The sequence below is a fragment of the Lolium perenne genome, chromosome 1 (genome assembly GCF_019359855.2).
Source record: "Lolium perenne isolate Kyuss_39 chromosome 1, Kyuss_2.0, whole genome shotgun sequence".
NCBI classification, from domain to species: Eukaryota; Viridiplantae; Streptophyta; class Magnoliopsida; order Poales; family Poaceae; genus Lolium; species Lolium perenne.
The window spans coordinates 40,033,829-40,097,133 of record NC_067244.2 but is presented as its reverse complement, the minus strand read 5'-3'; the positions used below and the strand labels follow the sequence as shown (position 1 = coordinate 40,097,133).

Below are 63,305 nucleotides of genomic sequence, written 5' to 3'. Positions count from 1 at the left end.
GACCAAGCACAACACCCGCGGCCGCGCCCACGGTCTGCCGTCAGCTTCGCCAATTTTCCTCCCCCGTTACAGGAGAGAACACGAGGCGAGACTTCGCCACAACACAGGAGCGTGTTTGGTTGGTCCCAAAGGTCTTTCTTGCACGGGGAAATAAAAACAGGCTGTTTGGTTATCCACGAAACTAAAAATTCTCTGCATCACACGAACTTTAAATCAGCCAAAAAGTTAGCCTAATAGGAACTCTCCAATTCAGCATTTTTTCCGTGGCAGGATCGTACGAGCCGGAAGGTGGGCCCTTCAGACTGCATGCATACAAGCCCCCTATGTAATCCAATCTTGCACTAATGTGCATCATTTTAATCACTCCCGATCTGTAAAACAGTGGGTCAATTTAAAATATGCTAAACACGAAAATATGTGTATTGATGTTACGAATCAATTCATATGAACTGTTTTCAGTTTCGTGGAGTATGTGAATGGCAATTTCTTGTCCCGTTTGAATTTTTTGGCCTAATTTAGTCAAATTCGTCGCAACCATTTGCGCCTTTCAAAATTCATTCGACGAGTAGCTTCATCTTACTGTCGCGCACGACTTTCGTGCTAAAAGTTTTCGGTTTCGACGTTTGTATACGAGTAGATCTGGTGAGATGAAGCTCCCCGAAGGAATTTTGAAATGATCGACCGTGTGCGAAAAATTAACTAAACTCGTCCACAAATGGCTCAAAATATAGAACACAAAACCGATTTTTGAAACACTCGATGATACGACAAACCGACGATGGAATGGAATCGCAATGCCGAGGCTCATATTTTCCATGTATATATTGTCATGCATCGATGAATGATTAGACAAATAGAGGTGATTATGATTGAACTAGTTTAGTTAATCACCATCCTCCTCAACCTGTGGGCAACCAAACGTAGTGCTTCTTGTTTCTCCACTCGAGCTAAGTGAAATTGTTGGCATCCAAACAATGTACCAAAGTTAGCCCACGAGTTGTCCCTACTCATACAGTAGCAGTTGGGCCACGAAATTTCTATACAAGCAACCAATCAGGTTTACGACGACCACACCTCACCCGCCACCACACGGCCGACCACCCCCGGATAACTCCCTCGATTTCCCTCTTTTGTGTCAAATCATTTATCATAATCTTGGTTCCACCCTTTTTGTCCATATTTTGTGTGTGTTCGACTTCAAGATGGCACTGGATGAATGCAATCTACTAAGGTAAGGTGGGACAAATTTTACCCTAGGAGTACCCATGGGGTTGAGCAAGTGCAGGTATGGTAATATGTAAATCATGCATGCATGCATATATGACACTAGATGACCGGTTGCGCTATCGCGCAAATGGCAGAGGCTAACCATAAGGTTTGGCTTATTTTAGGACCGGAGGTTGTAGCGGAGCTCTTCCACCGAGTAAAGGGGGTATTAGGGTTAAATGGGCATCCAGTTTGAGCTATAGTAGTATCCGACGGGGTGTGTTCGAGCTCTTCTCTGGTTACTGCGTTTACTCACCATAAGTCTTGGTTTATTTCAATACCGGAGGCTCGGGAGCGCGAAGTGTAGCTCTTTCGACCGCCATCATCATCGCAGTAGCAAAGGGGGAGTATTAGGTGAAATGGCCATCCATGGTGAGTTATAGTAATATTCGGCGTGTTTCGTTGGAGGAAATGCCCTCGACGGCCCTTCTACTCTTGTTTGGCTACTCCGTTTGCTTCGGTTGAGTTATAATCGATGGGGTAGGCTGGAGAAAATGCCCTCGATGTCCCTTCCACTCTCTTTTGGATACTTGCTACCACTCGAGCGGTAACTGGAGAATATTACGGTTAAATGGCTGCGATTTCTTCTTCGGTCACTTGCACATTTGCCTCTTCCTCTTTCAAACTGTTAGACACACTCGGGAAGCAGGGCATTGGAGCTACTCGTAGTTGAATTTGGTGTATTGCATAACAACTTCATTTTTTGGTCACATAACCATAAGTTTTAATCGGCTAATGTTAGCTCTTTGAGACCCTTCGACCTGTTGCTCCCCCAAGACAAATGGCAAAAGGCAATATTCAAGCCATGTGTAATAGTATAACATATCCGATGCACGGGGAGGCTTCTTTTATGGTGTCGGTCACAGAACCTAATTATAGGCAAGTTTAACCGAACAAGTAGCAAAATTAAATTGGAATTTAAGTCATAAGTTGTAGCTTATTATAGTATTAAGAATTAGCATGTAATTTAACTGCTTTAGTATAGGAGACTTGGAGCGGAGCTCTGACCCTCCCACCACCCAGGGGTGGATCCAGAACAAAAACATACCGGTGTCACTCCCTCAGTCACTCATATTTTTTTGGAAAAATTTGCCACATGACACCGTTATTTTTTGGCGTTTCTGAAACACACCACTCGATTGTGTCTTTGTCGTGTACCATTAAAATTTTGTGGCATATTTATCAGAACACACCACCCGACTAAAAAGGGAAAGCTTTGCACTTTGTCTTCAAAACCAGTCATCACAAGTAAAAGTGCAAAACTTTCCGTTTTTCAGGCCGGTGGTGTGTTCTGTCCAAAGCTTTGCACTTTGTCTTCAAAACCATTCATCACAAGCAAAAGTGCAAAACTTTCCGTTTCTCGTGCTGGTGGTGTGTTCTGGCAAAAGTGTCACAAAATTGTAATGGTACTGACAAAAACATAATCGGACGGTGTGTTTTAGCAAATGCCGAGAAAATAACGGTGTTACGTACCTATATTTAGAGGTGTCACACACTATAAATGGTTAAAATTTACCAAGGAATGGAAGTTCTACCCGATGTCCTGTGACTCCTGGTAGCATAACGTAGGTCCGCCCCTACCTCTGTTGCCGCCTGAATAGTGGTAAAGGGAGGGCAGCCGAGTTGGCTGGCTATCCAGGCTCCATCGGCATCCAACGACGTGCATTGGAGAAAATATCCTTGACAGCTCCTCCGCCCTCCTTTGGCTACTCCCTCTACCTCCCATTCGATGGCTCCTTCTACCTCTCCTACGTCCTCCTCTTCCTCTTCCGACCCCTTAGACCCGCTTAGCATCATTGCCGCTGCAGGGATCCTCAATCAAATTTTGGTTAGTAGTTCAATTCGGACAACAATTACAGTTAACCCGAGCCATAACAAATGCATAACAAATTGAAGCCCCCATGTTTCGGTAGGTCTCGTTGTGCCCCGGCGCAAGGATAAAAGTGAGACAGTATATGATTGAGATTTATTGGCTTTAAACTGTGAGGCTCATCAAGGTCCCCCTGAGGTACGCATAGCATAGATTCCAATATCTATAGATAGAAACAAGTATTTTTTTTCATCGAAGTCTAATATTATCACAAGTATATTTGAAAACATAGCTGACAGAATTCATGCATACATTACACATAATATATATTCCAACATCAATTTATAGAAACAAGTATTGTTTCACCTAAGTCTAATATTGTAATAGTTATATTACAGAACATAGCTGGTGGAATTCACCACCTGTGCTATAGCATTTCATCAATGTGATAGCACAATTTCTCCTCAGACAAAGATAAATCTGTAGATGATTCAATGAGTTTAGCTTTAGCAGGATGTTTCTCTTGCACTTGGAACCAGTATCCCTGCTTACTTGTGTAGACTTGGAAGTTGGAACCAGTATCCCTGTATGTTGAACAAACCACGCAACAGACTATGTTACAGACAGTGTAGTTGTTGAGCTGAAACAATATGAATTTAATCATCTCTGAACAACATGCTTCACTGGTTCACTGCATGATGGGGAAAAAAAAAATGCTTGGTTAGAGACAAAAGTTTAATCATGTCTGCACCTTGTCCTGTGAATGATCTAGCATGGAAAAAAGAAATAAAAAACACAGATCCAATCCAAATGCTGTAACATTCAAGGTCAAAGATTAAGGTGCTGCTTCCATTGAGATGGCATAGAAGATATTTCCGACGCAAATGTAGGTGATCTGGTTGTCCATAGATGGCATAAAAGATTGGTCAATTGCAGCTATGGATCCATCGGATATCTTGGTGGCCCTAACAATTTGCTATCTTCTAGGTAGGGTGGGAGCACTAATCAATCAAAACATGGAAATACTCTGAATTATCCACGTTGCCGAAGTACATGATGCTGATGAAGGCTGGGATTAGGATATGGCCATATGGGTGTTCAGGTAAGGTGAAGAATCTGAAACGCACCAAGGTTTCTTTGATACAGCAGCAGCACACATTGTTTGCGATTGGACATTGTTTGCGATTTGATGGGTTCATGACACTTAATTTCTTTGCTGGCTATGTTTGTCTGCTTGATAAATGCATCTTTGCTGGCTATGAGTATATTTATATTCACTTATGCAGTAGCATCATAATAGCTGAGTACCTTGCCAATGATGTGGAATTTTACAATTTGTTAACAGAAGATCTCCTTCCCATGTTTCTATTCTACTACTGCATTTAGCATACTCCAACAAAAACCACTTCCAGTTCCGTTAATTTACTCATACTGTAGCTAAATTGTTGCTCCACAGTGTGCCAGTATGAAGTGCAGAGTATGTTCACACTTGTTTCAACAGAGCCATAGACTCATATATTGCTTCATGTTTCAGTGAATTGGAATTGGTAATGCTAAAGGACAACTAAATGCATTAGTATCTGTCTCTGTAATATTTATGCTCTCCTCTCCAGTATAAAATGAACATTGCTAGCCATTATTCAGGTTGGTATTTTTCTGTTCACTACTTCTTGTTTTTGTTCTGGTTCAGGTGGGCACTTCTTCTGACAAGGTACAGTATCCACACGAAAAGGCGCGGCGAGGTGGGCTTCCCGGAGCAGCTCCCACACGCGGTGGGCAGAAGAAAAGGTGACCGACATGAATGCGGCGAGGTTCTGCCATTGCCGGTGGCTGCCAGCGAGACATGGGGCATGGCGGCGGCGGTTGCAGACAAGCTGCTGGAGCTCTCCTCATCGACCTGCGCAGCACATGCGAGACAGAGAGCTGCTGGATCTGCCGGTGAAAACGAGGAGGGAGGTTCTGTGACGATCTGCCATAGCTTTTTGTGCTGCCGGAGTGGTTGGATGATCTGCGGCCTCCTTGGCGGAGCGGTCGATCGGCGTCCTGGGAGAGGTCGGAGGCGAGCCGGAGCAGGAAGAAGACGACGATCTGCCGGAGCTTTGGACTGCGGCCGAGCGGCGACGGCGAGGGAGTTGCGCAGGCCTCCGGCGAGCAGAAGCTGGTCGCAGGCGGAGGCGATGCGATCCTAGGCGTGGGATTCAGCTAGCTGATCCAATCCTACGATCGCACGCGTGGGATCAGGAGCTGATCGTGGGCGGGCGGGAGGACAGGTATCGCGGCTGGCGCGGCCGGCGGAGATCGCGGCTGGCCATTGTAAGAGGTTATTTTATACACACGCAAAGCTAGCCATGTGTGACAAACATCTATATCCCGCAAACCAAAAATGAACTGGACCTTGGCTCCGACAGAACCAGTTTCATGATAAAACAATTAGTAAATGCTATCAATTGCCTATTCTCTTTTCGCTTTCATTTTTTCCTGTTTAACATAACCAGAGACATATCATGTGAAACATGTTACTATACTTGATTGGCTTTTCAAGATACTGCAGCATAAGAAGAGCAGAAATTATAGTAATATTCAGATTCCCTTGGCCATTGTAAGAGGTTATTTTATACACACGCAAAGCTAGCCATGTGTGACAAACATCTATATCCCGCAAACCAAAAATGAACTGGACCTTGGCTCCGACAGAACCAGTTTCATGATAAAACAATTAGTAAATGCTATCATTCAAATGGAGATTGTAATTAACCACATGTACCATCCTCATTTTCAATCAATAAGCGGAGAAAATTTTTGGAGGTCAAATGTGTTGCCACGCAAAGCTGGACATGTGTAAACAATTGACTTTTTATTTTCTACCAGAATTAATTGTAGAGCGTTTGTGGTAAAAAAAAAAGCTGAGTGTTCCAGAAACTAACCACTCGTGCGTCCAGTGTCTACATGAACCTTGTTCCCGGCTAAAATGAAGGGGAATTGCTTGGGATCTGATGGGCCAGCCTGAAAACAAAAATTAAAATTAGAACCAACCCGACTTTCTTGCCTCTAAATATGAAATATTGTATATCAGTGAGCACCAAACATGCGAAATATCAATTGCATAATATTTAATAACTAAGAGGGCTTGTCGCCCACTATAGAACTAAATTAGTCCTGTGACCAACCATGTATTGTAAAATTGGGTGAGTTGCTGTTAGAACAATGTTAAGCACTTCTTTTTCATGGATTATTTTTCTCGCGCATTAGATAAACATTTTGTTTCTAGAAGGTATTAGAAGAATCCAAATTTATGAGTATCCCAAAGGAGACAAGATGAACATTGTTAATATTTGGCTTAATTACTTGCAAATGCGTCCAAAACAAAAGTTGGAGACGGGATCATAGCACACGCACCAGCAACGAATGCACTCCTTGGCCAAGTCCTCCTCAACCCAGGGGTCCTTGAATTCTCAAGATAGAGCTCTTCTATTCAGCAGCCGCTACGACACAGAGGTCAAGGCAATCTCAAGATCAATCACAGCCTGCCTTCTGTCACCGGCGTTACAGGCCTACACCAATGCCTTGCTGCTAGACATAACATGAGCAATGGATATTGAGCTTCTTAATTAAAATAGGATAGACTGAAAGGGATCATCTCAAGCAGCTAAACAAAGGGCACGATCTGGAAAACTGCCTGCGCTAAAGGGGAACCAGTAAGGAAAATACAACCAAAAAACAAGAAATCGCAATTCATAAGCATTTGAATAGTAAGTACAATAAGTGCACCTCACCACTATAAATGGTCCAAAGACCAGCACCTAAGTTTTATTTAATCAGTAACATAGGCCTAGCTAAGACAATGAAAGACTAAAGAAGCAAACAACAATACTACTATATAACAAAAGAAGAACATACCTTTGGAGAGCTTAAAACCAGAGTCAACCATACCAAGAAAATTAAAACCAGAGCCAACGGGGCTAAAGCATTATCTGTCTTGCTGTTGTGGAGAAACAATCTGGTCATGGTGGCATGCTTTGAGCCATCATGCAGAGATGGAGAAGAGGGCACATCCCTGCCAGCAGAAGAAGGCACTCAGCAGGTGCCGACATCATAAAATTTCTCAAGAGCAAAAAATTATCTGTAACTTACAAGCAATATAATGTCCAGCAATAAAAAATGATGCTTCCACCACTAAAGTATATTAAAATAATTGTTTTCTAGAAAAATTGGTGCGAAAACACAAAGTTTATCTCTTCCTTCATAAATACATGAATATCTCATAAGTGATCCTAGGATAGGCAATTCGTCAATATATAGCCTATTCATATTGCAGCAAAATCCATCCTTTGTGTAAAAATGGACAGACTAAACAGGGACGTCCATAATTCAAATTGATGGTTATACCTAACGCAGATGAGTGAGATAAGGTAATGTGCCATCCTATTTTTATATATAAAAAAATCCAACAAAGTATGATGTACGCTGCAATTCCCCACAACGAACAGATTCTTATGGAGAAATCTGGAATATAGAAGTGTTACCTGTCATATTTTCAGCCTGAGTACTTCCAAGTCACTTGATGATCTCCATTCCAATATTATCCAAAATAAATGTGCTGTCTCCTGGAACATTGGGAACACACAAACTAACTGAAACTGCGGGAACAATGTGACGGTATAAAGAACAAAAAAGTCAATATTGAGTTCCAACAAAAGAAAAAAGAAGAGAAGATCTGAGAAGGTAACAGACTATTCCCAAGGCGCCTAACTCAGAGAACTTACTAATACTGTAGATTTGTGAGCTGATTAACTCTGATAAAGGGTCTAAAAAACTTATAGTGATTCAGAGGGGATAATATGACAGGTGAAAATAGGCCAATGTTAGAAATAAAGAGGACGATTTGCTTGCACATCAGGACATTGGATGCAAGTTACTTGCAAGAACAATATATATACCCCACAACAACAAGTTAATCACACAAAATGAGAGAAATCTCAGATTTTTCTTGCAAAAGTCGACCATAGGAGTGACTGCCACAATACATATTGATAGTATTGAGGTTTTCTCTAAGATATGATATTACCAGAGGGAGCTTGTGCAAATGCATCTACATAATGTAACCCAATAACTAAATTGTATCTGCATGTATAAAATGCAGAAAGATGGCTAGCAAATAGTTTTATTTTTATGAAAAACAAACATTGTAGAAAGTCAATCAGCCTAATTCCGTTGTGTTCAAGAAACAAGAAATCTCTCTAGGGAACCAGAACACATACTAATGCTTCTCTGTCAAGGGCGCCACAGCGGAGAAACATAGGGCTGGACCAAATTATGTTACGGAGTATATAAAAACATCCCTTGTCCAATTCCATTTTCAATCACAATGATGATACAATGTTTTTACTTTGGTAGAGCCAAACCACACTACTCCTATTTCCTTGAAGAAAGAAACTATTCGTAAATTGACACATGTTCTGGCCCTAGTGGTTCTTACCATCATTTCTTCGTTCCTATCTTCTCTACCAGTAGTGTTCATTCACCATGTTATAGCTGCGCTTGGCCGCTTGTGCACAGATGAGCACAAAACTGCAGAATTGAAGATAGCTTTCTATAAAGTGTGGTCAGCTACAAGAAGGTAAAACACAAACGAATTGATTCTTCTCCACTTAAAAATCATTGCATGGGAGTATACAGTTTTACCAGGAGCTGCAGGCTAAAATCAAAGGATCGAAACGTTGAATAAATTAACAACCGAATCTTTACATTTTAGGAAAGCAGATTGCAAAATCGCAAATGGTAAACCCAAATCATGTCAAGTTTGAACAAACTCTGGGTGACTATTTCATGATGCCCAATATGCTGTTGTTTCAAGACATCCAAATAGACATACACATAATTTGACACATTATTATCTTAAGAAAATACATCTGGATATTCTAATCACATAATATACGTTTTCATGTTAACCACCGGCAAAATAGGCCCCATCACCTTATTTATGTAGCAGTTATGGGTTCATGTCAAACTGACATACCAAAGTCATTATGGAAAGTAGAGATTTTTTCATATGGCAGTGCTTCAGGATAAACTCACCTAATTATGCATCCACCTAGACAAATCAGTTTCACCAACTTGTGATGCATCAATAGCATTAAAACAAAAGGGCCTTTCATTTGTACCTTTTGCAATCAGCGAATTGGTACCATTCCTGACAGTAATTACATGATCCTGCTAGAGGTAGAAATAAGCATTATGTCACACTTATAAAACAACAAATGATTACCGAAAGAGAAAAAAATGCGTGTATACTATTAATAATTTTTCCTCTAGGAGCCATGATACCTGAAACTATTTATGCTAACAAATTTAGAAAAGCTGTGAAACAAGGCGACGTATGAACAAAGTTTTTTCACACAGAAAATGACTTATCATCAAAAATAACCACTAATAATAATTTAGAGATTTCCTTTTAGTAAACAATGCATCATTGAGTCCAAATTGTACCTCTCCTTTTGCATCTGTGTCGACAACGAAACAAAACAGATAACAATAAGAAGACGGCACCAACTGAGCATAAATTATGAATTCCATAGGAAAATCAAAGAAGGGAAGGGAGGGAGCTGAAGGTTGTTGGCAAGGTCGCCCTACTCCGGCCGAGGACACCGCACTACCAGGGGAGTCGGCCAGACATCTTGTTGACATCTTCGGGGAGGAGATGAAGGAGAACCAAGTCCTCAAATTTAATCTGCAACAATCATTGAGAGTTGTTTTTTATTAGTAAACTCACACCAAGATAAACAACTATACAATATTAAGGATTTTTTGCATGTTGCAATGTAAAGAGCAAGACCACATATCCTATTATGCATTAGAAACTGTGAATTATTTGGGTTCCCAGAACAACCAACATAAATTAAAATAGAACTGGACCATTTATGCTCATATACCTTAATATCCACTAACCGAACCCTCAACAAAATTACCTGAGTCCTTCTATCCTTTTTTAAGTGAGTCCTTTTATCTATGCCTAAACCAATCAACAAAATCTGAACATAGAGAGAGATGGGGATAAGGGTGCGCACCGGGAAGAGCAACATTAGCTCCCGCAATGTGTTGGGGGACCTTGTCCTGCTGCCGCGCCGAGGCCGTAACAAACGGCCAACAAAAGCACAATGAAAGAATCGTTTCTCCGCCTTCCCTGGATGTCTCGTTAATGGTTCTGATCTGGGAAAGCCATAAATCCATCGGATGAAAACACAAAGAAGAAACCACAGAACTAACATGTTAGATCTAACAACCTAGAAATAGAAAAGAGAACAGAGAAGAGGGAGAAGCAAACCTGAACCCGCTGCCGCCTGACTCGCGCCTCCTAGGCACGCCGGCCGTCCGGCCATCCACCATCCGGCGAGCATCCGCACCCGCCGTATCCAGCCGTTGCGCCGTCGCATCTGGCTGTCCAGCGAGCCTCCGTCACCGCCGTGTACAGCCGCCGCTCTGCCGGGTACAGCCGCGTCCGGCCATCCGGCAAGCTCTCCGTCGCCGCCGCGTCCAGCCATCGCCGTCGCTCGGGGTGGAGGAGAGGACGACGAGCTCCCGGCGGCGCGCTGCCCCACGACTCCGTGTGCTCGACGCCCGCGACCGGCGGCGCCAGCGGCGGCGCCCGCGGCTGCTCCCGGGCCCGCGCTGCCGGCCGCCTCCGCGACGGGCGCGCCGCCACGTCGCATCCAGAGCCGGGACGGCCGCCACCTCCACGCTGCGCCCCAGCCTCCTCTTCTTCACCTACGGAGGCCGGCGCAGCTCCGCCTCCCTCCTCCTCCCGCATGCGCCGTCGTCGTCGCCACACACGGTCAAACAAGGGGAGAAGGAGGCGGCTCGGGGATTGGAGGCGGCTCGGGGATTTGGGGGAGGATTGGGCAGCAGCTTCTGGCTAGGGTTTTTTCACCCACCGCTCCGTGGAAGTCGACGAGTGCGAGCACCCGCCGCTCTCTCTCGCTATCGGCCCCGCACAAAGAGGGACCCAATCGTCATGGAGCATACACGAGCAGAGGAAGGTGACGAAAAAATCACCACATCCGACGGCTGAGGTGAAAAGCGGGATTGGGGATTTACTGTGCAAGTGAAATGGGCGACCAGGATTGATGTGCCCCTCTGAGGTGCCTCCAACGCCCGAGTAGTCTAGGAACATTTATAGAAGTAATGTCGATCAACCTTGGAACAGTTGGAAAAGCCTAAGCTAAGTCACTCAATTACAACAGTGCTGCAACCCACTCCAGCCCAATGCAAACGGGACAGACCTGTCCATTTGAGTCAAAATGGTAATATCTCAGCCCCCTGACACATAATGACCGATCTTGTCCGTGGCAATATATTTGAGACCCAAATTTAGGTCGTAAATGCGTCGTTGCGAACATAGTGTGGTCAACACGCGTGTTCACTCCCTTCTCCCTCGAGCCCGCTTGGTAGTAACCCACTCGTTTCGGTTTATGCAAGCCAGTAGAAGCGGGCAGCTTCGCTTACAGTTTTCTGTGACACGTTAATGGCATTGCCTCACGTTTCGCACGCCAGTGCTGGTGCAGGCGGCGGTAGGCTTTCCCGGTAGGCATTGAAGGCAAGGCAGTGCGACCTCCTTTTTTAAGAGGGCATGCCACAACCATACCGAGCCACGCCATTGCCATCGCCCATTTCCTTTCGGGCATGCTGGTGCCATGGGAAAAGGGTGTCTCTTCCAAAGTACCAAGCACGACGACGAGGCCAGCTCAACCTGGGGTGGGCAGAAGAAGGAGCGACACCGCCGGTACATCCAGGTGGACCTCATGCGGCGGCTGTTTGAGAAGGAATGATCGGTGCCCTGGTTAGATGTGAACCTGCTGACAGGTTGGCTTCTCAACTCGCGGCGGGTGTCGGTGCCTCCGGTGCCACGAGCGGCGCCCCCTGGCGGAGGCGCGGCGAGATGCGCTGCCGCCGCTTTATCCCGTCACCGGATCTGCACGACGATCTAGTCTTAGCCACCGACTTCCACATCTAGCAGTCCTTCGGGTCGTGGAAGTTCAACCCGTACCGCCGAGCTGGATACCTCGACGACGTGGCCCTCTTTCATCCGTGAGATGGAAGTCGGCCTGATGGATGAGGAGTAGGACGAAGATGGATATGAAGACAACGACCTCTTCGACAACGACCGGGCGTCGTCTTTGCCCGTCGGCGTTAACTTGGACTCCAGCCACCAGACCTCACGGAAGAGGAGATGGCCATCGCCCAGAGCCATATGGACGAGCTCCCACAATAGCATAAAAACTCTTTTCGTGTCTGAAATGTGTTAGGCCGGTGAAGACGCCTTAAAGGAGACCATTTTGAATAGTGATTTTTCTTCTCCGTGCCAGCGCAACTTCCAGTTGAAGGAAATGGATAAGACGAATTTTTGGGTGGAGAGGAAAAATTACTACTCACTTGCATTTTTGTGGGATGGAATGACAAAACATTTAGAGTAAATTTTGACCACCGTTCAAAGATCCTCGTAGGCTTAGCCACACGAAATGCACCTATAGTTTCCAAAAATTCACAGCGACACGAAATGACGACGCTCAACACGGGAAGAAGTGGCATCCCAATCTGTGGCCCCGAGAATCGGGTGATGGATCGACGTCACTCGGCACACGCCAAAACGCCCCGTCGGCCGCGGCCGCGCCCGCAAAATATCGGCCGGCGGCCCCGTCGACCACCCACCGTCACCTTCGCGAATCTTCCTCCTCCGCTCCGCCACACACAGCAAGACCACACCCACCCACCACACGGCCGACCACAACCTCGGATAACTCCCTCGATTTCCCCTCCCCCGCCGCGCCGGGCAACCAAAGTCGCCGTCTTTTTCCCCGGCCCACCGCGCCTCCACGCCGCTCGCCCGCCCGGTAACTCCGCCCCGCCAGATTTATCCCCGACCACACCACTTCTTCTGTCTTCTCCCCGTTGCCGAAACTCTCAACAATTCTATCCGCTCCGCGCGATGGTGGGCGACCTCTCCCTGCTCGCCTCCGCCTCCCCGGTTCACCTCGCCCCCGCCAAAGACCTCCATGCCGCCCTTCCCTTCCCGCCCAAGATCAGGCCCACGCAGCAGCTCTCCCCGTCCCCGCAGCAGCACCTCCTGGAGGCCACATACCAGGCGCAGCAGCAGCAGCAGCCCCTGCAGCACATGATGGCGGTGCCGGGGCTAGCCACCCAGGCATCGGCCGCCGCCGCCGCCGCCTACCAGGCCTTCGACAGGGCCAGCCTCATCGACGTCCAAGGTTCGCGATTTCCTTCTGACAATTAAACCGGTTCTGGCCGTGCTGGCACCGTCTTGTGAATTCGATGCTGCCTGTCTCGTTTCATCGTCGGATGCTGCTGTTGCAGAGGTCTGTTAAGAGGACTGAATTGCTGCAGAGTTTAACAATTGCCTCACGGGAAATCGTGTGGCCCTATGACAGAATTAGGCGCTGCACCCTCTTGCAGAGGAAACCTGCTTTCCCCGTGATAAACACAAACTATTCTGCTCTACTCAAAGCAACAGAGTTAAAAGATTTCTGATTGTTAACTTATTAGGTTAGAAGCAACAAGCATGATGCATTAGCCTTAGTCTAGGGTGTACAGTCCTTTACACATTAACTGCTTGTTTCGGTGCTTATCAGTTTAATGTTTGCCTGATACAAATATGTTCATTCCCCAATGACGATACAACTTAGAATTATCGCTGCACCCTCCTCTTGCAAAGCATTCTGCTCTACTCAAAGCAACAGAATTGAAAACTGCTGATTGTTATTAACGTATTACAGAAGCAAGAAAAATGCCACATGAGGCTTCGCTTGCGGTGTACAGTCCTTTACGCATCGATTGCTTCCTTCGGTGTTGCACGCAGCAGATTGTCGATTGGGATTGCGCTACATACATTAAACAAGAAGCGTGACGCACGAGCCGTAGCTTGCGGGTTACAAAAGTGATACAAAAAAAAAACATTCCTTTTACGCATCGACTGCTTTGCGTGTGTTGTAAGCGAGATGTTGTCTATTGAACTAGCGCTGCCTTTTGTTTCAAGTCGGATGGCTGCTCCTGCCGCTATGCCACACTTAGTTCTGGTCAAGCTTAATTACATACCCTGCGGTTTATCCTTCGGTTTATAGTTTGTCATCCACTGTACAAGTCCAGTTTTACGTGTGTGTTGTTCAAGTTCAAAGTTTCAATCTCTGACGGCTCTCATGTTTATTTATTGTGTAACAGATACGCACCCCGACTCTATTCAACTGAGCCTTGGGATTGCTGAGCAGTGCGCAAGGCAAGAGAAAATCCTAAAGTTTCTAATGTCAGGATCCGATGTGAATGAACTCGATGCGTCTATACTGGCTGAACTCACGGGACCCCAGAACCTACCAATGAACATGGGCAGCCAACCATATATCCCCGATGACAAGTTAACCATCTACGAATTCGCATTGGAGGAGCCACAGCAGTATCTACCAGAAAATCAACTCATCATCCCTGATCCTCTTTTGGAATTTGCTCAGTCCCATGGTTCTGCCCTTGCAATTGATGAAAATGGTCGGATCATCTTCACTGGGAGTGGAGATGAGATGAGAGATCTGCTTTCCGTTTTCTTGGAGTTCAATGTGCCTAAGCCAGAACCAAGGGGTTGCAAGGATGCATATTTAGTTCCATACTTTGACAGGTAATAATGTGCAGCATCATGCTCCATGTGAACTGTTTCTCTTCTTCATCTTATTTACTCGCTCACCAAGCTAGGTTGAGTGATATGCACAGTATTCACTGCCAGATAGGGGAATCACTTATAACAATTCCTTAGTGCCATCCACTTGTAATGTCTGCATTAATTTATGGAGTGGAAGTTCTAGAGCACATAATGCTGTTAAAATATTCCAAATGCAGAGAATATACTTCATGGCAAATATCTTCTCTGTAAACTGGTATTCTGATTCAGCCGTCCCATGAATTATCTCAGGATTGCATGATGTCGCATGTAAATCTTTCTTAGTTAGTTGCATGTGCTGACACTTTGACTTGAGTGACTGAACATTTTCAACCATGTCAGCTGAATCGGATGTATAACATGTCTGATATCTTCGGGACAGAAAACCATATCTAGCTATCTGCTGACCTTAGAAGAGGGATCTACTGTAGCAAGGCATAACTTGGAACTAATGAATATGTCAATGTTTAAATGATCTCTTGAGTACTTATCATTGGATCTAGGCAGCATTTCTTCTGCCTGATAATTATCTTAGAAGAATCCCTTCTTTCTGATTTCTGCAATGTTCTTCAGAGTTATGGTTAATTGTTTAAATTTGAATTAGTGCAGCTATATGATTATGCATACCATTTTCATTCTGTCAGTTACATGACATACATCCTTTTGGCATAAGCAGGAAAAGGGGCCGAAATAGTAGCCAATCCAATTCAAATTTGGCAAGCACAGCCATCGATGCTTCGAAAAGGTAGTGTAGCTTCTTTTATTTGTGTATTACTTCATGTTGGTGTTCTCTTGGTATACACAGTTATGATAACTTCCATGCTTAGGTTTGAGTATTTCTATGTTTATTCTTCAACCTGCTGGTTACCAACTTATCATAGTATACACCTGACTGATGTTTAATACTTCTGTAATCACTTGTACCATCAACTAGGCATAAAGGGTACAGTTCTGTATATCTTTAATCTTCCTAATTCCAATTGTCAGATTTAAATTGGTACAAATTATTGCTTGTATGTAGATCCTGAGTTCCCGACCATTATACCAAACTGGTTGCTATATCAGTAACTAGCGCAACAGATATTTTTCGTATCCCAGCTGTCAACCATTGCATGAAACACTTACCTTGAAGGTGAACCCTAAACATTAAATCTTGGATATCTATACACAAAGACCTAAACATCATGCACAAGTTAATCGACATTGAGAATACTGTAGTATGACCGTACTGCACCTGCTACTTGTACTATATCCGAAATCGTTTCCATGTTCTAATATGGCTGCCTTAAAATATGCAGCACGACAAACGTGAAGGCAAAATCTCAATCGAAGAAGAAACAGAAGGGAAAAAACATCAATGAGCGTGACATGCTTCAGAAGAATTACTTCCAGGCCAGCGAAGCAATTTTGTCGATCCTCCTGGACAAGAACAAAGACAGCTCGTCAATTCTCTCACTGAAAAAAGCAGGTCCTGAGATCAGTGAACTGTTGACACAATGCTCTATTGCTATTGCCGGAACTGGCTTGGCTGTTCTTCTGTCTGTCGTGTGCAAAATTGCTATCGGTGGGAGGACTCCCTTCGCCGCTACCCGTCTGCTGAACACGGGCGTTGGGTTTGGACTCTTCTGGCTCTCATGTGCGGTAAATAACCTGCGGGACACGATCACCAGCATATTTAGAGGCCCAACCGACACAAGCATGGAGGATGAAGCTGCAGTGAGAATACAGAGAAGCGTGAATGATATTCTTTTCAGAGCTGTAACTCTCTTGGCAGTCACTGCGTTGAAGTTTGCCTGAGCAGTTCCCACCTGCGACGTATGGTCCACCTTTTTGGTTTAGGAGTACAGGACCAGTACTTGTGTAGGATTAAGTGCCAAATACCTTCATCATAATTTCATGATGGCCTTGTAGAACATGTGCAACTTTGTAAATTGTACAGAATTTTGCTGGCAGCTTGATGTATATGAAAGATAAATTTTGCGTACTTCAGACGTTGAATAATCCAGTGACCTTTATATATTTGTATTCCTAGCAGACAGAATCCAGGTCTTTGTCGTTTCACTTATTTCGTGGTCCATTGGTTTGGTCAATTATACTAGAAATACAAAGGCTTGATATGAACTTAATGTGACGATGATGATTGCAAACACAAAGTACAAAATAACAGAGGAGTCACTTATTGATGTGACGATGATGATTGCAAACACAAAGTTCAAAAACAGAGGAAGCACTTCGCCAGCAAGCATCCATGAAACAATCACAATACTGCATTTGACGTTCAAATAAGATTGATGTCACTGCGATTAAAGCTAAATAATATTACTCCGAGAGCATCTTATGATAACAATGTAATCTCAAGAAGTTGGACACTCGATCTATCATATGAGAGCATGTAAGGAAGAAAACTCGAGGGAGCCACAGTGCTAGTAATGTTGACGATAGACAACTTGGCGTCGGCAGCTGCCTTGGCAAAGCAACTGAAAGTATCCACATTCCGAATAACTGTGGCCATATAGGCAACGCGGCCTCCAGTTGCGCCCTTCTCAGATGCTTCATCACTAGTTTCTTTGTTGGTTGCCGCTTTGACACTTGTGCGTTGCTCATTGTCTTCTCTAAGTAGCATAGAAAGTACCCGAACCAGGTGAGGCACACAGGACGGATTGTATATAATGTCTGCACCAAGACTGGCAAAAGATAGAGGTTAAATGAGAAGCTGAAGCATGTACAACAAGCAATTGTTTTGTTATCTGCTTTGGAAGTAGGCTACACAATTATTTAACTGGCACTCTCAAGGTTCCGCAGAGTAGTGCTTATGTTTAAATTAGTTTCAGGAACTCACAGCTTAACAAAATAACAAACTGAAAAATGAAAGCATAATAATGCTACAGAAATACAAAAGAAGTAGTGCAAAAAAGAATATAAAATACTCACACTACATCTCTCTGGCAGCCCCATAAATCTTTATCAGACGCTTCTTCCCAGGAAAGATATTTGCACTCTACCTACATGCATGTCAGAATATAGTAAGATCAAAGTTTAGTGTAAAACTGAACTCATCCAAAGCGCAAAGGGAACATCTCCTTCAAGAGGCGGTTTTGTGGGCAAGGGCCAATCCTAATTTGAAAAATAAATATGGAATTCAGTGCATCATCACTCTTTCCAAGGGACAGAATGCTGGCAGTCCTGTTAATCTACAAGACGCTATGCATACATTATCTAACAAAATGAGTTTGATCTAGGGCTAGCTATGCTATCCAATTACTGGATTGCTAAGATCGTCTATTTACAAACAAAAATCACATTGCCAATCTAAAATGCGCGATATTGAAAATATAGAAGCTGATATTTACGCAAGGAATCAAACAAACCTTATTATTGCTTTCTATTACTAGTTGAGAATCCTTTATGTATAAGCTGTTCATTTCCATGTTCGCCTTCATGTTAGCTAGAGTAGATACATCACCGTCAGTAAGAATAACCTGCATCATTACACACATTTTGCCTTAGATGTGTTTCTTGTCCCATAAATGTTTCACCTTGGAAAAAATTTATGCACTTCGTTGGCACGGATAGTTCATGCATAGTTATCGCTCATAGCTCAGATTGTCAAATTTGAAGAATTAAATATGGTAACATAGACGCTTCACCAACTTTCATCAGGAATGACAGGAATATTTTTAATAAAGATCACTCCATGCAGAAAGATAACCGTTTACTTGAATGGAGAGTGGCATTACAATCTTTCATACCTTGGAAGCACCAACGTAGTTAAGACATACGCCAACCAAACCAACACCAGAACCTAGCTGCTTATCATGAAAACATAAGAAAAATAATCACACATTAAAGTTCACAATAACAGTCATGCCCCAGCTTTTACCCTTGATCCAGTTAGCCAGAGGACTAAGTCGTCACTATTTCCGGTATACAAAACTAAATTAATTTCAACTAATAAACTAATTTCTCAAGGAAAAATATCAAGGGGAAACTGCACATAAAACATGGCAGTAATAAAAGCATTGACTTGATGAGGCTGTACCAACTACCAGGTGCTCACAATTTTCTGGCGCAAAAGGTATATGACAGCATGTGCACAACTACAAGTTGCATTACTACAATAATACTTGTATCGGATGCAAGAAAATACTTAAATACATGCAAATCGAGAACCTACAGTAGTCTACAAAATAGACAAGACCTCGTCATCTGAACTTGCTAATATTCTGCATAGGATATGCATATCAGTAAATAAAGCTACAATATTATTTCACAGCAGAAAATAGAACTGTACAATTGCAAGGACGGGCAAGCAAGACCAGAACACGTTCCATAAATATGAAGTGTTCATTTAAATCTAATTCTAAGCCAAGACTACAAATAAAGTACCCGCATAAAAAAAAAAGACTACAAATAAACACTTTACCTCAAAGCAAGATTTTTTGGAGAAAAGTTCTGGGAATGAAAGAATGAACTCAGATAAAAATAAACTTGAGGGCCAAAGACAACACCTGAAATAGTAAAATGGCCACTGATATGAGTAAATTAACACAAAATGAAAGTAGCTCAACATAATATATGAACACATGAGTTCAAATATTTAGACCCATCATACCCTGTATCACCTTCAAGCATGTTAGTGGAGCATGATAATTGGGCAACCAAGCTTACTGGATTTGAGGAAACATTGTCATCTGCATAAACATGTCTGTTAGTAAACTGTTATAATTAAATAGCTATGGAAATCCTGTCAAAAAAATAAATAGCTATGGAAATCCTGTCAAAAAATAAATAGCTATGGAAATATGTGAGAAAAGTGTTCCAAATATAAAAACTCACATGTAGGAGAAAGAAAGGATATATCCTTATAGATCTTGTTAGCCACATCCAGCGAGGAATTGTTCTGCATAGAGACAGAGAAAGGAGCTACTCTTGAGTATATAGTGTCAAATGAGTAGTGATTATTGAGATGCATTAAAATAATATATCCACATACTGCTTTTGACAACATACACTGGCCCAATTCCTCATAGAGTTCATCGATCACAATATCTGACGATAATTCAGCCTCGGCAATAACCTTTTTAAGTATAGTTTCTACATAGGCATAATTTGGACTTTTCCCTACCTGCGAGAGTACACAATGCTAGAGTTCAAACCAGCAGCGGGAAGAAAAATAGCAAGGAGTACCAAGAAAATCAGCATTACTGCAGTGCATTCACAAGTGAATTAAATTTTAGTTCTACTGTGATTAGCTATAATTTTAAAATATATTAATTAACAATTCCAGTAGGTAATTTTTCTGATCTGAAAAAGAAAAAAGCCATTTACATTAGTTCCAATACAGTTCTCCAGAATAAAATTTTGAACGTGCGGCGTGACAGAACCTCCACCAGCTTTTCTGCATAATCCAAATTTAAATAAATATCACCATAACGTTTTGAGGGGAAAAAATCAATAGCTAATGCTCACACGCCGAAATTATGAACTGCAATTGAAAACGGAAGCTATTGAAAAACCAATTTTCAGCAGAGGCTCTGATTACTTCCGCTTGCGCATAGGTGGCTCAGGAGTTTTGTTAGGATGGCGGTAGTTCAGTGCTCTACATTGAGCAATCTAGCGTGCTTTGGTGAGCTCATGTACATACCTGGCGAGGGTGAGGACGCAGGCGGGCGGCTCCAGGGCGAGGATGGCGAGTTTGAGGTGGAGCAGCAGCTGCTCGTCTCCCGCGACAGCCATGGGCGGCGTGCAGAGACAGATTTGCGGCGCTTTTGGGAGGCGGCGGGGCGTGATGCAAGCGAGCCGCCGCCCGTGGGGATGGGGAAAAGGCTGTCTGAGTCGCAGCAGCAGTAGTAGCCGGCGGCGGTGACTCTTTTGCCCTTTTTAGGAATTTTTTCTTACAACCGGACTGACGGCCCAGGGCTGGACTCCTTTTTCTTTCAAGGGAGCACGGATATAAGCTGAGTTTTATAAAAGTTTAAGGGTGTGCCTATGTCTCAGTTGACTGAGATTTTCTTAAGTCTCAGTCAACTCAAAAAAGTGCAACTGCAGTTCAAAGAAAAGTGTAACTCAGTCCAGTTGCACATTTCTGACAGAAAAGTGCAATTACACTTTTTTTACAGAAATGTGAACTCAAGTACTTTTTTGTAAGTGACTTAGATTTGAGAAAATCTAAGTTGACTGAGACATAGCAAAACCGAAAGTTTAATACTCCCTCCGATGTGTATATAGACATATTTTAATTCTAGGTGCATCCATACTAGTGTCAAGTAATATGAATCGGAGGGGCTCCAGCTCCTGTCTACGGTAAGCCCCAAAATTCTACGTACTCAATATGGCCACAAATACATGGCTTTTATCTGCAATTAGGGTTTTTACCGTGCAATTACTGTTGTCTCCATCGATTAATACCGCCTCCGATCAATAATATGTGCCATGGTTTTAGTTTTAAGGAGTACTTGTTTTATCGGTGGAATAGGACAGACAACGTGGTACTGTTTGGGTTAATGGCTTTGGGTAGGGGTTTCGGGTAGGGGTTAGAGTATGTTCAAATCTTTGTGAGACAGGGATTACAATCAAGTGTATGCGTGTATTTTTGTGGCTAGGAGGTAGCAACGGTTAAATGTGTAGTTGGTGCCGAGTGGAAAAAACCCCTCGTCCTCGGGTCGCTCCCCCCGCGGGCGACTCCAGGGCGCCCAAACCCTAGTCCCCGTCGACCCTCCCCCTCCGCCCTTCCCCCGTCGCCGCCGCCGGCGGGAGCCGCCGGCAAAGCCGGCGGTGCCGGCGGCGGTGGCCCTCCTCTACCCGGCGCTCCTTCTCCGAGGCGGGGCGGCGGGCGGCGGCGGTGCTCCCTAGATCTTCTGCGTTCGGCGGCGGCGCGGCTCTCGGGCGGCGCGGTCTTTGGGTGGCCTGGTGGCGGCGGCGCGGCCGCTTGGCGGCGGCGACATGGAAGCTATGCGGCGGCGCGCTCTGGCCGGATGCGGGCCCTTTGGGCCCCATCCGGGCCTTGGCGGGCTAGGCACGGGCTCCCCGTGTTTGTCTCCGGCGAGCGACGGAGCGGCTGTGCTGCGGGGACTCTGGACGGCGGCGCGCTGACTGCAGCGTGGCCATGGGAGCTTCACGAGCCTGCAGGGCTCGGCCGGACCAGTAGGGGCCTGGTTTGCTCCTGGAGCCACGTCCGGTCGGTTACCGCAGGCGGCGGTGAAGGTTGTGCCCTCCCGCGTTGCCGCTGTTCAGCCACCTCCTGGCCCTGGTTGTCTCTTCTCGTTCGGTCGGTCGTCGTTGCTTGACCACGGTGAGACGGCGGTAGTGACTCCAAGACCGTGGTGGCGCAAGCTGGTGGGTGGTGAGGTGGGCGGAGCGTGATGGAGCGTCCGGGGTCGTGGTTCTTTGGGGGTTGGGAGAAATCCCTGTCGGATTTCCGACACCAACGCGGTGACGTCTGCGGGCGCCACCATTCCTTCTTGGAGGGCGTTGGGTTCCTCCCTCCCCACACCCCTCCCGCATACCGGGGGAAACCCTAGGATTTGTCCGGGCAGCAGCGTCGTCATCGTCGCATCCCTTCTTGAAGGTGTTGCTTTGGTATGCGGCGCTTCGGAGGGCTAAGTTTGTGGTGGGAATTCTCCGGAGGGCGCAACGGTGGCGGATCATTAGCGTTTTCGTCGATCCGACTTGGTCGACTTTGCTTTCTTTTTTCTTCTTCTTTTGTTTCTCTTGGGCTTTGATGTGCTGCTTGCCCCAGCGTTGATCTCTATCTTGTATCGGTTGGTTGGTTGCTATATTAATATAGCGGGGCGAAAGCCTATTTCGAGAGGGGCTAGGAGGTAGCAACTATTTTTCAATTGAAATCAACCATGTGTTTACCTATTTTCTTGGCACTAGAAATCATATGAGCTATGTTCAGTCAATGGTCATGTCGTATGGTTTGATGATGTTGATAGTGTCAGAACTCCCACGGAAAACGTATGTCGTGGGGTCTCAGCAGATCGACGGCATGGAGGGGCGGTAGTAATTCAGATAGCAAACACACCTCGCTATAACCTCTGTGAATGGACAGGCCCGAGAAGACATCCTTGGTCTGACAAGGAAGTGCAAGACGAACTGAACAAGATGCTGTACAAGGAACAAGGTACACGAAATCTGCGACATGAATCGAAGAGTGCTTTTCCAAGGAACACACTACTTCGAATTAACAAATGTTTCATAAGACTAGGAATGACAATGTGACATTTGATCTCAGAGAATTTGACAGCGACACCTAGGGGGATATCTGAATCTCATGCTATTTTGAATTTACGACTGCATCTTAACGGCGATTTACACAGAAATAACCCAAAAGTGAAAGAAAAGCACAGAATAACCCTCCGGCAACACTATTTCACCAATCTAACCATTTTGTGTGGCGCCCCTCCCACGGCCGCCACACATGCCCATGTGGCGCCCCTCATGCCGGCGCCACTGTCCCAGCCGACGTGGCCCCCTCGTCGCTGAGCTGGTGCGCCCATCCAACGTGGCAGCGCCACACATGCACTTGTAATTGCCCAAAACATAATGTGAGACAAATCCTCTGGGACTTAGCCGTTTTGCGAGGCTCGATGTGTGGCGCCGATGCCACGGGCGCCACACTAGCCTGTGTGGCGCCGATGCCACGGGCGCCACACATAGAGGCTCGCGAAAACGGCTAAGGACTTATCGTCCGGAGCCCCTGGATGTTTTTGACCCAATACTTGATATAAGTTGGAATGTGTGGCGCCGATGCCATGGGCGCCACACAGTGCAGTGTGGCGCCAGTGTGGAGGGCTCCACACATTGACTTGTGTTAAAAACATGAAAAATCCTATCAAAATCCAACAGTTACGAGTACAACATTGGACACAACAAGTAGCAAATTCATGACATACACATATAACACTTCATAGGTCACATTGTAGCACGTAGATTCAAACAACAAGTAGCATTACAGACCATGGTTCGAAATGACATAGGGTTCACAAATCGATACTTATGAATATAGAGTTGACAACAACACGTAGCACATCCTAGTAGCGTCCTCGACATGCCGTCCTCGCGGGCTGCTTCCGGACGGCCATCCTCTTCGTCCGCTGCCGTGGCTGTTGTTGCTGCTGCTCCTGCTGCTGCTCCTGCTCCTCCTGCTCCTCCTGCTCCTCCTCCTCCTCCTCCTCCTCATCTGAAGAGAACGGCTCGTCGTTCCTCATCCTCGACAAAGCTGATCTCCGCCGCGGCCCGTCATCCTCCTCAGTGACAACCTTCTTTCCTCGGTTGACATAATCTTCCGGAGTGTACCGGTTTGGAGCCTTGCCCCTTGGCTTGAACTGGTAAGCTGACCGTGGGGCTTGCTTGGAGGTACGCTTTGGAAGTATGCCTTGACTCAGAATTAGCTCGTCCTCAGGAATCTTCACAAACACGAACACATGAGATTACAAAAGTTGAAATTAGTAAGAACATGTTTGACAGCAACAAAATAGTCCATACCTCCCGCTCTTCTGAAGAGGAAGATGTAGCGATTTCGACTTCCCGGCAACCTAGCAAGCTGGCTAACCGCCGCATCTTTCGTGCAGTGTTCTGCGTCATGCCGTTCATGGTTACAAATCCACCACATCATAGTAGCGTACATTCAAAGTTGGTGATCATACCTTAATGAAATACCGCAACGGTCCGACAGGCTTGTCATCTGTCCCGCTCTGCTCCCAGATAACCTCGCACTCCTCAGCTGTTTTTTCGATCTCCTTCCGCTGTGACAAACATAGCATACACAATTGAAGCGAGCACATGGCAATGTAAATGATGTACTAGTTAGTGAGAGAATAGAATACCACGAAGTTCAGCTCGGAAGCAATAGAAGTCGATCTCCCTCTGCGAGCAAAGGTGTCGTGCTGGCTTTGCCCAACCTCATCGAACTGGATGGGGTCGTCCAAGATCTCCTCAGGATACGCGTGCTTAACTAACTCGATACGCGTGTTCTCATGGAACCACTCGAGGTAGTTGTTGAAAGCGGCGAAGTTGTGAGGCACAATCTGCTCAGGGCCAGCATTCCGTGCCGCTTGCAAACAGTGTTGGAACACTGCGATGTGGCCGCTATGATGGACTGGCCAATTTGTGATCTTCCTCTGCCGCTGCCTATCAAGCCTGCAAGAATCAACAAGTTAGTTTGTACCTCTTCTATCAAGAATCTTCCATCGCATGATTCCAGAAGTTTACCTATGAAGCGCCTTGTCCGTGTCTTGCCACACTGGTGGGCACTCCTGATACATCCCAAACTGTCTCATCACTCTTTGCGGCTGGTGGTGTTCAACAAGCCACATGCATATGAGTGGGCAGCGCATACGCCAGAACCGCGCCTCCTCCGTGCACTTGTGGTTGAGGTCAGTCATCGACGCGCCAATACGGTAGTAGCTACCATATGGCTCCCATTCCACCTGCAGCATACAAATATCTCAGAATTTAGAACATGCCAGTAGAATCAATGAAAACTAGGATTGCAAAAGAGTGATCGGTTACCTGCTCAGCGGTAAGAGTGTCCAACTCCGCAGTGTACTGCATGTACATGATCTTTGGATCGCCCGACATCTCCGAGACATTGTCCCAAAGGTATGCCCAAGTGGGCTCCTGATCAGGAAAGTGAGGGTGATGAGGCCATGGCCTCTCGTTGAGTACCCTGGGCCGCCCAACTGATAGGCGGTCCCAGCTCCATACGGAAAGTAGGAGCATGCATCCACCAATACCGCCGCTCCCAGACCTGCGACAAGCTTCGTCCAACTGCGCACATAAGACATTTGGTTAGTACTTTGTCTAGCACACTACTATAGGAAAATAGTACATAGAGCAAATCATCACCTGCCGGTAGAGGTAGGCAAGTGCCGCTGTTCCCCAACTCCAACGGTTATCCAACACCGTAAGCGCCTTCAGCCAACACCAATGGGCCAGCTTCCCCCCACTGTCAGGAAAGAGAGTCCTCGAAATCATGTACCATAAGTACACGCGGGTGTACGTCCTCCGAGTGTCCTCGTCGGCCTCTTCCGGGCATTCTCCAAAGTTAGTCCTGATCCATTCGAAAGACGTCCCGGCGGGAGCTCTCTTCTTTGGTTCTGTTGGCAGCGGAGGAGCCCTGCCAATAAGGTCCTCCATCTGTCTCCGCCACCCATCAGAAGCTGTGTTCATACACAGTGGCTCGCCCTGAATAGGTAGTCCAAGGATCATGGAAACATCCTGGAGAGTAGGGGCCATCTCGCCGGCCCTCAAGTGGAAGGTGTGAGTCTCCGGCCTCCACCGGTCGACAAGGGCGGTGAGTGCCGAGGGGTTCATGTCTAGCCCCCCACGGCTTACAAGGGATATGAACGGCATAAGACCGGTAGGCCGGATGAACTCCGTGTACCTCTCGTCATACGGTATATCCGCTGTGCCATGGTAACGAATCTTCAAAGGGTGAAGATCCGTTCCCCTCTCCGTCATATGAACAGCCCGGTGCACCCTGTCGTACTCTTCATCCAGAAGCCACACCATCCTACATGTTTACACAACCATATTATGAGTCATTCCACTAACAAAAATGAGCAACACATACATGAGAGTTCATATCCAAATCCATGAGAGTTCCATGCATACACACATACATTCATATCTAGGGTTCCAACAAATATTTGGTTCAAATATGAGTTATTCCATCACAAACAAATAATAGACATTTCAAGACATACATACATAGAATTTGAACACATACATAGCCATTTTATATCTACATAGCCAAATCTAGGGTTCATATCCAAATCCACCAACATATCTAAATCTAGGGTTCATATCCAAATCCACTAACATATCTAGGGTTCCTACACATACACATTCAACACTTACATAGCCATTTCAACACATACATAGCCATTTCAACATATACATGTAAAATTTCATATCTAGGGTTCCACCAAATCTAGGGTTCATATCCAAATCCACCAACATATCCAAATCTTGCTAGGTTCAGAGCCAAATGCACTAACATATCAATGGTTCATATCTAAATCCACCAACATGAATTTCCATGTCTAGGGTTCATACCCAAATCTACCAAATCCACCAACAATAGTGGACGAATCAGAGGGAATCGAAGGGGAATACCTTGAGGAATGGAGGAGGAAGGACTTGGCCGGATAGATCTGACGATTCCTTGGTCGATTTGGTGGGGGGGCCGAAGGGGAGGCGGGCGGCGGCGGCGGTTGGGGAGGAGAAGCAGAGAGAAGAGAAAGAAGAAAGAGAGGGTCGGGCTGGGCGCGGGCGCCACACTTAAGTGGATGTGTGCCGCCCGTGGCATCGGCGCCACACATGCTAGTGTGGCGCCCGTGGCATCGGCGCCACACATCGAGCCTCGCAAAACGGCTAAGTCCCAGAGGATTTGTCTATGTTTTGGGCAATTACAAGTGCATGTGTGGCGCCGTTGGGAGGGGCGCCACACATGCTGCCACGTCGGATGGGCGCACCAGCTCAGCGGCGAGGGGGCCACGTCGGCTGGGACAGTGGCGCCGGCAGGAGGGGCGCCACATGGGCATGTGTGGCGCCCGTGGGAGGGGCGCCACACAAAAGGGTTAGATTGGTGAAATAGTTTCGCCGGAGGGTCATTCTGTGCTTTTCTTTCACTTTTGGGTTATTTTTGTGTAAATCGCCCATCTTAACCTCAGACTACAATTTTTTTGGCCATTAAACATCAGACTAATTAACTAGACTCGTTGAATCAATCAGATCGTGAACCTCCTAGGCTCCGGATCTAACATTAACAAATCAATCAAGTCAACTGTTTAAACCACTCTCTCACTGCATGGCTATTCCCCGGCCGGCAGCGTGCTGCTGGTGGCCGCTGCTGCGTGCTAACGGCGACGGCAGTGCTTGTCCACGATGCCAGCGGCAGCGGCAGTGCTCGTTGGCGGCTGCGCGCCACACCGACGCCATGAACATCAGCTCGTCATGCACTCATGCCACCTAAGTTAAGAGTTCCTCCAATGTTTATATCATACCCAAAACCGACGAGCAACTAAAATGTTATAGTCGACAAAACCGACATTGTACGCGGATCCCGGCTTCTCTAACAAAACTGAATGTTTAGATTGTTATAGGTCACGTTTCTTTTGGCAAAAAGAACAAATAAAAAAGAAGTATGGGTTGACAAAATGGAACATCATTTGTAGACCAAAGGATCAAGCTAGGGGGTTTAGGGATTGAGGTTTTAGATATTAAAAATAAGTGTTTGTTAAGCAAATGACTTTTTAAGTTACTTAATGAACAAGGTATGTGGCAGAAGTTGTTGCATAAAAAATATCTTAGGACTAATACCCTGTTCCAAGTTCAAGCTAAACCCACGGATTCACCCTTCTGAAAGGGTATTCTAAGTGTGAAAGATGAGTTCTTTCAACGGGGATCTTTTAGAATTGGCAATGGACTTACTACGCGATTTTGGGAGGATTCTTGGCTTCGGAACTCTCCTTTATGTGTTCAATATCCGGTACTTTTTAATATGGTGGCTCATAGAAATGTTAGGGTTGCGGATGTTTTAATCAACCAACGCTGAATATACTTTCAATAGGATTTTAAGGAGTTCAACGTGGGAAGATTGGTTGAGTTTAGTAGAACGTTTGATGGAGGTACAACTTAATGATCAACTGGATAGCTTCTGCTGGAACTTAACAACTTCTAGAAAGTTTTCTGTTAAGTCTCTATACACTGATTTCATGAGTGGGCACACTCGGTTTTTGGAAAAATACTTGTGGAAATTAAAAGTGCCACTGAAAATTAGAATATTCATGTGGTTTTTGAATCGGAAAGTTTTACTTACTAAAGACAACCTAGTAAACCGGAAGTGGACTGGCTGCACCTGCTCCAACAAATATTAAAAACCTTTTTGGAAAGTGGTTGAATGGTGTTGACAAAGTTGTTAAAGTGCGGATTCGTGTAGGAGTCTGCGCTTTACTTTGGGAAATCTGGAATTGTCGATATTGTGTTTAACGGTGCGGGTCCTTCTCAATTTTTGCAGACTATTCATCGAACTACTTACTGGATAAACATGTGGTCTCACCTACTCCCCGAGGACCAACGGGGACATATGGATTCTGGGTGCACTCGCTTGATGGCGGTCGTTTGGGCAATCTTCAACCAGGATGGCTGGCGGCATATTAATAGATTACAAGATGCTTTGATCGTCTTTGTTTTCCCTTTTTAGATGGTTGATTCTTGTCGCAACTTTAGCCGACCCATGATCTTTTGATCGTTATGTATTCACAAATATTTACTCTTCTTTGTTTTCCAAAATAGAATTTGGACCACCGACCGCTTGGCAAAACGAGGGTGCCAAATTGTGGGGATTGCCCCTTATGTGACCAATGCACGGAATCCGTCGACCACCTTCTTGTCGACCACCTTCTTGTCCATTGCCGCTTCACCTTGCATCTTTGGGACAAGGCCAAAGAAGGGTTTGCCATTCCGACTTCTCATGTCAACAATTGGGCGGGCCTCTCTTCCCAGAGTGGTGGACCATGATCATCGGGGCATTCCCTCGCCATGCTCATCATTTGGGAGATTTGGAATGAGAGAAATGATAGAGTTTTCAAGAACAAAAGCGCACCTACGCAAGTCGTCTTCGAGAGGATCAAGAAAGAAGCGAATCTTTGGGTCATAGCGGGTGCTAAAAGTTTGAGTAATTTGAGAACTTGTAATATGTCTAAGACTTTTACTTTCTTGTAAACTCCTTTCTTAATCAATGAATGGGCAGAGCTTTTGTCCTCGTTTAAAAAAAAAGGCTATATGCATCCTTTGAATGCAGAGCCCGGGGTTTTACCCCCATTTCTAAAAAAAATTAAATACACCTGTCATTGTGCATTGATATGCATTTGGAACATGATGCGATATTGATATCCTTTTTTGATCTCGCTAGCGAACGAAAAAAACCCTAGGCTCCTCGCGTCGCGCCCGCGCGCGACCGAGGGCCTCCCCTGGCGGCGCCTCCCGTAGTCCACCTCCCCTCCCCTCCCCTCCCCTCGCCGCCGCCAGAGGCCGTCGCCGGGCAAAGCCCACGCGCGGCGGCGGCGGCGGGCCTCTTCTCCCTCGCGCGGAGGTGGCGGCGTGGGCCCCTGCGGCCGGCGAGGGCGTCGCGTTGGTTGGTGGGCGCGGCGGCGTGGCTCCTTCGGCAGCGGCGCGGAGACACCAAGGTCGGGGCGCGCTCGCGGCGGCGGCAGCTCCCCGGAGCAGCCTTGGCGGCGGGCGGCGCGAGCTTCGCGCGCGGGAAGATCTGGGGGAGGAAGCGGGCGTCTTTCCCATGGCGGTCCGGCGTGGGCAGAGTTGGCGTCTTCGACGGCGGTGGTGTTGCGGCCGCCAGATCTTGCCGCCGCGGTGAGCTACTGCAGCGAGGCGAGCAGCGTTCGAGCAGCGCGGCCGCGGACAAGGGTCTCCGGCCGCCTCGATCCCCTGGGCCAGGGCTGGGCCCAGGCCCTTGCAAGCCCATCGCCCTCCACCTACCGATCTGGCCTCGATCGCAGCAGGGGCTGCACGTCGCCGGTCGGCGGCTGAGGATGTGTGGCCGGTGGACAGGGGTCTCCGGCCGCCGCGACTTCGGGTTGGGGCAGGGCCTGTGGCCCTGGCATGCAATTCGTCTCCTCCCCTCCAGATCGGGCGATGCTTGATGGTAATCTGTCGCAGTTCGAGGGTTGGTTCTCACCTGACGGGTCCTGGTGGCTCTGCGGCGGTCCGTTTGCTCGAGCGCCTTCTGGCCGTTGGGCGGTGTTTCACGTTGTGCTTTGTTTTTCTCCTTCAGTCTGATGGCATGCGGGGTTTGGAATCCGGGGCGGCGGCCCTGGATGGTGGGAGTCTTCCTGGTTGCCGGGCGAGCCAGAGGCTCTAGTGCTGGCCGGTGTTCATGGTCGCGTGGGCGGCGTGACACTGGCGAGCTGCACGGTGTGGCGGCGGTCTGTTTGTCGTTCCGGCGACGGTCAGTACCCTGTGTAGCTGGTTGGGAGTATATGCCGAGGGGAAACCCTTGCCCTCCTGGGCCACGACGGCGGCGTCCATTGACGTCGTCCCCTTCTTGAAGGCGTCGATGTGGCTGCTCCCGGCTTGTCTACATGCTCCGGGTGAAAACCTAAGGTCTTCGGATCGGGCGGTGGCGGCGCTCTTGCGTCGTGTTCTTCTTGAAGACGCCGCCTTGGAGCTCACCCTGTTCGGTTCCCTGCAGTTGGTGTGGCGGAGTGGCGGTGCCTCGGCGTTGGTCCTTCGTTCTGCTGGCTGCGGCAAAGCTTGCTCCTTGTTCTGCATCCTCGGCGCTTCTCTGCTGGCCTCTACCAGTTCGTGTTTGTCAGAGACAGTGTGTGGGCGATGGCGCTCGGCTCTCGGAGGCATTGCCTGCGTAGGTTGTAGTAGTCTCGACGTTGTGCATAGCCTGTTGATGTGCCCAACGTCTTTGCCCGTCTTGCTAGTGCTCAGCGGCTTCGGCTTTGCCTCCTTAGTAGTAGCGTCCTGGTTCCCCAGCACTTTTCGTAGTCCTATCTTTGTGTGAGTGTGCGGTTCTTTCGTGTAAGCTGGGTTCAGCACTTTGTATCTTGTCGCCGTTAAGGGCGTTATTAATTTAACGTCGGGTCTGAGGCCTTTTATCTAAAAATATTGATATCCTTTGAGAGAGCTGAATGTGGTGGACGGGGCGCTGTCCGTGATTACCGCAGACCGAATTGAAGCCTGCACGCACGTATTGTGTTTGTTCCTCGGGAATGCACTCATGTACTAGTAAGAGCATCTCCACGCGTTTGCCCTCCCCGCGCCGAAATCTGGGGAAATTTACGTCCGGATTGGACGTAAATTTGGCGTGGGGAGGAGTAATTTCGCAGCCGCGATCTCAGGCGAAAACGGCGATCTAAATTTGAAAAACGGAAACTTGACAAACTACGGCATGAAACGGTCGAATTTAGACTAAATTTAATGATATTTACTATATAGAGGGCGAAGTTCCTACATAGAGATCGAATTCGACTATATTTCGAATTCGGCTAGGGGAATATAACTGTAAATATAAAAACACGGCGCTCTACATGCCGAAATGGCGGTAGAACACCGTGTAGTCGCCGCCATCGTCGTCGGAGCTGTCGTCGTCGAACTGTGGCGGCGCCGAAGCCGCCTGGCTGCTGCCTTGGCCGGCGTCTCCCCACCGGCCGCTGGTGCGAGGCGGGGATGGCGATGGCTTGTACAGCTCGTCGTCGGAGGCTTCGAGGTCGACGACGGGGACGACGGCGCCGGATGGAGGAGTCGCAGGCCGCCGGAAGCGAGCGGCGTCCTGGAGGAGCCTCGCCTGCCGCTCCGCTTCCTCCTTCTCCCACTGCTCCCTCGACCAGGCGCAGGCCTGGTCGAGCGGCATGGCGTTCTCGGCGGGCACGAGGTCATGGAGGGACCTCGCGATGACGGCTTCGAGGATGGCGGCATCCTCGGCGGTGTCGGCCTCCTCCACCTTCACCTTGGCCGGTTTGCGCTTCCGCTTGCCGGAGGTGTCGTGGTCGCGCTTGGGGCGGCGCCGTCCTTGTGCCATCGACGGCTCGCGGATGACGATGCCGCCGCCGTCGCGCGTGCGGTGGCTCGGCGGGGAATCCGACTCCTTTTTCACCGGCGCCAAGGCTGGCGCCGACCTGGAGATCGACCTCGCCGCCGAACCGGACGACGAGGAACTGGCAGCCATACGCCGTGGCTGCCAGCTGTTTCCCCGTTGGCGGTTGTTCAATGCCCTCGATGGAGGGGGCATCGTCAGCCTACGCGAATTGCCGCCCTCGATGTGCTCGAGGACGTTGTGGAGCGTCCTATTCGGCGCGCTCCACCAACGCCGGCGACCCGCGGCGTTGTTGCGCGGAGGTGGCGGGCCATCGTAGGCCGCCAGTTCGCGCTCCCACCGCCGGAGGAAGAACGAATTCCACCGAGTGTAGTTCTCGGGGTGGTGGCGCGGGTCGGCGCGTTCTTCCTCCGTCATCGCCATCCGCTCCTCCTCGATGGCGACGTCGAGGGCGTGGCCCTGGGGCGGCGGCGGGATTGGCACGCCACCAGCGCTTAGCCGCCACCCGCCGCCGGGGGGCCTCGTGTCCGGCGGGCAGGGGTACCCCGCCTGGTGGAGGAGGTGCCCCTCCCACGTGTGGAGAGATCGGCGGGGGAACCCGTTGTTGGATGCGCCGTCGTCGTCGTAGAACGCCATCGGTGGAGGTGGAGGTGGAGGGTGAGTGGAGGGAGAATGGAGGAAGAGTGGAGCAGGGGCGTCGCGGCGAGCGGAGCGGCTTATATAGGCGCGGCGGGCGCAGCGGGCGCCGGCGATTAATGCCGCGTGGAAGACGATGCGTGCGCGGAAGACGATGCGACGACATTAACTCGCCGCGTGGAAGCTACGCGGCCGGCGAATGCTGAACAGCGGCAGGCTTTTACAGCGCGCGGAAGACGATGCGATGAGGACGACGATCGGTGTCTCTCGCCGACAAGTTGGGGCCACCAGACGCGCGGGAAGTTTCCTCGCCGTTTCCCGCGTTTTCGTTTCGTCCGGAGTCCCCGAGAGTTCCCCGGGGGGCTGGGGATGGCGTGGGATCGCCGGATGAATTTAGGCCCAAATCCGGACGAAATCGAGGAACCGGGGGCTCGAGTGGGCCGAATTTCGCCGTCCGGATGGAAAAAACGTCGTTCGGGGGCCTCGTCGGGGAGACGAGTGGAGATGCTCTAAGGTCTCAGGTGGCGCACGGTTTAAGATCCATGTGTTGTAAGTTTGTAACAGGGGTCCTGAGACTAATAGCAGTTCAATTGGAGACAAACATCACTGATAGTATTTCAAGTGAAATAATACAACACATCTTGTCTGCTAGTACAAACTACATGGTGGACGACGACTCATACTCCATGGAGTATTTCATCTAAAAGATCACTGTTTAAAAGGAAAAATGAAAAGAAAAACGCAAGACCATAATAAACCTTGCTCGACTAACTAAAAGAGCACTCACGCGTGCTTAAGAAGAATCATGCAAGTTATCAGCAAGAACTTGAAGCGGAGTAGGCTGGAGGATGTGGAAGGAGCAGGTGAGATTTTTGTCCACTTTCATGACCGCGCCGGCGTTGTCGCACTGGCCGGCGTAGTTGGGCGCGGAGAAGACGGTGACGAGCTTCCTGTCCGCGAACCACTCGTAGCCGCCCTGCTTGACCTCGTGCGCCCTGCACACCATGGCCAGCCCGTTCTTCTCGACGAACTCGGCCACCAAGTCGGACCCGAAGGTGACGGACCTGCCCCTGGACGACTCGCCCCACCCCCACTCGTCGGCGGCGTCGGGGTCCGACCACAGCAAGTCGCACGCGAGGCCCTCGGAGGGGACTTGCGGCAGTGGGCGCTTGATTCGTCTTATCTGGTCCATGCTCTCCAGCTCCGGCGACAGTCCGCCGTGCACGCAGAAGATGTTCTTGCCGATCTTGTTTCCGACGAGCGCCGCCAGCGGTAGGCAGTTGAAGCAGCCGTTGATGATGTTCCAGCTCGCTTGACCCAGTCCTCGTCGGTGGCACTCGCCCAGGAAGCCGAAGGAGCGGTTGACGGAGGAGCACTCGTGGTTTCCCCGGATGAGGAAGAAGGCGTCGGGGTACTTGACCTTGTAGGCGAGGAGGAGGCAGATGGTCTCGATGCTGCGGCTGCCGCGGTCGACGTAGTCGCCGAGGAAAAGATAGCGGTTGGCATCGGACGGGAAGCCGGTGACGCGGAATATGCGGAGCAGGTCGGAGTACTGGCCGTGAATGTCCCCAAGAAAATTAACCTGCCACCAAGAAAATTTGTTCTGGTAAGAATCTATTTTTTCTTTTGCAGGTGATCTAAAGTTCATGAAAGTTTTAAGAAATGGCTTTCGATGATTTAAGCTTCCATTTCATTGCCAACCCGCCTGATCCTCCAAAAATTATTACAGACCAGACAAGGTCTTACATACTATTTTCTTGCAGCGTACAACCTATTTGTCTTATTTTGCTTCTTCGGTTCTTCTTGAAAAATCATGTCGCTCATGATTCATGTTCTCTCTTATAGCTCATAATTAGGGTTAAAAATAATAGGTCAGGGTACTATGACTTTATAGCAGTGGTGTTTTCCTTTTTTTGCATTTGAACGTATGTATACAATGTTGTTATTGCATAAGTGCTTGATTCATAGGACACAAAGAACCAAATTTAGATATGGTCAAAAGATCGTCCAAGGAGGCGTGCGACACTCCAAATTGTTTGAGTTCATCTAATTTCTTATTGACCAGATTTTCTTAAAACATTTTTCTTTTGTTCATAAATCAATTCTGGGGCAATCAGGTCTGGACAAACTCTAACTCCACTACTATTAACTCTGTTAAATTTTGTGCTTCTACTCCTATATCTCTAACAATGCCAAGATTGTCTTGCCATGTCCATCAGATACTTGAGATAGTTCCAATCACATGTGTACGTCTTCCTTAAATGGCTTTTTTTTTCAAAGAAGCTCAGGTAATTATTGTTCATGTGAGAACCGTGTATGCTTTGCTGCCCTAACCATTTTCATTCGTCCATTAAAAGAATGACATACATAGTATAGGTACATTGATACATCGACATTCCTTCCAATTCATCTATATTCTTGTTAGGAGATGTAATAGCAGTATTGTTAAATAATTACATGATAAGAATCTATTTCAGAGAGAATCTACTACATACTATACATTTATCATCTTAGGCTATATCCATAGCATTTGTCTCCATTGTGTACAATGTTTAGGTTATGAACACCAGGACAGTTGAATGGTAGAGGTCAGATCGGAGTATAATGAAGTTTCTGAAAAATGTGAGCTCCTACCTGTTTCATCATAAAATTCACTTGTACTAACTGTCTTAAGTTGGTCTTGCACCATATTCATTTTCTTCAATGCTTTTCGGCCTTGTCTTTTGAGGTTCGAGATAGATTTGATGTATCTGCGATCTCCCCTTAGTCTGCCAACGAGCGTCCCAATTAGGGTGATGATTGGTTCTTTATAAATCTAATTATTCTAGGTAAATAGGATGAAATAAGGACCTATGTTGGCTATGGTGCCATACATAATTTAGCATTGCGTTATCCTTATTTTTTATGTAAGCTACTTCATCTTTCGTGATGCACATACTTGGGTTGATTTACCTTCTTGGGCCGAAAAAACCACATTGTTCTATTATTGAAGAATGTTATGTGAACTGTATGAACTTGCTTTCCTCTATTGCTCATTATGTTTTAATATTTGCATTGAGTTGGATTCAGCTCTCTTTTGCATTCTATTTTTTGCTAGAAAGGTTACACCTATTTTATTAAACAAAGGTTTCGCACATACTTATCGCCATGTTAATTACGTATATAGTTCATCTCGGATAAATTCTTTGATTGATGAAACTATGATATCATAATTCTGGCCTACTCAGTTTTTCTTAGTTCGGCCGTAATTAGAAATCACACCATTTACCGAGGCCTTTCTATTTCCCCTCTTTTGTCAAAACTAATCAATGATGACGGGATGACATGACAGAGTTTCCTGGAAAGATGGTCATGCAAATGGCCATGCAGATTGGCATGCCAAGGTCCAAGACAGGTACCTCCCGTGACTTGATGAAGCGGCTAACTGAGAGCATCCACATTGAAGACCGGACAGGGGCAGCAGCGGCATGCCAATGGGAGAAGAGTGAACAAAGAGAGCTGCGACAGATGCTTTAAAGAATCTACCGAAGTGTACGGCAAAAAGGAATCAACAGTGAACAAAATTGGGCAGTGATTGGGATGATGATATTGGGCTTGCCACTGTATGGATAGGACGACAGGTTTTCTGGTAACAGGTAGTACTAAGGCAGATTCAGATTAATCCACATCCATAGAAAAAAACTCAAGCTAAGCTGTGTGTAGCCGTGTAGGGATGTATGTGCTGTAATGATACGTCTCCAACGTATCTATAATTTCTGATGTTTCATGCTAGTTTTATGACAATACCTACATGTTTTGCTCACACTTTATAATGATTTTATGCATTTTCCGGAACTAACCTATTAACAAGATGCCGAAGTGCCAGTTCCTGTTTTCTCCTGTTTTTGGTTCCAGAAAGGCTGTTCGGGCAATATTCTCGGAATTCGACGAAACAAAAGCCAAACATCTTATTTTACCGAGACGGACCAGACCACCGAAGGGGAGCCGGAGAGGAGGCCCAGGGCCTCCACACCATAGGCTGGCGCGGCCTAGGAGGGGGGCGCGCCGCCCTATGGGGTGGGCCCCCCAGGCACCCCCTTGCGCCGCCTCTTCGCCTATAAAATCCCTCGCGACCTAAAAACCTGATACCAATTGACAAAACTCCAGAGAGACTCCAGGGGCGCCGCCGCCATCGCGAAACTCCGTTTCGGGGGACAGAATCTCTGTTCCGGTACGCCGCCGGGACGGGGAAGTGCCCCCGGAAGCCTTCTCCATCAACGCCACCGCCTCCATCATGCTCCGTGAGTAGTTCCCCCATGGACTACGGGTTCTAGCTGTAGCTAGTTGGTACTCTCTCTCCCATGTACTTCAATACAATGATCACATGAGCTGCCTTACATGATTGAGATCCATCTGATGTAATCGGTGTTGTGTTTGTGGGGATCCGATGAATTGTTACATTATGATCAGTCTATCTATATAAGTTTGTGAAGTTATTGTTGCTGCAACCTTGTTGTGTTTAATGCTTGTCACTAGTGCACGAGTGGCATGATCTTAGATTTGAGCTCTATAATTATTGCTTAGTTTGTATCTACAAGTTGTTTGCACATGTCTATGTTCGGAACCCGAGGCCCCAGTGACAAAGAATCGGGATAACTGGAGGGGAAGGCGTAGGTATGAGGATCACATGTTTTCACCAAGTGTTAATGCTTTGCTCCGGTGCTCTATTAAAAGGAGTACCTTAATTACCAGTAGATTCCCTTGAGGCCCGACTGCCACCGGCTGGTAGGACAAAAGATGTTATGCAAGTTTCTCATTGCGAGCACGTATGACTATATATGGAAAACATGCCTACATGATTAATAGACTTGATGTTCTGTCTTAATGCTATTTCAATCCTATCAATTGCCCAACTGTAATTTGTTCACCCAACACTTGTTACTTGTTATTTGAGAGTTACCACTAGTGTAGATAGCTGGGAACCCCGATCCATCTCTTATCATCATAAACTCGTTCTATATGTCACTGGAAGTAGTATCATGTAACCTGACCACTAGCAGAAGAATCATGGACCATGGATGTAGCATGTAACTTTTGTTGTTTCCTACGGCCCGATTGACTATGTATACCTAATAGGAATAAGCCTACTATACCATTCTATCAACATGTGGTTTTCCCTTTTTGATGAGGCACTTGGGACGCGGTTGGAGTCAAAGGAGTAGCGAAAAAACAGACGAACACACAAAATAAAATATGGTTGCTATTGGGACGAAATTGGAGAGCTGCTGACATAGGCATCCCAAATGGGCCTGCCGAATATAGTACCCGGGGTTTATTGAAGGCCCACTACCCGAAGAATAAGAAGATTCGGGAGCCCAAGATGCGTTTAAGGAAGAAATAGAGTTGTAATAGGAAGTGTTACTTGTAATCTGGCGGGACGAGTTAGAAACCGTCCCGGACTCTGTAAACTTGTATAGCACGAATCCCTCGGCTTCACCTCATATATAAGGGGGAGTCGAGGGACAAAAGAAAGAATCGAATCATTGTCTGCAAACCCTAGTTTTCATAGTCGTCGAGTACTTTTCGGCTGAAACCTTCGAGATCTACTTGCCCTCTACTTCTAACTAAACCCTAGCCTATAATCCATAGGCATTGACAAATCAATACCTTGTCAATTGGCGCCGTCTGTGGGAATTAGAGGCGTAAGGAGCTGATCTCGATGGCACGCTCAAGATCTTCGACATCGTCAACCGCAAGCAACACAATGGATCGAGGTAAACAGATCGCTACTGGTCTTGTCGATTTTGTTCCTCACCCACCCTCCCGTTTGGATGCATATGCGTATCTGGCGGAGCCCATGGAGATGACGTTCGGAAGGTTCCACTTTCGCGTCGAGAAGGAAGGATCGTATCGTGTCGAGATTCCGATTTCGTCGGAATCATCGCGTGGCGATTCCGATTTTTCAAGCTATACATCGTCAAACGAATCAGGAGAAGAAGAAACCTCGGCGACACGCTACGTCAGCATCAGAGCAAGAGAGAAACTCGCCAAGATCTTCAACGACATGTCGTTTGAGTCATCTGCGGATTCATACATAAGCGATGGTTCAAGCAATGTCGACAGTTACGACTTCATCGACAAATCTTTGACAGTGAGCAAGGTCTTCATCAATCTCAACGACGATGTCACCAAACCCAACATAGATCTGAGTACAAAGTATCATCAGATTTACGCCATTGAAAATCAAGAAGAGACATCTGAGGCTTTCGACAGTTTGGGAAATCCATACGTCGATCCCTCCAATCTGCGACAAGGCTTGGGCAACAAATACGTCGGGCCAGAGCCGCGAGATAGAGTTCAACTTTCACAAGCAGCGTGGGACAGAGCTGCGAGAGCTATGAACGGCACAGAACCAATGGCTACCACAGCCACACCAGAAGAACTGCAAGCATATCAATATAGGCTCGCACGAGCTGCCAGGGAATTGGAAAAACAGACAGCTGAGTTGAACAGGAGAAAGGAGGCAGCTTCTGCATCCAGCAGGAGAAGGGCAGATCTAAGTCGACAATCTAGAACTACGGGTGATAGCCATCGAGAGGCGCGGAACAGAGCAAGGTCAAGACTGCAACACATACCCGAAGCGGAAAGAGAGCACTTGGTTCAAAACCTCGACATGTCCTTTATGTCGATAGATACAAGAGGAAACATCATCCCTAAGACACCAGAGGCTGGGTATATGGCGACACATGCTTTTATCCTTGCATCTAAACCACCTCCGGGTGACCCAAGGGAAACAACTTGTACAATATGGCGGTAGCAGGAGTTGGAGCTATGGGGACAGCGTTTATATCAACGCCTCCCGAAGGAGTGGCAAGGCAAAATAGTCCGCGACCCGCAGCAGCAACAGCGGCAGCACCCGAAGGGCCAAGTGGAGCAAGAGACACAGCAGCACAAGCAAGAGTCGACAGAGCGCGACAAAGCAGAAGGGATCATCGGCAATCCCCAGAACTTAACGACGAAGATATGTGCGGCTTACCATGCTTCACGAGGAGAGTCCGAAAAACGCGAGTCCCCTCAGGATTCAAGTTACCCGATAATTTCAAGAAATTCGACGGCCTTCAAGATCCAGAGGATTGGCTAGTCGACTATCTGGAGACGGTGAAGCTGACAGGAGGAACTAGGGCAACAGCCATGCAAAGCATCCAGGTGCACCTGAGTGGTGCCGCACGATCATGGATAAAGAAACTCGCTCCAGGATCCATCGACAGCTGGGAAAGTTTCGAGGACGTGTTCGTCAAGAACTTCAGATCCACGTGCAAAAAACCCGCATCGTTAGAGGAGTTGAGAGCGTGTCGACAAAAGCCAGATGAGCCAATGAGAAAGTACATCCAGAGGTGGAATATCATCAAAAACTCGGCAGAAAACATATCTGACGAGAGAGCAATAGATGCGTTTGTCGCGAGAGTCGAGCGTGGAGACTTTGTCGAGGATTTGGGAAGGACCAATCCAAGGACAGTATCCGCGTTAATGGAGATAGCAAATAAATGGGCAGATGGAGAAGACGCTGTCCACAATAAACGACACAGGTCGCCAGAGGAGGACCGTGGTCGAAACTATCAACCGAGGCGAAGATTTCCTCGGACGTACCCAACTACGACGCTCCAGACAAATTTCGGCAGGTTTTCGGACAAATACAGGAGGCAACAGAGATGATTACCGGAGAAGCGGTGAACAGCGAGGTGATAATAGGGATGATTCACGCAGGCAAAATAGTGGGCCGAGGTTTCCAAGACCTTTCGTGTCCCCGAGGAAATGCTGAACGGACCGTGCCGTGATGCACTTCTTCCTCGACAAAGAACGGGAAAAGACAGTCGGGGCACTGCAGAAGACTGTCGAAATTTTCAGGCAATGTTCGGATACGCGAGAAAATGCTCACGCTCGAGCAGCACAGAGAAACCCTCGGGAGCCTAGGAGCGAGATTCATCTACCGCCACCTCCCGCGATTACAGAGGACAATCGACACCAGCTAAGAATAGCGGCAGCACCTGCACCACCACCCTATGTTGATCCTAACTCCAACGGAGCAGTGTTGATGATTCGAAGGGAAGGCCGTCCAATAGAGCTCAAAAAGTAATCTCACGACAGGTGTTTATGGCAGAGAAAATGCCTCCACCAACAGTTGAGTACCTTAATTGGTCGGGACAAGATATCGGCTTCACAATAGCGGATCATCCGCAGCAAGTTCCTCGACCAGGGCGATCAGCACTTATTCTCGCCAGCTATCGCAGGATTTGATGTCTCTCGAGTGTTCATAGACGGCGGCAGAGCTTGAACCTCATGTATGCAGATACATTGAGGAAGATGAACATATCCTTAGCAAACTTGAAACCAACAGACACAAGATTCCACGGCATCACACCAGAGAAACCAAGTTATCCATTGGGAAAAATCAATCTCGATGTTCAATTTGGGACCCGAGAAAATTATAGAATCGAGAAGCTCGAATTTGAAGTCGTGGATTTTCCATCACAATACCACGCTCTGTTGGGACGACCAGCATATGCTAGATTTATGGCAGTACCACACTATACATACCTGTTGTGGAGGTTGCCCGGACCAAGAGGACCAATCACAGTCAAGGGAAGCTTTGCCTTAGCCGATAAGTGCGACAAGGATTTTCACAGTTGGCGTAAACTTTCGGGATGCAAGCCGAGTACTTGGCGTCAAAAAGCATGACTGATTACGACGTCTTGCCCAGACGTTGGAAGGCCAAATAAAGAATCAACTTTCAACACAGAGAAAAATTCTAAGGAGGTGCAGATTCACCCGACAGATCCAAAAAGGACGACATCTATCGCAAACGATATGGATATCGCATAGGAAAGCGCGCTCGTCAAGTTCCTCCGTGAGAACTGGAAAATCTTTGCATGGTGTCCAGCTGACATGCCAGGAGTACCCAGGGAACTTGCCGAGCACCACCTAAATTTGGATCCAACAGCGAAACCAATCAGACAACCTTTGCGGCGTTTTTCGGAACCAAACCGCAAAGCCATGCTTTCAGAGATAAATCGACTCGAAGAAGCTGGTTTTATCAGAGAAATATCTACTGAAGCCACTTGGGTAGCTAACGCTGTGATGGTGCCGAAGAAAAACACGACAGTCCTTCGCATGTGCGTCGACTTTAAGTGTCTCAATAAACAATGTCCTAAGTATAACTTTCCTCCCAAGGATCGATCAAATTATCGACTCCACGGCAGGTTGCGAACGTCTTTCCTTCTTGGATGCATACTCTGGTTATAACCAGATCAGATTAAAAGAAGATGATGAAGCCAAGACAGCGTTTATTACACCTTACGGCGTGTTTTGCTACAAGACAATGCCCTTTGGTCTAAAAAATGCGGGAGCAACATATCAGAGGATGATGCAGAAGTGTTTAGCAACACAGATCGGGAAAAACGTGCAAGTATACATCGATGATGTCGTCATAACATCAAAAAAGGGGACAACGTTGATCGAGGATCTCAAAGAAACTTTTGACAACCTCGACAAATTCTGCCTCAAACTGAACCCGACGAAGTGTTCTTTTGGCGTCCCAGCAGGAGAACTTCTGGGGTTTCTAGTTTCGGCAAGAGGGATTGAAGCAAATCCCGACAAAATACAAGCCATAGTAACAATGAGAAAGCCAACAAAGTTGAAAGAAATACAGCAGCTAACTGGGCGAGTCGCAGCTTTGAGCAGGTTCGTCGCCAGGTTAGGAGAAAAAGCGTTACCATTTTATGCGCTGATAAAACAAGGAGATAAATTCCAGTGGAACGAAGAGGCCGACAGAGCTTTCGAGGATCTGAAGCGAAAAATCTCGACACCACCAATCCTGGTGGCTCCAAAGGAAAAGGAACCTCTCCTACTGTATATTGCAGCCACGCCCCAAGTGGTTAGCACAGTATTAGTTGTCGAAAGAGAGGAAGAAGGGAAAATCCATGGAGTGCAGCGGCCAGTATACTTCGTGAGCGAAGTCTTGTCACCTTCAAAACAAAGGTACCCTCAGTACCAAAAGCTAGCATATGGAGTGTTCACGACAGCACGAAAATTGCGCCACTATTTTTCGGCACACCCGATCATAGTGGTCAATGAAGCTCCCTTGTCAAATATAATCGAATAACCCCGAAGCTACGGGTCGTGTCTCCCTTTGGGGAATAGAACTTTCCCCTCGGGACATCACGTATGAAAAAAGAAAAGCAATAAAGTCGCAAATACTGCCAGACTTCATCGCAGAATGGATGGAGTTGCAAAATACAGGACCTCCAGATTTATCGAGAACTTGGACCATGAACTTTGATGGGTCCAAGAGACTAGAAGGAGCTGGCGCAGGAGTAGTACTCATATCACCTGAAGGCGACAAATTGAAGTACATCCTCCGGATGACGTTCCTTAACGCATCTAACAATGAAGCAGAATATGAGGCCCTCATACACGGGATGAAGATGGCGAAAGCCTCATGGAGCAACTCGATTAAAAATCTTTGGCGACTCACAGTTGGTGGCTCAGCAAGTTATGAACCAATGTGATGCAATCAATGATAGCATGATGGCATACAAGGAAGTGTACAACGAGCTTGAGAAGTTATTCGATGGATGCGAAGTAAATCATATTAGCAGGTTGAGCAACGACGAAGCCGACGTTCTTGCAAACATCGGGTCACAGTGCCTTCCAATCCCGCCAGGTGTATTCTGGGAAGAGATAACAGAGAGATCCACTAAGCCAACAAAGTCAAAAAAGAAGGAGAAGAAACCCTCGGGGGCTGCCAAGGAAAAGCAAGAGGACGAAGAAGAAGATCAGGACTTGGTCATGGTGATACAGATACCGTGGATGCAGCCGTACATATCATACATCATGAGGAAAGAAATACCCGATGATCCAGTTGAAGCAAGGCGAGTAATTCGACGCTCCAAAGCTTTTACGGTGGTCAAGGGAGAATTGTATAAGCGAAGTATTTCAGGCGTCTTGCAAAGGTGCGTTACACCCGAAGAAGGAAGAATAATCCTGAAGGATGTACACGAAGGAATATGTGGCCACCACGCAAGTAGTCGAGCTATCGCAGCCAAGGTTTTTCGGGCAGGATTCTACTGGTTGACAGCAATCGAGGACGCCAAGGACATAGTAAGAACTTGCGACGCATGTCAAAGGTTCGCCGCAAAACCTCACTCTCCAGCAGCAGAGCTAGCACCAATACCATTGTCTTGGCCCTTTGCTCAATGGGGACTTGATATGGTGGGTAAGTTACACAAATCCTGGCCAGGAGGAAAGGAGTACATGCTAGTAGTCACGATAAGTTTACAAAGTGGATAGAAGCGAAGCCGATAAATTCACCGGATGGAGCATCCGCAGTAAAATTCGTAAAAGGCCTCGTCTTCAGATTTGGAGTGCCCACAAAGATCGTCACGGAACAACGGCAGCAACTTCACATCCCATGAATTCAAAGATTATTGCGAAGAGGTGGGTATTAAGCTGAACTTTGCGTCAGGTGCACATCCTCAAACCAATGGGCAAGTCGAGAAAGCCAATGGCATCATCTGCAATGGTATCAAGAAGCGCTTGTTAGGACCACTGGAAAAAGCTCGACATACCTGGCCAGAAGAACTACCAAGCGTGTTGTGGAGCATCCGAACAACACCAAACACAGCAACGCAGAAACTCCGTTTTCTGGTTCATGGAGCAGAGGCAGTACTACCAATCGAGATAGAGCACAACTCTCCACGTGTCGCTGAATATGATGAAGAAACGTCGAGAAGAGTGCTAGAAGACGACGTCGACGCACTTGATGAAGCTCGAGATGAAGTATTATCTCGGGTAACCAAATATCAACAGGACTTGAAGAATTACCACAGTCGACGTTTGCGGCCAAGATCTTTTCAGGTGGGAGACCTAGTTCTTCGGCTCACGCAAAAAAGTCATGAAAAACTCGAGTCACCATGGCTTGGCCCTTACATTGTCACGGAAGTAATTGGAGGAGGAGCATACAGAATAAAGGACAAAAAGACAGGGTGGAGGAGCCAAACCCCCTGGAACGTGGCGCAACTTAGGCGTTTTTACGCCTTGAGTCAAAATATAGTCTTTGTAAAGCTTCAATGTACAGCAACTCCCGCGAGTTTTCAGACGCACTCTTTTCCTTTTTCGGGGCACCGAGTGGGGCCGGAGAAGGTTTTTAATGAGGCGGGCTCGCGGTGCTGCAATATAATAAAGATAGTGACAATATAACTTTTCTTCTTTATCGACATGACCAAAGTCTTCGCTCCGACGAATTTCAATATAGTTCATCAACAAAAGGAAAAACTTGCCTTGGTATTCAAATACCTCGTGAGTCAACAAAAATACAAAATAGTACTCAATAAAAAGCTTGGGGGCTCATATTCGCCTTAAATATATAAATGCCTTGGTTCAAAACCTCGCAAGTATACAAATATAGTAAAGAGTCACCGAAACACTCGGGGGCTAAACAAACAGAGAAATATAATGATTGCTTTACAATATAGTCATGGATTACAAAGAAAAAATATCTACAAGAAGAAACTAACTAGTCTTGATTCAATATGTCATCAAGAGTAACCCTGTTTTCCTCAGGAGCAGCACCAAGAAAATCGGCATAATGGCCATCGGCAAAAAGTCGGCATCCATCCGAAGTAGGTCTTCAATCATTTCTTCGGCTATAGGCGTAACCTTCGTGTTAATCCTGTCAACACCAACTCTCCGACGTTTTACTTTTTGGTGAACTTTCTCGACAACCTGGGTAAGGTCAAGCTTCGAGTGGCAGATTTGGAGCATGATAAGAGCAAATCTGGCGCCAGCTACTAGTTGAGCTTTGACAAAATCATGGATACTGCGAGCATCCTTGAACCTTTCCATCAATTCAGGAAGAGTTTTTGGTTGGACGTTCCGAGGAAACATGGAGTTGTAAACCATGGACAAGGTCTTGGTACAGAAGTCAAGGAAATCGCGAGTTTGAGAGGCGCGATCTTGAAATCTGACAATTTGGCGGGTCCTCTCTGGGGTAGCCCAAAACAACGAACCATGGTCCAGGGAAAGATTAACAAGGAGGGTTGTCCTAGCATTTACCCTCTCTTCCTCGGCAGCAGCATCAACAAAGGCACCTATCAAAACAAAGAAGTGGAAACCTCTAAGAAACAATAGCATGAAAATAAAGAATATCAGCGGACGAAACAGGCATACCCGACATATCTGCACTGGCTTCATTCATTAATTCGAGCATGAAATTTTCTCGAGTAGTTGCCTTTTCAGCCTCGGAAGCAGCAATTTCCTTAGCAGCCACGGCTTCGTGAGCTTGGTGAAGAGCAATTTTTTCGGCTTCAGATGACTTACGAGATTGCTCCATCATCACAAGTGTTTGCTTCTTCGCATATTGAAGTTGTTGCCGAAGTTCATCCAGTTCTTGCGACAAGGTATCGTCGACAGGAGCGGTATCACCAAAAGCTTTCCTCGCGCGGGAAGAAGAAGGCGAAACATTGGAAGGAGCAGAAGATGGAGTATAGTTATCAAATATCAACTGAAAAATAAACAAGACAACATCAAATAACAAGCAAAGATAGAAGTCTTCATTAATCTCTTGGAATAATTACAAGGGCATTACAGTGGAGTTAAGAAAGTACGTGTCGCCAAATGACTACTTTGGCGACAGAAGCAAAAGAAACAGAAAGAAAAACAGAGGCATGCAACTAGACCTCCGGCCTCGAGGAGCTAGGAGTTGAAGCTGGCTTGATCCCCAGATACGCCAAGATCTTCTTCGTGTTGGGCTTGGCCGCCTTGATCAGCGACCTCCATCTTGACTGCTCTATCTGGCTGGTGTCGCCAACCTTCATCCAATCAAGCGTCTGTTGGCTGTCAGCAACCGGCAACGGTACTCTCGACAAAGAACCTTCATATTCTCCTGACGCATCTTCAATCCCAGGTCTTCCGACGAATTGAAAAGCTTGGCAAGGGCAAGGAAAGTCGAAGGTTCCTCTTTCTTCGGGAAGAAGTAGGGGAACAACGCCGACAAACTTGCACTGGCATTGGCCACGCCTTCGCGAATTTCACGCCCATGAAATTCCAGAAGAGAAAGTGCGTCAAGAAGAGGGTCCTTGACGGGATTTTCCAAGTCAAAATCTTGGTCTGTTTGGGCTGCCACATGAGACCGAACATTAGTCGAAAACCAAGAAACAGGACGTACAATAAAACAGAAGGGATGGATGATATTACTTAGCGTACGTCGACTTTGCGACTTCAAGCGCTTGATGATATCTTGCTCACGTGCAGCTTGTGCAGTTTTCTGCTCATTCAAGGCAGATTCAGCATCTGTGAGACTTTTCTGCAACGCTTCAACACTAGCAGCTTTCACCTTGGCTTCATCAGCCTCGGCCTTGGCTTCACTAGCAGCAAGTTCAGCTTTCTTGCGAGCCGCCTCACTTTGCTCGAGTTTTTGAGCAAGTGCGTCGACACGTTCGTTGGCCTCTGAAAGTTTTTCTGTCGAGATATGAAAAAGAAAGAAAAGAAAGATCAAAAAATAGCGACAAGCAACAGGAATAGAAAGTCAAAGAAAAATAGCAAGTATAAAAGTCGTTACCTTCGGCTCTGGCGGCATATTCACGGTACCCAACAAATTGGGACCCGATCCGAAGAAGCTCTTTGATCATTGGCTGTTCAAAGGTAAGTACATCAAAAGAAACGTCGGCATGAAAAAGAGAAAAGGTGTGGAAAAACAAAATAAGGAAAATATAGATGCCGACAAACTTACATCATCTAAGAGCGGAGTCGACGAACTGCCCAACTGAGGGGCAGGATCAACAATCTTTTCAACCCGTGCCCTTTTTGGTGAAGGGGCACGGGGGCTCGAAGGAGGAGTAGATGTATCAACATTTTGTTGAGGAGGCGACGATTCCTCCCCTTCAACTGGTTTTTCTGAAATAACTAAAGTATGTGACGTGCTCGTTCGAGCAGCCACATCTAAAGTTGGTGTTTCTTCATCATCACTGTGACAAAATAGTGGCAGCATAAAAAGCAAGGCAAAATAAAATTCTTCAAATAGAAAAGGAAAAGAGCAAGGAACCTACGAGCTGATGATACTCTCGATGTATGGATCATAAGCTGCTTTTCGAGGTAAAGGAGCAGTTTCTTCGGGTTTCGAGGTCCCGGAATCTTCGGCATTGCTCCTTTTCCTTTTGCTCTTCGGAGAAACAGCAGGAGGAGGAGATTGTGCTGATGTTGTACATTCAGAGGAAGCATCCTTCTCAGTAGATCCCGCAGATTTTCGAGAATCTGCGGGTTCATTAACAAAAGAGGGGGTCTCCTGGTTGTCATCATCGACAACGGCTCTTTCTTCGACCTCTCCATCCTCAGGAAGAGGAGGAAGGGAAGCCATAGTAGGGTGATTCTACAAGGAAATAGTGACAAAAGAGAATAAGTGAGATACCACTGCAATAAGATACAAGGAACAGTTCAGAACAAGATAGAAATTCGAGAAGACAAAATACCTCGGGAAGAGGATTGGAAGCACTGTATGGTTCCACTCGACAGGAGGAGGGAATAGGATCCTTCTTGCCTAATCGAGAAATTCTTCGAACCAATTTTTCCAGGTCCTTTACAGAAAGATCACTGGAAACTCTGTTGGCGTCATTTTCACCAGAATACGTCCAAAGGGGATTTTTGCGAGCACGAAGAGGCTGCACTCTAATCCTAAGGAAGTAGGCGTTAATTTGAACACCAGATAGCTCTTTGCCTCGAGTGTTTTGAAGATGATGGATACGAGCCATGAGCGCCTCTGTCGCCTTTTTCTCTTCTTCAGAAGCTTCGGCATCCCAGGAACGGCGACGCTGAATCCTGGTACTTCCGTCAAAAGGAACTATGTTGTGCTCCACAGAATTGGCGCTTTCTTCGTGAATGTAGAGCCACTTTTTGCGCCATCCTTGGACAGAGTCAGGAAATTTGACGTCGAAATAGTCGACATCAGTACGAACACAGATTACAACGCCACCTATGTTATAAGTGACGTTGTGGGAGCCATTGCGGCGGAGGCCGAAAATTCGTTTCCAAAGAATCCAATTAGGAGTGATTCCAAGGAAGCACTCGCAAAGCGTGATGAAAATAGAAATGTGAAGGATGGAATTGGGAGTCAACTGGTGTAGTTGAATCCCATAAACGAAAAGAAGGCCGCGGAGGAAATCATGGATTGGGGTCGAAAGGCCGCGGATTAGATGATCAACAAAACTAACCCGGTACTCCATTGGAGGCTTGGGGTAGCTTTCTTCGCTGGGGAAGCGGATGGCGTCCTCCTTCTTCATGAGGCCAAGCCTCTTCAGCATGTTGGTGTCTTGGTTGGAGATTTTGGATCTCTCCCACTCAAGATCCTCGGCAGCCATCTTGGATTCCGGAGTGCTGTGGCGAGTGAGTCGCGTGCGCGGTGGCATCAACGGCAATGGGCAGAGTAAGGTCTGTGAGTGCGGAAGCTTGGAGAGATTCGGGCGCAGGAGAAGTTTTGCGAAGGGGAACAGATGAGCGGCGCAAGCGAGGGGATGAACGGAGGTTGAAGAAAGGTTTATATAAGAATCGGGTGAAGCAGCGTGCCGTTGGATGGAGAAATCGTGTGGTGAGAATAGATCTTCTAGAAACAAGGGTAAAAAGGTATTTTTACTGAGATAGGCGTTACCGTACGTGCGCCAGAAAAAGCGGAGGACGTGTGTCCCCCACTTGCACGACGTGTCAACGTGGTGGAAGCAATGGACCCACAGGACAGAAAATTCACGACTACTTGTCAAGGATGAAGTAAATTTGATTAAGTGAAGAAAGTCGACAAGGAAGTATTCAGAAATTGGCGACAGGATGAAATATTCAATACTTCGGGAGCCTTTGATCAAATACAAGTTTTTGCCCAAATGCTCGGGGGCTACTTCAGAAAAAAGTAAATTTTCAAGTATGACAAATATAGAAATTGCGGGAGCCTACAACCAAGCACAAGTTCTTGGCTGTAGCCTCGGGGGCTACTCCCATCGGGAGCGCTGTTCGCGCACCCGAGAAATATAAAAATAAAGAGAGAGAAGAAGAAGAAGAGGAAAGAGTTCATATTGCGAAATAATGACAAAATAGCGACAAGGTGGAATAAAATGTTGAGCCTACAACCAAGCACAAGTTCTTGGCTGTAGCCTCAGAGCTACTCCCATCGGGAACGCTGTTCGCGTGCCCGATGAAATTAACAAAGGAAAAATAGAAGAGCAAGAGAGTATATTTCGAGTTATAATTAACTCTACATATACTCCCATCGGGAGAACAATATAAGTCATATTTGACTCAATAAAATGTGCCATTCCAACAGCCGGAAAAGCACTCGACAATATATTCTCAGAACGCCAAAGTTGCGATCAATTTCTGAATGCCGCAAATTTGCGAAGGTAAGACCCCAGAATCCATTCTGCTGGGCGTGGCATCGCCAAAGACTGCGCTCTGCTACTTTTATCCGTATCAACAGATACGAAGAAAAATCCTAACGGACGCGTTAGGTACCCGATAAATTTGACTGGGACTCGACAGAATGGTAAGACCTTAAGCGGCACCTGTCGAAGTTTACACCAGTATCCCGAGATCATGTCCAGGGACGTGATTTTGAAGTAGGTTTTTGCGGATTGCCACTAGAGCAGTTAACTAGTACCTGATCCGTCAGATGAACTAGCCCCAATTACCAATATCCCTGTACAATATAGAATTTTATGAGAAGAAATATAGAAAGTTAAGGCTTTCGGGTAAAAATAAACAGTGGAGATTTTCCCTGACTTTACAATTCAAGCAAAATCTCGGGGGCTACTGACATAGGCATCCCAAATGGGCCTGCCGAATATAGTACCCGGGGTTTATTGAAGGCCCACTACCCGAAGAATAAGAAGATTCGGGAGCCCAAGATGCGTTTAAGGAAGAAATAGAGTTGTAATAGGAAGTGTTACTTGTAATCTGGCGGGACGAGTTAGAAACCGTCCCGGACTCTGTAAACTTGTATAGCACGAATCCCTCGGCTTCACCTCATATATAAGGGGGAGTCGAGGGACAAAAGAAAGAATCGAATCATTGTCTGCAAACCCTAGTTTTCATAGTCGTCGAGTACTTTTCGGCTGAAACCTTCGAGATCTACTTGCCCTCTACTTCTAACTAAACCCTAGCCTATAATCCATAGGCATTGACAAATCAATACCTTGTCAGCTGCTGTACGGCGAGGAGGCGCCCCATGGGGCGCCCCAACCACTGTTTTGATTCTTTGCATGCACATGACTAATGCCGCAATTTTATTTATTTTTTCTACTTTTCCCAAATCCCTACATTTCAAAAGGAAATATATATAATTTCACAACAAGTTCACTTGACTCACAAATATATGACAACAAATGATCCAGGTATGGTGCAAACAAGTTCACAAGTCCGTCATTATATTATGCATGATGCAAACAAGCCACACACTTCAGAAATATTACAAATTCAAGTTTACAAGTCTATTATTGTATCAAACATGATGCAAACAAGATCATCAACAGAAACTCCACACGTTGCTGGCGACAACGACGAATATTGACGTCCTTGATGCACATGATGGCCACAACATCAACAACAAAATAATGAGATTCACAATGGAGACAAGTTCAATGTCATCGAATTCTACAAGTAGCTCATGTGTGAATAAATGGGACAAGTAAAGGGAAAAAGTTGCGACAATTAAAATGGGACAAGTAAAAGAACATAGCAATAATATGTACAAGTTTTATGGCATGCAATTCTACAAGTGGCTCACATGAGAGTAAATTCGAATTCAAGTTCAAGTTCTATAGCTATTTTTTCATACATACCATGAATCAAAATGGATAAAAGAACCTAGTAGGGCATGAGGCACAAGTGTAGGAGAACTAACCTAGTGAGCATTACACAACAAGCACTAGACATTAAGATGGAGATATTGACACTTATTTTGCAAACACAACTTACAATCAAGTGGGCATTAAGAGGAGGAGCAAGAGTAGGAAGAATCACACCCTACGACAGAGAGGCCTATGAATCAAGCATGCTCAGGTAAGATGAATGGAGTTAGCATTCGTCTTAGATACTATGAGCAAGAAATTACGGTCAAGTGGGCATTATAGCATATACCATGTTCTCTGTCATCCACTCCATCATCTTGTGCTGCTGGAGAATCATCTGTACCTCCAGTCACCGAGCCCTGGCCTCGGCCTCCTCTCGAAGTCTATTTTTCTCTTCACTTGAGCCTACATTTTATCATCGCAATGTCATGAATGTTGTAATGGAAAACATGTAGTGAAATGTAGATGACACAAGATGAAAAACATTCACAGATTATGTCCATAGCTATAGTTGAAGGCATGGGGAGGGTCTCTACTCAATGCTCGAAGCATTTTCTGCCACGATGGAGCTAACGGAGAGATGGAATGGTCGCAGTATCGGTGGAGCCCTCACCAACCCATAAGCTTCCATTCCTCTTGTCATGTCCCGCCAACACGGAAACATCAACGTCAAAGGGAGAGAGGAGAGGCTCCACATCAGGGTCATGCACCTCTTAGAACTTCTCGCAATACTTCGGGTCCCGGTGCTCGTTTCCACCACTCAATGTATAGGTTGTTTGTTTTAATGCATTTTTGTTCTGTAAGCCTAAAATTGAGGTTAGAGTATTTATGTCCTTCTAAATATGGTTGAAATTAATCTATGCATGTTTTTAACACAAACCCACTGCATATGGCTTCTATGTAATGTTTCCTACGTGATAATATGTAGTTTAGCTCATGGTGATAATCTGAGAGTTGTATGCAAATATTCATGGCTTTTTTCCATTTATTAGCAGAAATAAAATGCTTTTCCTTAAAATAAAAGCCTTAGACTTTATCCATAGGTCCTATAAGTCATTAATACCCTAAGTTTAGTCTATGATTGAGTGGTTTGCTGCTAAGTGTTGTATGTCTGGTTTTATGCCATGGTAGTGTGTTGATTGTCCCCTTATTTTTCTTCCGGCGTTAGATATGCTCGCTGAGGAAGGAGAGGATACTACATAAATCTTTGAAGAAGAAGACCAGGGATACATTGCTGACCAAGGCAAGCCATTTTCTGATGCATATCTCATCCTATTGTCTTATCTTGCATTGTTTTAACGGTTTATAAAATTGCATGTTTATCTTTATTTACTATTGTGGGTGACTATGTCACTCGAAGTTTTAGATTTTTACCCTAACGGGTGCTGCCCCTCGTTCATACCTAATGGAACATTCAATTAGTGATATGGTGATTAACACCTTCTTCTCTTTGTCACCCCTTTTCAAAGAAAGCTAGACTATTGGTTAGGAGCCTTTTTGAAAATGAGTTTTTGAAAATTAGTTTTAAAGAAAATGAGTTCTTCGAAAATCTTGGAATGGGGCATCCCTACTCAAGTGAGAGTTTTATGAAAATGGTTTTCGGAAAAAGGTTTTGCAAGGAAAAGTGAGGAAAAAATGTTATATAAAACCCACGAAACCTGTGTAACTTCACAGATCCAACTTTACAGTGCAACCACAATTACCCTCGGGTGGGACGAGGCATAACAGAGTAATTTTTGTCTCTCCTTAGTCTAGGTCCTGCAAGTGTAAGAGGTAGTCCAAGCATGGACACCTATCGACAATGGCCTTCCTAATGTATCTGGAACACTTTTCCATTTCGTATAGATAGCAGGGGTACAACCTACGAGCTCCCATTGAAAGATGCCGCACAGTTATTCACGACATTCTAGAGGGTCGAGCTTGCTGGGGACATTGCAGCTCCTAGAAAAACAGCGCCTCGGACTCTGGCGTTGGGAGGTTCCACTCGAGGCGGCATATCTTGGGCTAAGGCTAGCAGTGAAAAACTACGATCGGGTACTTATCGTGACATATGTTGGTATGCAGTGATGATACACACACGATAGGTATCTAGATCTTGTGGGGAAAGTGTAGAACCTTTATAGTGTGTAAACTATTCGAATACCCGCATGCGTAGTCATGGATGGTTGGTATGGTCTTACCCTAGCCGTGTTGGAGTTGTTGGTTTAAAAAAGTGTTTTCCAAATGGTTTTTGGAAAGAAAACCGGTGGGACTGGTGGGAGTGTACCTAGGAGATAGAGAGGAAAGGTGAAAGAATGTTTTGGCAATACTAAGATGACATGAAAGGAAAATGGGTTATCCTTACCAGAAGCTCCCTTTTTTTTGGATACGAAGGAGTACTGGGAGGATTCTAGGCTCGGGCGGAAGATAGCCAGAAGTTGGCCAGTACTACCGGGTAGTACTACCCAACTTCTGCCTAAATCTTCGTAGGAAGTAATCGTTGGCACAGTTTTTCTGCCCGGCGGTACTACCGCCTCTTTGGACCGGAAGTTTTTGTTTTGGCATATTTGCTGCATAAATGTTGGATCTGAGATAGCCCATATATAAAGGGGTTTCTTCCCCAAATCTGAATCACGACTTTTACTCTATCTCATCCATTGTTTTGAAGCTCAAATCTCACATATCTCCCTCCTCTACCAACCAATCAACCCCATACTTGGGAAATAAAAGTAGGAGTCCTTGATCTACCTTTGCACCAAAGAAAAATCGAATCCCCCTCGATCTTCGATCTTGTGGATTTAGGAAACCTAGAATTCCTTTTGTGGAATTCCTTGATGAAGCTCACACAGATGCTAGCTTGGTGTTGTCCTAGCCCTACATGATGTTGGGAGCCTCCAATCATGTGGATTCTTGCCCCAATGTGTTGCGAAGGTCCGCCGCCTCAACCTTCTTTCTTAGTGGATAAGTGGGCATACCTTTATGGTGTTCTCACCGAGGAATAGGGTGACGCCTTCGTGGCAGTTTGCTACCTTTGTGGTGCCACACCCCCTCAACATAGACATACTTCTCTTAGGAAGTAATTACGGCGAAAAAATCTCGTGCCTCGTCTCCGCTACCGGCTATGTTGTCTTCCTCCTTTACTTTGTTTCTATCTACTTGTATTTTCTTGTTTGGTGTTTCATCATATAGGATCATTGACCACCCAAAGCTGTCACCTCTACTTTCGGTTGTTCCGCCATCAAATGGAAAAGGTCTAAAAGTTGCCTAACTTCTATTCACCTCTATAGTCCCTCATAGTGCTCTTTCACTAGTAGGGCGGTGTAGTGTGGTATGATTGCGATGGGGGCGCGAGCCAAGGAGCGCAGGGGCGCCGTTATGAGGACGCATGCCCGTCATCCGGGAGCCAGATGAGTAGGCCGGCGGGGCACCGATCGGAGTGGGGATGGCCCAGGTTATGGGCTAGGTTTATACAAGTCCTATCCACGGGTCATGAGAAGGGCGCCAACTCGGTGATGCGGGAGGAGCATGCGGAGGTGTAGGAGGACCGCTCGTTGATGCAGTGGATGGAGTGGAGCGTGGCGGCTAGTACATTGGATTCTTGCCGCGGTAGTTGGGGCTGGGCGCTAGCCTGTGGGTGGCATGGCGTTTGCCGCATGGGCGGTCACAGGATATTTGCAATGGGTATTCAAAATAATAAAAAATCCCCAATGTAAAACCTGAAGGATCAAAATTTCATTGAAGCTCTCTCCCACAATGCCTACAAATCTACACTACTACTCTTCATCCCCATGTATTTATTTGTGTGTTCTCAAGACAAATTCGGTACAACAACCTACATGATCATCGAATCGATGAGTAACCAAACTATCAATCAATACATACTCTAAATTGGAAGAAGAATTGCTGATTTACTAGTTCAGAAACAGGAAAAAACTCAATGAGGATTCAGAAGTTGGAACCCTGAACTGCAGCTTGCAGTGAGAAATTTCAGAGAAGATCACGGTTTCACGGCGGAATCCCCTGCTTGCTCCGGCTTCCCGGCTCCTGCTGGCCGTTGTTTCCTGATGGCGTCGTGGAGTCTGCTCGTAGCAGCCACAACGAATATGATCGCCGCCTCTGCCAGTCCGCATCGCTGCTAATCACGAACTCACGATGGCCTATCGTTGAACAACTAACCGTTTAAGAATCACGGATTCACGGGAGAAAATTTAATGATGAATTCGCCATTTGGGCCTAGGCATAGATGGTTCGGTGTTAGTTGCCATCGACCAGACACGTCTGTAGTTTTTGTTGCCTAGGTGAGCTTGGACGTCGGGTCATACGTACAAATTACTTTACGTATACATTTTTTGACAAAAATAATGGGTATTCAACTGAATACCCATGAAGCTGTTTGTGCCCGCCTATGGTTTGTCGGCGGTGTTGTTGCATGAGGAGCAGACACGGGTGGGCCTGGAATAGCGGCAAACAGCTGGGGGCGAGGCTCCTTGTTCATTTAGGCACGATCGGCCCGTTGCAGCATAAAGAGGACCTCGGCGAAGGAGGGTGGCAGAGCATCATGGGGATGAAGGAGGCTTGCTTTTCAAAGCGCTCACTCAGCCCGGCGAGCAAGATGTTGATGAGCTTTCGATCTTCGATGGTACGCCAAGCTCACGTAGCTCCGTTGGCGATCGACTTGAGCCGTTGACATTAGATGCCGACTTGAGAATCACCCTACACGGTGTTGCAAAGCTCGCTGTGGAGGCTATTTATTCAAGCGTCGATGTTTTCTTGGAAGAGCTCACAAAGGGACATCCACAATGCAGTGGTGGTGGTGGCATCACGAAATACGAGGTTGAAGATCCACTGGATGATGGCGAGGAGATCCTTTGCCAAGCACGGATCAATGGGGGCGGATTCGGAGGCAACGGGAGCGACCAAGATGTACTTCAAAGAGGTGTCAATGATAGTAGTTGTGGGTGGGGATCTAGACTGATGGGAATACGAGGGCTAACATCGGTGATTGTATCGGTGTAGAAGAAAGAAGCCGCCATTGGAGGGTAGGTTAGTTGGCTGACATTAGAGAGCAGGGGTCTATATATGTGGCAGCGATGGTCTTTTTAGCGAAGTAGTCAGAACTCAGAAGGGGAAAGGGGCGGCGGCGTGGGTGGCCCAGCCATGACCTAGGATCTAGTATCTCATACCGAATTGAAATAAACACATAATTCATTGATTGATTGACGGATTACAAAGTACATACATAGGGGGCCGGCTGTCTAGATCTAGCCGAAACTTGCAAAGTAAATCGACTACAATAGAATAATCTAACAAGAATCATGCAGGTTATCGGGAAGAACTTGAAGCGGAGTAGGCTGGAGGATGTGGAAGGAGCAGGTGAGATTTTTGTCCACTTTCATGACCGCGCCGGCGTTGTCGCACTGGCCGGCGTAGTTGGGCGCGGAGAAGACGGTGACGAGCTTCCGGTCCGCGAACCACTCGTAGCCGCCCTGCTTCACCTCGTGCGCCCTGCACACCATGGCCAGCCCATTCTTCTCCACGAACTCGGCCACCAAGTCGGACCCGAACGTGACGGACCTACCCCTGGCTGACTCGCCCCACCCCCACTCGTCGGCGGCGTCGGGGTCCGACCAGAGAAGGTCGCACACGAGGCCCTCGGCGGGGACCGGCAGTGGGCGTTTGACTCGGCGTATCTGGTCCATGCTCTCCAGCTCCGGCGACAGTCCGCCGTGCACGCAGAAGATCTTCTTGCCGATCTTGTTTCCGACGAGCGCCGCCAGCGGTAGGCAGTCGAAGCAGCCGTTGATGGTTTTCCAGAGCTTGTCCTTCTCCAGGCCTCGTCTCTCGCACTCGTCCAGGAAGCCGTAGGAGCTGTTGACAGAGGAGCACTCGTGGTTTCCCCGGATGAGGAAGAAGGCGTCGGGGTACTTGACCTTGTAGGCAAGGAGGAGGCAGATGGTCTCGATGCTGCGGCTGCCGCGGTCGACGTAGTCGCCGAGGAAAAGATAGCGGTTGGCATCGGACGGGAAGCCGGTGACGCGGAATATGCGGAGCAGGTCGGAGTACTGCCCGTGGATGTCACCGGAGATGTTGATGGGGGCGTCGACCTTCAGAAGCGTGGGCTGGGAGAGGAGGACCTTCGTGGCGGCGGCGCAGAGAAGCTTGATCTCCGGGTTGGAGAGCGGTGGAGACTCTTCCGGCGAGCTGTGCTCCGCCTCGAGGAGGCGCTGGATGATGTCGTCGATGTCCATCAGGGAATGTGAGATCTATGGATGCTAGGGTTTGGGGACTCTCGTTGATCTCGTTTGGGGTTTGGGGACTCTCGTTGATGGACGATGGATGTGCTTTTATTGTAGGTATTAGGACGCGCCCCTATCCGTGTATATATGACTTGGATGCACCGCTGGCCCTGTTGAAAATGATCAAAACTTCCCCGATCCGAATTGAGACCGACTTGTTATTTCCATGTTTAAGTTTACGAGTAGGTGTCTGTTTCCTCTCCGTGTGGGCTTAGCAGAGTTCGAGTCGTAGTCAAATACGTACAAGCTGGGTCTGCATGCAACACAAGGAAAAAAGAAAGACACGCACGGTTCGGCTCCGGTGTGTGCGTGTAATCCATCAAGCTGCTAGCTTGGCTGGTTAGCTTGTTTTCGATACGTGCGCATCTCGCCCGATCTTCGCCGCCATTACACTAGTTGAAAAAGGTCTTTAATTGTTGGTAAGAACTTTTAGTTTAGGTTAGAACTACGAAATCAGGACTAGAGCCTCCTCCGATTGTGTATAAATTGGGACTAAAGGTTCTTCACATGGGCTATGGTTAGTTTAGGTTAGAACTACGAAATCGGGACTTGAGCCCCCGACCCCGTCTTTAGTTTTGATTGTGTTATAAATCGGGACTAAAGGTTCTTCACATGCGTTATGGGCGCACGCCGGGGCGGAAGACCTTTAGTACCGGTTGGTAACACCAACCGAGACTAAAGGCCTAAACGTGAAGCTTTTTTTTTTGTTCATTCAATTTTTATTTTCTAATTTTTTCGATTCAATTGTTTTCTATTTTTTTCCAGAATTTCTAGTATTCGAGTTATTTAACCATCTTAGCCTCTAACTACACTTAATATTTAGTAAAAATATTTAATTATGGTCAAACTTCCTTATCGATCACACATCCTCAAACTGCACTAGCACTAGCACGTTTAACTTTTGAGTTCCTTCCGTCACGCTTCCAAGTACTAAAGGGTGCGGTAGGCTGCCTCCGGGGCAACAACATGTAGTCCCGGTTGGTATTACCAACAGGGACTAAAGGTCTATCATCAGGGACTAAAGGTCTATCATTTAATCCTGGTTCACTTTACCAACCAAGACTAAAGGAAGTTTAGGTTTTTTTGCCTCCCCAGCCACCTCTACCCCCCCCCCCACCCCCCCCCGGATCGCCTTTTTTAGCTTGGGAAATACAAAAGAAAATGGTAGAAAATTGATTTTTTTTTTTGAGATTCCTGTATGTTATGCAACCTACTATTAGGGGAAATTAATAAATTCAAGTTTCGACTTTATTTTCAAAAAAAGTTTAGAAAAAGATAAAATAGCATTAACTTTTGCATACGACATCGGGAAAAAAAACGTATAATATATCAAAATAATCGTGGGTTTACCCGGTTAGCCGATTTTTAGATTCTCAAAATTCCAAATGAAAATATGAAAGCAGGAAAATTTTAGTTTTTGCCATATATTAAGAATTTTAATTTTTTTAAATTAATAATTGCATCCTGCATAAAGATTACTATTACTTAACCATAAAGTTAGCCAATTTTTAGATTTTTAAATTTTCAGGTATAGCAAAAAATAATTATTATAAAAATTTAAAAAATTATTTATAATATAAATTTTAAAAAGTGTGACATCGACCAACATGTTAATTATAATATAAATTTATTCAATATTATTATTACATCATTAGTTTGGTTTATTAAAAGAAATTATTTGGTATTCAAATAATAAAGAAGTGTGACTAAGACCACATGTTAATAGGATTGATATGATACTAGTATGAACAACATGCGTGCGAAGCACTTGGAAGCGGGACGGGAAGGAACTCAGAAGTTAAGCGTGTTAGTGTTGGAGTAGTGGATCGATGGGTGATCGAGCGGAAAGTTTAACCACATGTAAGTAATTTGACTAGAAATTAAGTGTAGTTAGAGAATAAGCTTGTCAAATAACTAAAATACTAGAAATTCTGCAAAAAATACAAGAAAAAGAGGGAGTGAAAAATAATTAGAAAAAAATTTGGTTAAAAAATTAACGAAATAGCCTTTAATATCGGTTTGTGTTACAAACCGGAACTAAAGATCCTTCACCCCGATGCGCGTCCACAGCCCACATGGAGGGCCTTTTGTCCCGGCTGGTAACCGGACCGGGACTAAAGGATTCGCCTTTAGTCCCGCCTGGGTAGTCCCGGTTGGCCAACCGAGACTAAAGCCCCTTAAGGACCGGGACTGAAGGGCCTGTCTCCACTAGTGTAGATCTTCGATCCCAAAGTGTTGAAACTTGAAAGTCTCCCGTTGGACAAAATAAATGGGGAAGACGCATTATTAGGAGTTATAAAAGTTGTCACCTATTTATAGTTTAATACTAAACCATTTTACTTTTTTTAATCAATCTGTTGTCAAATTTTCTTTCTAAATTACATTTTTTTTTACTGATACAACTTTCATAGAACCATCTGATTTTGCAAAGTAGTTGTTTGTTAACTATAATTTGTCATGTTTCAAAAGAATTTTGTGATACAACACAATTAATAACAATCTTAGCAAACCAAAAGTGTCATATTACCATGAGCATATTAATGTATGCCCTTTAATACATTATAGTGTATTTAAATCTGCATTTTTTCATAAATTCCTTAAATATCCACACAACTAGGTAGAGTATGACTTTGAATTGTGAATGTAGCTACTACATTGGAAAAATTCTCAATAGTAGATGACTAATGTGTTTAGGCGTAACTAAATAGATAACTCTAGGATGTATGTAATGTTAACTAGTAGTATGCCCTTTAATTCCCTCTTATTCTCACACTCGCTGGCGGTGCTCAGTTCTTGATCAAAATTATTTTCTTGTTGTTGGGGCCTCATGTTGTTTAATATATGAAAAACTTGCGTGAATGTACTGGGATACGGACAATAACACTTCCCATTTTGGATGTCTGGTGGGTTTCAGAAGATCTTTTCTTTTTTATTTCCTTGCTTGTGGTGTGGTTGGTAGTTCTGGTATGACTATGTGACTTTCATGGCCTAGCAAATCAATTACACGGCTGGACGTGTGGTAGGTTGCAAAAGATTTTTTTATTAGGTGTACTATGGTTGGGAGTTTGCATATGACTCGGTGACAGTCGAGGTATAACACATGAATTATGTTGGTTGAAACTCTACATATTGGGGTGACATCAATGTTACATGGCCAGAGTGATGAACTGGCTGCAATTATTGAAATTCAATCTTTGATATATCACATGTTACCTAAATATCGGTTCGAGCCGTCTAAACCCATTTCAGCTTGAATTCCTAGTCAGACACATGTTTATGTACACAAAAGGTGTTTCAAAATTTTTGGTTGGCATTATTTGGTCATCTTTTGGGGGGGGGGGGGGGGTGAATTTTTTGGGTCTTTGGGTTGACTTTGGTGGAAAAATGATGCAACCCGGAGCAGCGTCACGAAAGAAAGAAAGAAATACCAAAGAAAGAAAGAAATACCAAAATGTTCAACTCTACGTGCTAGAATGTGTGGTGAAGTATTCAGCAAACCGCTAATATGACTGAAAGTCACAGACGACAATTCAGTGGCCATAGCTTTGATGTCCTCTACTCCTCTATGGCGACGCCTACCAGTAATCGGTATCGAGCAGGGGAGGTTTTTTTTAAAGCAAAGGACGCCAACCAGAGTACGTGTCAGCGGCTAGGACACGGAGTCACGGTGGATAGCGAATTATCGGTCATTGTGGACGGGAAGCCAATTGGAGAGGTAGCGAAGCTCAACACCACGACCCTGAGTCTGTGCTGCACCAAGACGGGCACACGCACGTGGTTCGTAGTACACGATAGCGTTGTTAGCTGTCACAACCTTTTTCGAGAGTACGCAATTACGTACCTTAGTTTTATAGAAGGCAGAAAACACGGTTACAAGAAATGACAGCACCACTACAGCCAGCATGTGTCAAGACACCCGCACTCCAAAAACACACCCACACACACACAAAAACCCTAATGCACGGTCTTGGGTTGGGGCGGCGTCACGAGCAAGTCACGTGTGCTCCATCCAAAGTCTAAACAGGACATTTTTCTTTAATGTGGCATTGGTTTCTTTTCTTACTCCTGATACGTTACTCTTTTAGTTGAGTTTGTTTGATCGGTGGCATATAAATGTGAAGGCACGCGGTTTTTGATATACTCGGTGGCATATACCTTTTTTTCAAGAGTGTGACCGTAGGGGGTGTTTTCATATCTTTTATATATTTACCACTAGTTCAAAAAGGACTCAAAGTTACAAAAAGAGCCTAGGGAGGAAAGGTGGTTTTTTATACACTCATTATTAATATGTGAGAAAAAAACCCAAATTGGAGACCACTAAAAGATCGTATATTATTTTATTTGAAATGTGGCAAAAGATGTAATTTATCTTACTAATTAAGCGTTGTCAATTGTGGGTTACTGCTTCACGGATGTGCGCTCGTATGGATTTTTACGTCTTCTTCGTGGCAGGAGGCTCGGGAGGCCATTCGCTGACCCCTCATCCACATTGGCGAGTAAATGTGTCACGCCGGCTCACCAATTCTTTCATGCCGCCTATGTGGTTTTCAGCCCGCGAAGAGTCTTTCTGGTACTAGATTGAAGCCGTGACTTCATATAAATTTTAGACCCGAGACGAGTTGTGTAAAATTTACACTAAAGTTTTATAATTTTCTAATAACTTATTTTTATTCTACTGCAGTCTGAATGAGTGTATTTTTCCGATTGCACAATAGAAAAGATAAATATGAAACGCTAGTAGTATTAAAGTTAGCATTACTTTATTATAATTTATGTTCAAACACATGTACTTAAGACGTGCAAATCAAATGTATTAGGTAACAAAAAAATGTTAGTTTTTTTTTAATTTCATAGACATTGGATAAAAATTGTTAAAATTGTTTGCCTCCTTATTTTTTGAATATGCATTAATTTTAAATACCTTTAATGTATGGTAGACACAATCATACATTCCTATAAATATTTTAAGAACGATTTTGGAGTGTACCTCTAATGTAATCAAATTGACGGAAACTTCTAGAGTATAAAGTGAACTGCTAAAATGACTTTCTATAGATTATTTCGTGAACATGTGTGCTTTGCAAGCTACGGTGTCTTCAGTAAATACCACCCAAGTTTGTCAATCACTAGTAGAAAAAAGACCTTCCATTCCAACCCATTAGTCCTTAAATACTTTGGTCCG

At 46.2% G+C, this 63,305-nt stretch overlaps 5 protein-coding genes and 2 long non-coding RNA genes across 8 annotated transcripts; 2 read left to right on the top strand and 5 right to left on the bottom strand.

Annotated features, from left to right (window-relative positions):
- The first annotated feature begins 2,759 nt into the window (after nt 1–2,759).
- Nucleotides 2,760–5,633, top strand: LOC127347300 (uncharacterized). Its single transcript, XR_011753360.1, has 3 exons — nt 2,760–3,966; nt 4,068–4,178; nt 4,767–5,633. It is a non-coding gene; the product is annotated as an uncharacterized lncRNA (long non-coding RNA).
- A 376-nt stretch (nt 5,634–6,009) lies between these two features.
- On the bottom strand, nt 6,010–9,853 carry LOC127347310 (uncharacterized). The gene is made up of 5 exons (XR_011753354.1): nt 9,152–9,853; nt 7,600–8,644; nt 6,974–7,130; nt 6,473–6,643; nt 6,010–6,079 (listed from the first exon to the last, which is right to left on the bottom strand). It is a non-coding gene; the product is annotated as an uncharacterized lncRNA (long non-coding RNA).
- Nucleotides 9,854–12,877: 3,024 nt separating this feature from the next.
- LOC127347282 (uncharacterized) lies at nt 12,878–16,770 on the top strand. Of its 2 annotated transcripts, XR_007879612.2 has the most exons (5): nt 12,878–13,335; nt 14,303–14,747; nt 15,463–15,531; nt 16,085–16,641; nt 16,691–16,770. XR_007879612.2 is itself a non-coding variant. In XM_051373491.2 (4 exons), exons 1-4 carry the CDS (start codon nt 13,056–13,058, stop codon nt 16,581–16,583), a joined length of 1,293 nt encoding a protein of 430 aa, XP_051229451.1. In that variant the 5' UTR covers nt 12,879–13,055; the 3' UTR covers nt 16,584–16,770. The 2 variants fall into 2 exon arrangements, 1 of the variants encoding a protein (XP_051229451.1); XM_051373491.2 differs by having other exon boundaries at nt 12,879–13,335; nt 16,085–16,770.
- A 265-nt stretch (nt 16,771–17,035) lies between these two features.
- On the bottom strand, nt 17,036–20,678 carry LOC127347292 (uncharacterized). Its single transcript, XM_051373499.2, has 10 exons — nt 20,431–20,678; nt 20,115–20,184; nt 19,780–19,911; nt 19,623–19,686; nt 19,399–19,477; nt 19,210–19,294; nt 18,536–18,592; nt 18,155–18,265; nt 17,718–17,788; nt 17,036–17,470 (listed from the first exon to the last, which is right to left on the bottom strand). Exons 1-10 carry the CDS (start codon nt 20,520–20,522, stop codon nt 17,122–17,124), a joined length of 1,110 nt encoding a protein of 369 aa, XP_051229459.1. The 5' UTR covers nt 20,523–20,678; the 3' UTR covers nt 17,036–17,121.
- Nucleotides 20,679–24,981: 4,303 nt separating this feature from the next.
- On the bottom strand, nt 24,982–32,487 carry LOC127347273 (uncharacterized). The gene is made up of 4 exons (XM_051373483.2): nt 32,072–32,487; nt 25,638–25,737; nt 25,302–25,559; nt 24,982–25,219 (listed from the first exon to the last, which is right to left on the bottom strand). Exons 1-4 carry the CDS (start codon nt 32,485–32,487, stop codon nt 24,998–25,000), a joined length of 996 nt encoding a protein of 331 aa, XP_051229443.2. The 3' UTR covers nt 24,982–24,997.
- A 1,225-nt stretch (nt 32,488–33,712) lies between these two features.
- LOC127330363 (serine/threonine-protein phosphatase PP1-like) lies at nt 33,713–34,639 on the bottom strand. The gene has a single exon (XM_051356606.2). The coding sequence runs from the start codon at nt 34,637–34,639 to the stop codon at nt 33,785–33,787; it is 855 nt and encodes a 284-aa protein (XP_051212566.1). The 3' UTR covers nt 33,713–33,784.
- Nucleotides 34,640–57,085: 22,446 nt separating this feature from the next.
- LOC127347263 (uncharacterized) lies at nt 57,086–58,084 on the bottom strand. The gene has a single exon (XM_051373475.2). It carries the CDS (start codon nt 58,073–58,075, stop codon nt 57,131–57,133), a length of 945 nt encoding a protein of 314 aa, XP_051229435.1. The 5' UTR covers nt 58,076–58,084; the 3' UTR covers nt 57,086–57,130.
- Between the last annotated feature and the right edge of the window lie 5,221 nt (nt 58,085–63,305).

Coding starts and splice junctions, on each gene's coding strand:
- LOC127347282 (XM_051373491.2), top strand. CDS start 13,056: ATGGTGGGCGACCTCTCCCTGCTCGCCTCCGCCTCCCCGGTTCACCTC. Junction 13,336..14,302: donor CAGCCTCATCGACGTCCAAG/GTTCGCGATTTC, acceptor ATTGTGTAACAG/ATACGCACCCCGACTCTATT. Junction 14,748..15,462: donor TTAGTTCCATACTTTGACAG/GTAATAATGTGC, acceptor TGGCATAAGCAG/GAAAAGGGGCCGAAATAGTA.
- LOC127347292 (XM_051373499.2), bottom strand. CDS start 20,522: ATGGCTGTCGCGGGAGACGAGCAGCTGCTGCTCCACCTCAAACTCGCC. Junction 19,478..19,622: donor ATCCTTTCTTTCTCCTACAT/GTGAGTTTTTAT, acceptor ATGTTTATGCAG/ATGACAATGTTTCCTCAAAT. Junction 18,593..19,209: donor CCAAAAAATCTTGCTTTGAG/GTAAAGTGTTTA, acceptor CATGATAAGCAG/CTAGGTTCTGGTGTTGGTTT.
- LOC127347273 (XM_051373483.2), bottom strand. CDS start 32,487: ATGGCTGCCAGTTCCTCGTCGTCCGGTTCGGCGGCGAGGTCGATCTCC. Junction 25,560..25,637: donor TTGCCTACCTCTACCGGCAG/GTGATGATTTGC, acceptor TTATGTGCGCAG/TTGGACGAAGCTTGTCGCAG. Junction 25,220..25,301: donor ACACTCTTACCGCTGAGCAG/GTAACCGATCAC, acceptor TGTATGCTGCAG/GTGGAATGGGAGCCATATGG.
- LOC127330363 (XM_051356606.2), bottom strand. CDS start 34,639: ATGAACTTTAGATCACCTGCAAAAGAAAAAATAGATTCTTACCAGAAC.
- LOC127347263 (XM_051373475.2), bottom strand. CDS start 58,075: ATGGACATCGACGACATCATCCAGCGCCTCCTCGAGGCGGAGCACAGC.